The 72,089-nt window shown below is 42.1% G+C and overlaps 4 protein-coding genes across 8 annotated transcripts in view; 2 read left to right on the forward strand and 2 right to left on the reverse strand.

Moving 5' to 3' along the window:
- Positions 1–1,079: 1,079 nt before the first annotated feature.
- On the reverse strand, positions 1,080–5,839 carry LOC134087982 (H-2 class II histocompatibility antigen, I-E alpha chain-like). The gene is made up of 4 exons (XM_062541863.1): positions 5,671–5,839; positions 4,351–4,599; positions 3,673–3,957; positions 1,080–2,296 (listed from the first exon to the last, which is right to left on the reverse strand). The coding sequence occupies exons 1-4, from the start codon at positions 5,729–5,731 to the stop codon at positions 2,175–2,177; spliced, it is 717 nt and encodes a 238-aa protein (XP_062397847.1). The 5' UTR covers positions 5,732–5,839; the 3' UTR covers positions 1,080–2,174.
- Positions 5,840–10,781: 4,942 nt separating this feature from the next.
- Positions 10,782–16,352, forward strand: LOC134088127 (trypsin-3-like). The gene is made up of 6 exons (XM_062542057.1): positions 10,782–10,851; positions 13,505–13,664; positions 14,329–14,591; positions 15,411–15,550; positions 15,837–15,905; positions 16,266–16,352. Exons 1-6 carry the CDS (start codon positions 10,782–10,784, stop codon positions 16,350–16,352), a joined length of 789 nt encoding a protein of 262 aa, XP_062398041.1.
- A 13,518-nt stretch (positions 16,353–29,870) lies between these two features.
- On the forward strand, positions 29,871–32,239 carry LOC134087978 (hyaluronan synthase 1-like). The gene is made up of 4 exons (XM_062541855.1): positions 29,871–30,554; positions 30,835–31,060; positions 31,211–31,343; positions 31,564–32,239. The coding sequence occupies exons 1-4, from the start codon at positions 29,871–29,873 to the stop codon at positions 32,237–32,239; spliced, it is 1,719 nt and encodes a 572-aa protein (XP_062397839.1).
- A 35,178-nt stretch (positions 32,240–67,417) lies between these two features.
- LOC134087976 (microtubule-actin cross-linking factor 1-like) overlaps positions 67,418–72,089 on the reverse strand; it is a 41,031-nt gene continuing 36,359 nt past the window's right edge. For 3 of the 5 annotated variants that reach the window (XM_062541854.1, XM_062541850.1, XM_062541851.1), the window contains exons 19-21: positions 70,790–70,919; positions 70,570–70,677; positions 67,684–69,320 (exon numbers count right to left, since the gene is read on the reverse strand). In XM_062541854.1, coding sequence (XP_062397838.1) covers positions 68,889–69,320; positions 70,570–70,677; positions 70,790–70,919 — 670 coding nt within the window. In that variant the 3' untranslated portion in view covers positions 67,684–68,888. Of the gene's footprint in view, positions 67,548–67,683; positions 69,321–70,569; positions 70,678–70,789; positions 70,920–72,089 lie in introns of those variants that run through there. The other 2 variants (XM_062541853.1, XM_062541852.1) reach the window with 2 other exon arrangements.

Here is a 72,089-nt window from a genome sequence, read left to right on the forward strand (position 1 = left end):
GGGAACAGCAGGAGTGTAGACGCAACATGGCCTGTAGGGGAACAGCAGGAACAGCAGGAGTGTAGACGCAACATGGCCTGTAGGAGAACAGCAGGAGTGTAGACGCAACATGGCCTGTAGGGGAACAGCAGGAACAGCAGGAGTGTAGACGCAACATGGCCTGTAGGGGAACAGCAGGAACAGCAGGAGTGTAGACGCAACATGGCCTGTAGGGGAACAGCAGGAACAGCAGGAACTGGAGTGTAGACGCAACATGGCCTGTAGGGGAACAGCAGGAACAGCAGGAGTGTAGACGCAACATGGCCTGTAGGGGAACAGCAGGAGTGTAGACGCAACATGGCCTGTAGGGGAACAGCAGGAGTGTAGACGCAACATGGCCTGTAGGGGAACAGGGGAACAGCAGGAACAGCAGGAGTGTAGACGCAACATGGCCTGTAGAGGAACAGCAGGAGTGTAGACGCAACATGGCCTGTAGGGGAACAGCAGGAACAGGAGTGTAGACGCAACATGGCCTGTAGGGGAACAGCTAGACGCAACATGGCCTGTAGGGGAACAGCAGGAACAGCAGGAGTGTAGACGCAACATGGCCTGTAGAGGAACAGCTAGACGCAACATGGCCTGTTGGGGAACAGCTAGACGCAACATGGCCTGTAGAGGAACAGTAGACGCAACATGGCCTGTAGAGGAACAGCTAGACGCAACATGGCCTGTTGGGGAACAGCTAGACGCAACATGGCCTGTTGGGGAACAGCTAGACGCAACATGGCCTGTTGGGAAACAGCAGGAACAGCAGGAGTGTAGACGCAACAAAGTAGTGCATCACTTGCCCTTAATAGAGTACCAGGAGGTGATATGGAAATCATAAACGGACAAGAAAGTGGAGTTGTGCTGTTCTCGTTACTTAGTCCAAAATTCAGCTTTGTTATCAGCCTGCCCTGCACTCATTATAGATGGAGATGGACACATAGTGCTGGCCTAGTTTAGGCAACTTTGCCTTTGTAATCAAATGAGTAGCCTAAGTCTTTGATTCGTTCTTCTTAAGCTAAACATAACATCAACCATATACACTGCCAGGTGGCTATTGCTATATTTGTTTTTAATAGCAAACAATGTCAATGTCAAAATAACAGCATGTCATTACATCCTTTAAAGCAACACTAAAGAGTTGCTTGTACCTTAAAATAATGTTTCCAAAATCATTTCAGCGTTTCATAACAGGGTGAACGGCACTTCTGCATTCACTTTGCGGCCCTCTATCGGCTATAACCACACTATAATTTACCAGATTGCATTGTCTGTTGACATCGTTATTGCTGGATAAACAAATAGCGTGCGTGTGACAGAGGACAAATGCTTTAGTGTTGCTTTAATTGTCATAATATTATTGTCCATAATATACAATCAATGTGGCGCAAATGAGGCTATCGTCGGTGGATTCATTACTAAAAGTGAACAGCAAGAGCAGGTAAAATTAAGAGAAACGGTTAGACTCTATAGCCTAAGCCCCAAATGTGCTCATGTGCTAGTGACACCCCTGTTGAGCTGAAAGCGCCTTCATAGAGTTCAAAACCAATCATTATCAATAATAGAGACACATCACAGATCTCACATGGAAAACCAATCATTTTAGCTTTTTTTTTTTACCATTTATTATCTTTTATTCATTACAGAAAATATAACTGAAGTTTACATAAAGTCATAACTTACAATTCACATTACTAATGTGCTGCTATATCTGTGCCTAATGTTCCAGGGAATTTGAATGAAATTGCCAAACAATGTAAGGGGCCATCCCCAAACTGTTGGGAGCATGGAATTGTCCAAAATCTCTTGGTTAATGCTGAAGCATTCAGAGTTCCTTTCACTGGAACTGAGGGACCAAGCCCAGCTCAACGATGGCCCCTTCCTGTTCCAACATACTAACGGTGCACCAGTGCATAAAGCAAGGTCCATAAAGACATGGATGACAGAGATTGGTGTGGATGAACTTGGCAGGCCTGCACCGAGTGAGATGAATGATGAGTGGGATGAATGAGAGCTGAGACTGAGAGCCAGAGTTAATATCTGTTCTTTAGAGTAAGTCCAGTAAATCTAAATGTCTGATAGGAACAGTTGATGCTGTGTTGAGCACAGCAGAGCGCAGGTTCAGGTGATGACTACAGCAGAACGCAGGTTCAGTTGCACTGGTTTCCCTTGACGATGAAGAATACTCCAATAGCTGCTCCCAGCGCCGCCGCACCCACACCCACTCCAAACAGCACTGTTGGAAGAACACTGGGCTCCGACATCACAACATCTGAGGAGGACACACACACACACACACACACACACACGGTTAGAAAACAGGTCTAAAACAGACAATCCTATAATTCTATTAGCTGTTTATTCCTGTTATCCTGACATGCATTACCTACTAATTACTAATCACTTGGCTTCAGTCATTTACAGTACCCAAGGTAAATAATTTCACTCTTTTGCCAAAGCAGTATAATGAGAGTCTTTACCGAACTCTCTAGTCACGGGTCAAGAGTATAACGAGAGTCTTTACCGAACTCTCTCGTCAAAGATCTTTCCAGAGTGGAGTGCTTTACCGAACTCTCTGGTCATGGGTCAAGAGTATAACGAGAGTCTTTACCGAACTCTCTCGTCATGGATCTTTCCAGAGTTGAGTGCTTTACCGAACTCTCTGGTCATGGGTCAAGAGTATAACGAGAGTCTTTACCGAACTCTCTCGTCATGGATCTTTCCAGAGTGGAGTGCTTTAGCCTACCGAACTCTCTGGTCATGGGTCAAGAGTATAACAAGAGGCTTTACCGAACTCTCTAGTCATGGGTCAAGAGGTTCATGAGAGGCTTTACCGAACTCTCTGGTCATTGTTCAAGAGGGTAATGAGAGTGGAGTGCTTTACCGAACTCCCTGGTCATGGGTCAAGAGTATAACGAGAGACTTTACCGAACTCTCTAGTCATGGGTCAAGAGTATAACGAGAGTGGAGTGCTTTACCGAACTCTCTCGTCATTGTTCAAGAGTATAACGAGAGTGGAGTGCTTTACCGAACTCTCTGGCCATTGTTCAAGAGGGTAATGAGAGTGGAGTGCTTTACCGAACTCCCTGGTCATGGGTCAAGAGGGTAATGAGAGTGGAGTGCTTTACCGAACTCCCTGGTCATGGGTCAAGAGTATAACGAGAGTGGAGTGCTTTACCGAACTCTCTGGTCATGGATCAAGAGGGTAATGAGAGTGGAGTGCTTTACCGAACTCTCTGGTCATGGGTCAAGAGTATAACGAGAGTGGAGTGCTTTACCGAACTCTCTGGTCATGGGTCAAGAGTATAACGAGAGTGGAGTGCTTTACCGAACTCTCTGGTCATGGGTCAAGAGTATAACGAGAGGCTTTACCGAACTCTCTGGTCATGGGTCAAGAGTATAATGAGAGGCTTTACCGAACTCTCTGGTCATGGGTCAAGAGTATAACGAGAGGCTTTACCGAACTCTCTGGTCACGGGTCAAGAGTATAATAAGAGTGGAGTGCTTTACCGAACTCTCTGGTCATGGGTCAAGAGTATAACGAGAGGCTTTACCGAACTCTCTGGTCACGGGTCAAGAGGGTAATGAGAGTGGAGTGCTTTACCGAACTCTCTGGTCATGGGTCAAGAGTATAACGAGAGGCTTTACCGAACTCTCTGGTCATGGGTCTCTCCAGCGTGGAGTGCTGCACGGCGCAGGTGTACATGTCCCCCTCGTGAGGGGTGAACTGCAGGGTGGAGAACATGGTGAAGGAGCCGTCGTTGAGGTTGACCCGCAGCTGGCTGTGGCTCACTCCCTCGCTCACCACCTTGTTGTTCCTGGTCCAGGACACGTGGAGCCGGGGCGGGTAGAACGCAGTGATGAAGCAGACCAGAGTGTTCTCAACGCCCGTCTTCATCTTAGATTTGGGGTACACGGAGGTGGAGGGGGGTGCTGGGGACGACATGCAAGGGTTAAGTGTGGGGGAGACACAAGGTGTAGGGCACTTGTAACCCTTTTAACATAGGCACTCAGCTATAGAGAGAGAGAGGAGGCCATATTGCCCTCTGGCATCGCTGCACTCAACAGACTGATGTAAAGCCTCATCCAAAATCCAACCAGTAAAGCAACACTAAAGCACTGTTCGCAGACAAGGTACAGTACAGTATGTTGCATGCAAGTATGGTTGCCCAATCTGGAGGATTTTCCTATTTTTTATTCCTCTTTTTAGTCATCTTTAGCATATATACATACTCTATATATAATATATATAACTGTTTTTGTGGCTGATCAATAAAACTAGTCGATTATACTAGATTATAAATCAGCAATGCTATTTGAACTCACCCTCTGCCACTGCTGGGCTATTGGTAAAATTGACACTTGTTGCCAGATGTTCTTTGCAGGATTTCTGCTGAGTAAGTGCACTCTCATATGCGCTCTCCGGGTACGCAAACGGATCAGCAAACGCAGGCAGCGTCATCACAAACTTCTGGGCCTTCCAGTCCGCGTGGCCCGTCTCCTCCCCGTCCAGTCCGTACATGACCTCTCCGTCTGAGTCTGTGCAGCCCACCATGTCAACAGCCACGTGCACATCTGGCACACGCAACACAACACAACACAATTACACCAACAGTGAGGCCAACATCACATCTGGGACACACAACACAACACAATTACACCAACAGTGAGAGTCAACATCCTTCAGTGCCGTGAGCGGGACACCACAGACACACAACACAACACAATTACACCAACAGTGAGAGTCAACATCCTTCAGTGCCGTGAGCGGGACACCACAGACACACAACACAACACAACACAATTACACCAACAGTCCACGTGCACATCTGGGACACACAACACAACACAATTACACCAACAGTGAGAGTCAACATCCTTCAGCGCCGTGAGCGGGACACCACAGACACACAACACAACACAATTACACCAACAGTGAGAGCCAACATCCTTCAGTGCCGTGAGCAGGACACCACAGACACACGACCTCTCCGTGTATCTAAAAACAGAACTTCCATTTTTTACAATACACTTTTTGTTTCATATGACATCACAGCTTCATTGTCTTCATCCCTTTAACTTCTGATGAAGAGCTCACAGAGGCTTCAGTTACAGTGTCTCAGTGCTTCACTTATAATGCAGTTATTTTGGTAGAGACCAATGTGGTGTCATGGTTGATTTGAGCATCCAGCAGTGTTTTAACACAGCATTAATTTCAATGTTAAACATTTCGGCATCCTTTCTGAGCAATGTGAATGTGCACAAGTACAACAGAGCAAAGGTAGGCCTATACCAACTGTTACAATGCAATAGGACAAAGTAAATTTGCATAAATGTGACCTGTAGCCTACTACCATTTAACTTCAAATGAAGATCTCACAAATACCTCTCTGTCTACACTCTATATCTCAGGATAGTATTTTACTTGATGCCATTATTTTGGTGGACACCAATCTGGCGTTACGTTTGATTTTAGTATCCAGTGGTGATTCCACAAGTTTTAGGAATGTCATTCCACCGTATAACCTCCTGCTGAGGATATAATGTTATCAAACTGTATTAGGCTAATGTTCAACAGCCTCTGTGTGTAAAAACTCAGTAAACTTCCTCTTGGCTTCTGTATGTAAACACAGTCACTTTACTCACCCTTAATGGCCTCCGTGTACAGAATCCCAGCAATAATGAGAAATATCTCTGTTAGAGTCATCTTCACAGGGTCTGCTCCGGACTGAGTTGAACAGTGCGGGCGAAAGGAAATCCAAGTCTGTCAGATACAGGCAAACTCAACTGAGACACGCTCATCCAATCAGATCAATAGCGTCATCGGTCTCTAGGTGAACACTGCTCTCAAATGTCAGCACAGGATTTCCAGGGTTTCAAGTCTTCATACAGACAATGTAGACTACAGTCCCTGTGTAAATCTATGTCTCCTGACAAACAATAAATATCTCAATTCGCTACAGTTATTGTGAGACCCCTGCCTAGAAGACGCAACCGAAACTTTAGGGACATGCCCCTGTTTCTCAATCACGGCGGCCAACCCCCCAATGAGTTTTAAAATAGGGACCCTAGAGTGTTCCGAGAGAGAGAGAGAGAGAGAGAGATCGGAGAACTGATCAGCTTCGGATCGGAGTCAATGATTATTTGACTTATTTCGGTTTGTGACACCGGGTCGGGGCACTGCCAAATAGAAAGTGTTAAGAAGTGTTATAAAATACACGCTATCTGAAGGGGAAGCTCGGCAAAGAAATCTGCAAGTTAAACGAGCGAAAACTGAGAGCGAAAGCGAAAGCAGCGAAGAAATCGCCAAACCGGCATAGTTCCTCTTACCAGGCCAGAATTGGAGTCTAATTTAATCCCTTAAAATACCCTGTAAACTGGCTATGCTACAGTACGTGCGCTATACTCAGTTTAGTGACTGACGTCTTAATATCTTGCGTGCGCAAGTGCGCACCAAGCGTGCCATGCACATGCATATAAACATTGGAACTCCACAGGTAGCCTATCACCAATGTTATCAGCAAACCTCTCGGTGGTAAACATATTGTAAACTTCCATTAAACTGGAGCATACAAGGCCGTGTCCGTCTTTTCTTGTTACTCAAAAAGCAACCTTAATATAACATTTCTTGTTTGCCTTTCTACTTTCACTTTCACGCCATCCACTTTCCAATCTGCTAGACCTGGGTATATTAAGTCTGTTAGAGCCTATGAAGCCGTTAAAAAAATCCTGCTCTGCATGGTCACCTCTTGTTTACATCTTATACATGATCTCTACTCTTTTAATGGCGTGAAAGCTTAGGTAATTCCATGCAATATGTTAATATTTGTGCTGTCTTTGTACAACGAGCCCTTCACTCCAAAACAAAATATTTTCTCAATATACACAACCTAGCATGGTGAATTGGATTCAACAGCAAGCATATGTTTCCTATCCAAGACGATATTCAGCAGCTGAAATGAATCCAAGAAAGATCCATGAATGATATCATGTGAAAATGTGTAGCAGAGCACAGCCAGAGACTCTGCTCGTGTAATCACATGTTAAGGACACACTCTGACATAACTCATCAGAGTCTGGTGTCTTTTTGTGTTGCATCATTCTCTCTCCTTGCAAAGATAATACTTTTGTGTTGTCATCTGGGATCACTGGTTCTTGTCTTTATTTGCGCAGAAACATACAAAAATATCCAACATACTCACACTCAAAAATCCCGCTATACCACTCACCGGTACTAATTACACAGTGTGCCCTAAATCTTAGTAGCTGAGCTGCTGTTCTCAAGAAACTGCCGCTACCCTTTCATTTTCACATGATTTGAAACCGCAATGCTTCTAGAACCTACATGACATTTGTACTCTGGCTATAACAAAACAGAACTTATACTCTGGCTATAACAGAACAGAACTTGCGGTTTACTCTCAGGTCTAGTGAAAGCAGTTTCAACTTTCATTTCCTTCAGACATAAAAATATAACATAAAACATATAGTAAACTGTAATATAGGCAGTACACATATAGTAAACTATATTATAAACATTTCAGATTGTGTTTTGCAGTCTTTGCCGTCAACTGATTACAAAGTTAGTGAAGGAGACTTACAGTACTGTATGCGTTGTTTAGCGGTCATTGAATACAGCAGTGATTTCTCACACACTGCCTTGCATCAGCCTGTTGCTTGTGATAGGCTACAGTAGAAGTGAATTGGCTAACATCATATGGACCCAGGCAGCGCTGCCTTGAAGACACTGTTGGGGGCTTAAAACACCAAGAAACGACTTAGTCACCCAGGGGCAATTGCTCTGTCGCTAATTTGGATGTTGGAGTTGGGAGTTGGAGTTTAAAACTCCAAAATAGCGACAGAGCAATTGCCCCTGGGGGGTTTATGATACTTATAGGGCCCTATCTTGAGGGTATGAAACACATCGCCTGAGACAAAGTCACATCGCCTGAGGTGAGACCAAGTCACATCGCCTGAGACCAAGTCACATCGCCTGAGACCAAGTCACATCGCCTGAGATGAGACCAAGTCACATCGCCTGAGACCAAGTCACATCGCCTGAGACCAAGTCACATCGCCTGAGATGAGACCAAGTCACTGTTTTTCATCTGTTGTTCCTCGCTGGTGGAACACTCTTCCAGTTTCTACTAGAGCAGGGACATCCCTCTCCATCTGAAAGAAACTCCTTGAAGACCCAGTTCTGCAGAAAACATCTCCTCTCATAGCATTACTTAAAACCAGGGCTGTAGTCAAGACCACCTTTGTCGAGTCCAAGACAAGTCCAAGACCAGGACCGGTCGAGACCAAGTCAAGACCGAGTCCAAAGAGGTTCAAGTCCAAGACAGACCCAGTCCAAAAGACTTGAGTCCGAGCCAAGACCGAGTCCAGGACAGAAAAAAACAACTTGCATGCATGACAGTATAAAGACAATAATTTTGGGTTATTATTAATTTTGCTGATCTAAATACCCACCCAGGATTTGTAAGTATAACCATTTCCCTTAATATCACATAATCTAATTTAAAGAAAACAGAATGATATAAGCTGATACCTTAGTTACAACTGATACAAACACCAATCCACTACTATTACCACTGCTAGGTACTAGTACTGAGCATTTGAGCAACTAAATTACAATAGCTTCACTCCAGACAAAGACAAGAATGACCAGTATTACAGAGTGTACTCCTACTTCCCTTGAATATTATAACATAAGAAAGATGCCTGGACTCGGTCAAGACCAAGAACCATATTTGGCAAGACCAGTGGCCGAGACCGAGACAAGTCCAAGTCAGATACCAGCGAGTCCGAGACAAGTCCGAGACCATAAAAAACCGGACTCGAGTCCGGACTCGAGTACTACAGCCCTGCTTAAAACTAGTCTTGATGATCCTAGACTTACCACCTGACTACATGTAGAACTGTCACTTGATTGATATGGCAGTTGAGTATCAGAGCTACGTGACTACATGCATAGACTATGTGACCGTATGCACAAAAACACAGCCTTCCCAGTGGATTAGTCCAGCCTGCTTACACACAAATAGGACAGCTTTGTTTGAATTGTGTGCGGTCACATGCACATGGTCACATAGTCTCTGCATGTAACCACATAGCTGTCAGTTACAGGAATGGTGACACACACACACACACACACACACACACACACACACACACACACACACACACACGCACGCACGCACACACACACACACACACACACACAAATAGGAAGGCTTTGAATTGCATGCGGTCACATGCACGTGGCACCAGTGCATAAAGCAAGGTCCATAAAGACATGGATGACAGAGTTTGGTGTGGATGACCTTGGCTGGCCTCAGTCCTGACCTCAACCCAATAGAACACCTTTGACCTCAGTCCTGACCTCAACCCAATAGAACACCTTTGACTTCAGTCCTGACCTCAACCCAATAGAACACCTTTGACCTCAGTCCTGACCTCAACCCACTAGAACACCTTTGACCTCAGTCCTGACCTCAACCCACTAGAACACCTTTGACCTCAGTCCTGACCTCAACCCAATAGAACACCTTTGAGATGAGTGAGAGCGGACACTGAGCGCCAGTCTCCTCGTCCAACATCAGTGTGTGACCTCACTAATGTGCTTCTGGAAGAGTGGTCAAAATCCCAATAAACTCACTCTTAAACCTTGTGGAAAGCCTGCCCAGAAGAGTTGATTATAAGTTGTTATAAGGCTGGATCAGCATCATATTAAAGAATGGGGTGTCACTTAAGTTCATATGCGAGTCAAGGCAAGTGACCCAATACTTTTGGAAATATAGTGAATACAGTATGTCTATGGAACTCACGTTGCACAACCCTCTCTCAGCTGTCTACAGATTGTTCTCATGCACCTGATAGAGACATAATCATCCACTGTGGACAGACAGTTAAGGATGATAGAGTATGCTGGTGTTGAGATGGGTCCACCTTCCTCTAGGACCCCCTCCATGAAGTCCACCTGCACTTCAGCAGTAGAGATCCACCTGGAGGAAGAACACTTTGGGCTTGTTGAGCAGAGCAGGGCAGCTGGGAGAACAGGGAGGTGATATCACTGATGAGAAGAGGGTTACGGTTCTACCCTAAGATGCCCCCCTGGCAGCCATGACTCAGCACACAGCAGATGAAGCAGTCTGCAGCCATGACTCAGCACATAGCAGATGAAGCCGTCTGCAGCCATGACTCAGCACATAGCAGATGAAGCAGTCTGCAGCCATGACTCAGCACACAGCAGATGAAGCAGTCTGCAGCCATGACTCAGCACACAGCAGATGAAGCAGTCTCCTGCACTTCATCCCTGAAGTCTGAATATGTACAACTACAAATGTACGGTTACACATTTGTGACTTTAGTGTGCGAATGCGAAATCTGCAGTTAAATGTGCTTGTGACTTTTGCCCCAATTATACCTTCATAATATATATATAAACAGTAGCCTACACAATGTGTACATTCAGTATATTAATGGTAATTGTTCCATTATTCATCGTGGGTTACTGAAGACTGAAAGGGAAGGACAAGTGAATGCTCAGGTTGTGAAGGTCAGCCGTCTCCATAAGCAAGGTGCTCTTGAAGGTCAACCTGGATATATCACGGTCTAAATAAAGAAATTGATTTCAGAACTTTTCTATAATGTATACATTTCTTTATGTAATTGTAATGTTGTTGAGTGTACTGTTTTCTTTCTCTGCATAGGCCTATAACAATGTGGGTGGTGTACATATATGTTTTCTAGAAATGGATAGTGTACACATCCCAATATCAGACCATGTGACCACATTCTACTCTGCACAACCCACTCATTCAGGTATTCTCCAAAAAACCACGCCAAGAGGGTTGAAAGTTGTTGGCGTCCTCACATGTATCCTTGTCTCAATTCAAATGTGCCTGAAGTCAGCCTAGCATCCTTGTTGTTTCTGCAATACACCCTTGCGGGTATTTTATGCTTTTTCAATCGGCTCTTGCAAATGTGTCAACCACTTTCAATCTCAGTTTCAGTATCAGTTTTAATGAAAATAGACAGTGAACGGTGTCTACGTTGTGTGAGTGTTTGTCTTTCACAGACCACTGAAAGTGAACTTCACAGTGATCCTGAAAGAGAACCAGATTGATGCATATTACTCATTCATAAATCTTGTCAGATGCCTTGTCAATGACTTGGAAGTGGGTTATTATTATTGTTATTGTTATTATTATTATTATTTTTTTCCAGTCTGTGGAAGTCTTAATATCACTGAGGTGATATTAGCAACAGAAATGGGTTCAACATAGTACAGTTGTTTAAACCTTTCCTGTATGTGTATGTGCACTGCCATTATAATACTTTGCACACAACGGAGTGATGTGTCAACAAAATATCACAGTTGCACCCTGTGCATTGCTCATGGGTGTTATATCACACAAGTGTTCTGTTCTCAAAATTCAGTTTACCGTAATATTTCCAAGGTGTTTTATCAATATCTCATCAGCCTCTTATTGTTATTGTGCTACAACAGTAGGTGTCTTTACTGTGGGGAAGATCAATGGTACATGCCTTTTAATTAAAAACCAAGCTAAAAGAATATTCTTTGAATGAACAGAGGCAAGACTAACAGCAGTCTTTACTACCGCCCCTCTGAAGTAAATGAAAAAGGGACCGGTTGGCAAACGGGAGGCCCAGCTGGCAAACTGGGTGGTCCTAGTCTACACTGTGCGATTGTTCCCTTGTGATTTAACACAACCAGATGAAAAACAGGAGCCACGAAAGAGGCAGGTTAGGTTCTAGTGCAGAAATGCTATCAGGTTTCAGATATGAAATAAGCAGTGTCCTCTGAAAATGTATGTAAATAATGATTTATTAAAGATTAAGCATTGCCTGTTTATTTTTTTTGTTATTACTTCTGGAACATTTCATGAATGCACTATGTTTATACAGTAATTGTGATAGTATTATAACATTACAATCTAAAATGGCCTTAATGTTTAATATCGGTTTAACAGGGCCGGAGCGGAGGACATCTAAACCTGTTGAGTGGGCTAAATGTCTGAGAGTTTCTGATAAAGACGAGATCTATATTTGGCATGGGAGCACAGAATGTGCCGAAGCGATTAAAAAGGTACACGTTGTCATAGAAAAAAAGGAGATCAACACAACAGGCTCGGAGCACTAAATCAGTCCTGAATTCTACAATTTCATGCGTTCAGACATGATTTGAGACAAAGATAAAATCTAGAAAGATAGCAAAGATATGATTGATTGAAGATTGAAACAAAGATAATGCATGCATATCACCCCGCATATAACATGTATTTCATAATATGGCACTTGTTTTCTTTGTACACGTAATAGTGACAGGGATTTTGTGAAAAAATCTCTGGGAATGTATATAAAACAATGCTGATGTAATCTAAAGTATTCACAATTGCTCACTTTGAGTAGCCTAATCTATTGGAATATATTACAAATGACATTTTAGGGAGTGTATGTTGTAATCTGTAGTGGAATACACTTTAAAAGTTACCTTCCCGACACTGGTTGCTGCATGCAGTTGCTCTCTTCAGTGTGGGATTCAGATAAGCTGGGGCCTTGAGCTGAGTAAGATAACCAACACAGTGGCGAATATAAAACAGCAGGTGGGGTCGGCAGGGACGTGAGGGTAAACATGAAGCTGTGTTTTTTCGTGGCTTTCTTGGCAGTGGCAGGTAAATTTCAAGATTTTAAGATGTCTAACAAAAGAACAGAAGCTCTTATAATTAGCCTAAAATAAGTTAACCATTTGTGGGAGAATGCATTATGGAACTAATGCTCTTAAAAGATTTGTTGCGTGTGCTAAATGTGACATGGGATTCTGTATGTTTGGTTTTGGGGTACTCCGAGTCACAGGCAATTACACCAAAGTACAATACACATACACGTAAATGTAATCAATCATCGCATGCAACATCAAAGCACTGAGGCCCCGTGGGTTAAAACTTCCTGAGAAAGAGGCGCCTATGTGACTGTATATACCACTAGGGTTGGGTATCGAGAATCGAGAATCGATGGGAACCGGGACGAGCTTTCCAATTCTCCCGGAATCGTTCAAAAGTTTAAATTTCAATTCCTAGTATCGATTCCCAGTCCGCGAACCGGAAGAAGAAGCCGCTAAACACCAACGAAGAAGGTGTTTGCATAACCGAGCTGAGGCAACAAGAAGACAATTTATATTGTAGTTGAAAACAGCCCTGTGAGAAATTTATAGTAAATGTCATTCAGAAAGACCGTTGGTTAGCTAGCTCATTTGAAATATCCAAGCTTTTTTGACCCTGCCTTTTACAAGAATCGGAATCGAGAATCGTTAGGAACCGGAATCGAAACAAGGAATCGAAATCGGAATCGGAATCGTTCAAATTCAAACGATACCCAACCCTATATACCACCGTACCATATGTTTCATTGCATACCTTCCAGTTTTTGTTTATTTTCGTCCCTTTTTGCGAAGCATCTGCCTGGGAGGGAGAAGATGACAAAATTGTGGGAGGCTATGAGTGTGTGAAGAACTCCGTGCCCTGGCAAGTGTCTCTGTACGACGGGTACAACTACTGTGGCGGCACCCTCCTCTCCCCTGACTGGGTCCTCTCTGCAGCCCACTGCTACCAATCGTGAGTGCACCACCACCAGAGAGACAGTGAGGGAGCTTGTGCTTACATATATGGGGCTGAAATAGATGAAAAGCAGGATTAAGCTTGATGCGTTCTGTAAACTCCATTATGTAAAATCAGTGAAAACAAATACGACATACTATGGGAAACAAAAGAAACACTTCTAGGTATTACTGTAATGGGGCCTAATTTGGGGACATAAAATGGGACAACCTTTCTGATGTAAGATCAGATGTCACTAAGCTAGATTTTATGTTATTATCATAGCATTATGATAATGATCTATGATAATAATATAAAATATATAAAGACTCACACTCAGAGGGCCAAAGAATGAGAAAAGTCTGGATCCAAACCACCTAAACATTTTTATTCAGGGCTCTATAGACAAGTGGGCAAAAGGAACAAATGTTTGTGTCCATGACTTTTACCTTGACTGCCACACCAGAAGAGTCTGAGCAGTTAAAAACAAGGTGCAGCTCAGCTGTGTACTTCACTACGCACAATGGTCGGGTTTCCCAGATTCGTTAAGAAGCTCTTAAGTGCTAAGAACTTCTTAGGAACGTTCTTAGAACGTTCTTATAGCACTCCTAAGAGGTTCTTAGCACTTAAGAGCTTCTTAACAAATCTGGGAAACCCGGCCAATGCTGGTCACTCCACACAGGTCCCCCACCGAGGTGCGTCTGGGCGAGCACCACATCAGGGAGCCCGAGGGCACAGAGCAGCACATCATGTCGGGCAAGTCCATCCGCCACCCCGAGTACAACCCCCGCACCGTGGACAACGACGTCATGCTGATCAAGCTGAGTCAGCCGGCCGTCATCACCCAGTACGTGCAGACCATGGCCCTGCCCAGCGCCTGCGCTCCCGCCGGAACCGTGTGCCTCGTCTCAGGCTGGGGCAACATCCGCGACAGCAACAGTGGCTGTGAGTGTGTCTGTGTCTGTGTGTGTGTTTTTGTGTGTGTGAGTGTGTGTGTGTGTGTGTGTGTGTGTGAGAGAGAATGTGTGTATGGAGGGAAAGATCTGTCATAAGGGCGTGCCAATTACAGTACAGTACATGCCTAAGTTTCTGTGTCCGAATGAATGAGAGTGTAAGAGAGAGAGAGAGAGAGAGAGAGCGTGTGAGTGTCTAGTGTAAACAGTATAAGTGTGAATGGGAGGGTAATGGAGATTGACATTAAGGCAAAGAGACCACAAAAGATGGAGCTTTGGAGAATGTGCAGTATGAATGTATGTGTGTGAATTTCTCTCTCTGTGAGAAAGATCAAGAAATAGACAGACAGAAAGAGAGAGATGTGTGTGTGTGTGTGTGAGAGAGAGAGAGAGAGATACTGTAGACAGAAAGAGAGAGATAGAGAGCATGTGTGTGTGTGTGTGTCTGAATGCATGTGTGTGAATTTCTCTCTGTGTGAGAGAGAGAGAAAGAGAGAGAGTGAGCGTGTGTGTGTGTGTGTGTCTGATAGACAGCCTTTCTGTAGCACTTTGACACATATGCCACTTAGTTTTCAGTGAAATGGCAGGCTCTCATATCCCCAAGAGACAGCTGGCAGCTCTCGCTGATGAAATAATGTGTTGCTTAACTGTTGGCTGAGAGCATTCACAGCTTGAATTCACTCAAACATGGTAATCAAACTTTCTCGAGTCCACGGGAGTAGTAGTGGTGCGCCCACCACTTGATAAATGAACCTCGATTCCCTCCCACTTGGTTTTTTAAAACACAACCCCTGGCCTGTCCCTGCTGCAGCAAGGTACCCCGAGAAGCTGCAGTGTCTGGAGATCCCCACCATTCACGACGACATCTGCTGGAACGACGCCTACCCTTTCCAGGTCACCGACAATATGATGTGTGCTGGCTTCATGGAGGGGGGCAAGGACTCGTGTCAGGTACGGCTCATCTACTGTAAGCCTGTGATGTTGATGTTGTTGTCCCGAGATAATGCCGTGGAACACCTCTTTTGTATTTATTTACCACAGAGGGTTATGGTAGAGTATGCATTTGCCTTATACACTTGAACAAATGTATTCAGAAGTGTGTGTGAAGGTGACGAATGTGATTGTTGATAAATCTGGGAGGCTTGATTTCGACTGTTCAATTGTTGTTTCAATACCCCTGTGTTTACATTTACACGAAGGTTTTCTTTCTTTCTCTCACGTCTCTCTTGTTTTGCAGGGTGACTCAGGAGGCCCTTTGGTGTGCAATGGTGAGGTGCAGGGCATCGTGTCCTGGGGCAAGGGCTGTGCCATGATAGCCTGATTACCATCGACTTTCAAAGGCTCTGCAAGACTTTAGTCTGACCAACAGCCTGTGCTAACACGGTTTCTTGCCAGCGCTGGTTGACCCGCCTCCTTTAAGTGCCTCGGTTTGCTACTGGTAGATGTCAGAAAGCGGATTGCCGAGTTTAAACCAATAACAACACTCTTTCCGCTGCCTTGAACACGCATCTACCCAGAGCCGTTGGAGCTGCTCAAAGTTGATTGGTTCTCGACCAAAGGGGGCAGTTCCGCAGATTTCGGGAACTCAGAAATCCTTCTCAATGAGCAGTTGACCAGACCAGCAGCAAAAGCCTGAAGGCGTTGCGTCACTGGGAGGGCGTGCCAGGCTAGTGCCATGAGGAACAAGCCCGGCGTCTACGCCAAGGTCTGCCACTACGTCTCCTGGATCAAGGACACCATGGCCTCCGGCTAAGCATGCAGCGCAGATGGACCTTAGAGGAGAGGACAGTGAATGGCCATAAAATACAAGAAATCAAATGAAGCCACTCAGTGTCTGATTCACCGTGCTCTCTGCAGCTCTGCACCACACAGACCATTGCACATGAACACAAAGCTGTCTTTTTCGCTCTCTGCATTGTGTATAAGTCACAGTGGTTTTGGAGAGATGTACTGCATGGGTGATTTTTGTATAAGATAAATAATCAAATATAATACAATAGCAGAAATGAAATTACAGAATTTAGAAGTTAGTTTTCACTATAGGGCCTAATCTAAAGTGAGGGGCATGGCAGCAAAACAGAGGTTAACATGGCTGCAAAACAGAGGTTTAACATTTAAGTTAGGCTATGTTTTTTTATGATCCACAATTCATGATTTATGAGAGAGATTTAAGAGAGGTCCATATAACAATGTGATATACAACATGCTCACTTACCTAAAAACATAGGACACTAGGCACAGTAAATTAAAATGGCTACAATAGCTGTTTCCTGCCAGTAGAGGGTGTAAGAACTCTGTTACTCATGTTACTCTGTTACTCATGTGTTGGACTGAAAAATACCCTTCACTCAAGGGTTTACAACATTGCTTACTGTATACCTATTCAGGTTAAATATTATACAATAAGAGACGTTTTATTTGTTTTCATTTAGTTCGCTTTCTTTTTGTGTGTTACCTCTTGTGAGCCCAGAGCAGAACATCCACAAGTGGCTTACACTCTCAGCTGTAAAAGAACAAAAAAGTCCGCACACTAGGGCTCCAAAATGATTTCTTTTTTTCTTTTATTCACCACATTGTGACGTGACGTTTCGGGCCAATAGCTGAGGAAGGGCTATTGGCCCGAAACGTCACGTCACAATGTGGTGAATAAAAGAAAAAAAGAAATCATTTTGGAGCCCTAGTGTGCGGACTTTTTTGTTCTTTTACTGTTGCCTTTTTTTGAGTCCAGCACCTGCTTTGAAACACTCAGATGTGCGCACCCGCTCTTACACTATTACACTCTCAGCTGGACACAATTTAGATAACGAGATCAGCAGCTAGGCAGGAAATCATACACCTCTGAAATATTATCAATAGAAGTAGAAGCAAAAACTGTCCTGTTCTGTTTGGTAGTGTCCTGAGACAACCGACTGTCACCACGGTGACTGTCCTGTTATTAATAGTGTCCCATGACCCTCGGATACTGTCCTGTGACACCGAGCCACTGTCCTATGATACCCAGCCGCTGTCCTGGGACTGTCCTGTGCTGTTATTAGTGTCCTGACACACCCAGCCACTGTCCTGTGACAGTCCTGTCCTGTTTTAAGTGTCCTGAGACATCCAGTTACTGTCCTGAGACACCCAGTTACTGTCCTGTGACACCGAGCCATTGTCCTGTGATACCTAGCCACTGTCCTATGACTGACCTGTCCTGTTATTAGTGTCCTGAGACACCTAGCCACATGTCCTGTGACACCTACTGTAGCCACTGTCCTATGATGACTGATCTGTCCTGTTATTAGTGTCCCATGACACCAGTTACACTGTAAAATGTAATCGCTAACCTACTTAAAATAATTAGTGATCTTAGCTGGGTTTTTTTTTTTTGTAATTTGTTGACTCACCTAGGCTACACTTTGCTAAATCAACTTTGGTGAGGAAAGTAATTTGACTCATCAGCCTTAAGTAATCTTTATTGAAAAGCAAAGGCTGTGCCGGAGGACCACTTCTTTAAGATCTTGTGATTAAGATTAAGATGTTATGGATAGTCATACTTGGTGGTCTGTCAACAACAGTATAGCCTTTAGTGTCACTGCCATTTAGTTATGTGCTCTCCTCTAATATTAAAAGTAAGGATTAATATGCAGAGGCAGACATCCCGGTTCAGAAGTCCTGCCGAGTATCAGATCCAACCGTTTAGCAAACCAGCTCATTCTAGTTAGCAGCCAGGTAGACATGAGTGATATGTTAAGTGCACAGGTAGGCTAAAGAAAATAATATGGCAGGACCTTAGCTTTCTGGACCAGGATGTCCGCCTCTGTTGATACTCTATATTGCCAAAAGTATTGGGTCACCTGCCTTGACTCGCATATGAACATGACATTCTTAATCTATAGGGTATAATATGACGTTGGTCCACTCTTTGCAAATATAACAGCTTCAACTCTTCTGAGAAGGCTTTCCACAAGATTTAGCAGTGTGTTCATAGGAATTTTTTACCAGTATTCCAGAAGCACATTTGTGAGGTCACACAATGATGTTGGACCAGGAGACTGGCTCACAGTCTCTGCTCTAATTCACCCCAAAGGTGAATATTGGGTTGGAGTCAGCACTCTGTGTAGGCAGTCAAGTTCATCCACACCAAACTCCGGCATTCATATCTTTATGGATCTGCACTGGTGCACAGTCATGTTGTAACAGGGCCATTCCCGAACTGGGCTTTGCCCCTTAGTTCCAGTAAAAAGAACTCTGAATGCTTCAGCATTAGCCAAGAAATTCTGGACAATTCATGCCCCCAACTTTGTGAAAAAGAGTTTAGGGATGGCCACTTCCTGTTCCAATACATAGTGATTTAAGAGTGTGTGGACTGGGCATTGTCCAGTGCCTGTGGTGTTCTGGGAACAGTGTGGTAATGTGAACCCTAACCCTAACCCTTATAGGACCATTTGTTTTAATGACTGCTGCTTTCTGAACATAACCTGGATATTGAAGTTGTTTGAACTAACATGGACAAAATTCATGATTTTGTGTCACTCAAGTTTACTGCCATGTCTCTTAAAGGTTGGGTACGGAATTAGCAAAACGGACGGCAGAGTTTGAACATATACAACCTCAAGTCCCGCCCTCCATGCACGAGCGACAATTCAAATGCGCAGCGCGAGAGCGAGCCAGGCTACAGTAAATGAAATGCCAGCCTGGCGTCTACAGCACTATGAGCTCTAGTCTCCATACAATCACTCACATCAACTTCCCCAATTACATTCTTTATTCACCTCCAAAGGGTTGTAGTACATATGGTTCAGTAGCCATAGGTGTGTATATTTGAACAGAATCTGGTTTGTTCTTACCAGGGCGATTATCTCCTGAAATATCCGAGTTTATTGCTGGCCCGTTGGTTCGCCTATTCCACCGTAGCTCCAAGCTGTTAAGTTTCGATTTCATGTTTACAGCACTCTTCGTGTCACGGTAAAATGTAATTTTTGCTACATAGCTTATTTATTGCGTGGGTGATTGAGTTTCCGTAGGTATCCGCTGCCTTAGTTAGTTTAGAAATGAAGTGACACATACAACAAGAGGGGAACATGGACGTGCAGCAGCAGGCAGTTGGTTTCGTTTCGGTTTCGTTTCAGCACTGACTCGCGGTCACCAGCTTTCGAAAGGGTCGCGCGCGGTGGTGAGGAGGAAGAGGAGTAAGACGTTAGATTGACGAACGAGCTGTGAAATGATGGTATGGGGTGAGGAATTCTATTGGCTGGAGTTTTTCGAGCCCTGCCCGTTCCGCAGATGATTGACGTGTTTAATTTCCATTTCAGTGCTTCCAACTTAGTGGCTATAAGTGGGTTAGGAATAGGATTTCAAGTGATTTTGCAAAAATGGCCAACAAAGCTAATTCCATACCCTACCTTTAAGTTGCTTTAGACAAGAGTGACAGATACATGATGAATAATGTAATAACACCGTTCATTTCAGCTTTAACAACTTAAAATGATCTACTTTAGGCTACTTGTAATTTTTTAGGCAATCTTAACTGGTTCTAAGTAAAGTTAGCCAATTACATTTTACAATGCACAGGACAGTAGTTGGGTGTCATGGGTCAGTGTCATGGGTCAGTGGCTGGGTGTCGGAGCACACAGGACAGTTTTTGCTGCTACTGCTCAATGTAAGTCAGATACAGTAGGCTATGGTAGATAGGCCTAATATTATATTATGTTCACCAATTTTCCAATAAATCCCAAGCATTCATATGCTGAAAAAAAGTGTTATAGGCTAACGTCAAGATACCAATTGTATTGCAATAACGAATAAACAAATGTATGCTTTTAAATTATTTCTTTGAAAATGAGCTAATCATCTCATGTCGATATTGGTTCTTCCAAGGAACGGTTTTAAATGACGTCAAAGCCCAGACGTTTGACACGATCCCATGCGTTATTTACTGTACGGGAGGGATTGTAGGGGTGGTCTGTCTTCTGAATGGGACAACTCATTTAGTCCATTCCTATTCCGAATGAACGCTCATGGCTACGGTCATTCGGATTGACCGTAATATATTCCCAATGAAAAGTAGCAAACAACGGCTATTCCGATCAAAGATTCTAAAGCGCTTACAGACGTCTGATCGGAATAGAATGTAGCCCATGTAAACAGACGGCACAAAAATGTTCAATCGGAATAGTTTAATCGGAATGACAAAAAACTGTCCCGTGGCTACTGACTAATTGAAGAGTGTTGTAAAATATACAGTCTAAAGCTGTAGGGGAAGCTCTGCAGAGAAACCTCCAAGCATAAACGAGTGAAAACGAAAAGCAAAACCGGCGAATCCCTTTAAAGATTAGCGCTATGATGATATGACTCGCTTTGGACAAAAGCGGCTACCATAACCATAATCATAACCAGGGGCGCACCTTGCCGACAGGCATGGCAAGCAACTGCTTGGAGCCCCGAGCCGTTAGGGGGCCCCGAGACCTCAGAGCGTTTACTGGAGCGACAAGCGAGAATTTCGTCAATAGAGATTGAATGGTGGGTTACGTGATTTTGTGTGCTCCTGTCCTGTCCTGTCTTACAAATAGTAGCCTACATGTATGCTATCGGCTTATAAACAGTGGATCTGTGTCCAAAAGAGTGCAAACAATCCACACATATTGAGCCCGACTAGCGCAAAGTGCATCAAAAAAACACACCCATTCTTCACTGTTACATTGCTCCGCAATTATTAGTCGCAGCGAGATGAGACCTGTAGGCCTATTGCACGAAAGAGCAGAAGCGGGGCTTTCCAACGAGACTAGGCACTTGTCTGTACGATCAAGTATGAAAGTCATGACGTTAAAGGAATACGCCACCCAAAAATTAAATTAAGCTAGTCTCGGTCACCCCCAGAGTTAGAACAGTGAAAAAAACCCGGTTAAAATCCGTCCGGGCATTCTCCTGCTTTGGGAGCAGCGATATTAGCTTTAGCTTAGCACAGTTGCTGTAGATGAAGGGTGTCAGTGAACACGTCCTCCAAAAAAGTGACCGAGACGTCTACATTTTTTTCTAAATATATCTTGGGAGCCTGTGTTCAAAACGAGTACAAATCATAATGCAAAATCGAACGAGACTATTACCTGGGCAGATCTTTACTTGGAACTATATTCAGCCTCATCGCCGACGAAGCACCGCTAGCTAGGCGCAAAGTTCTCACGTAGCAGTCTTGTAAACTCCCAACTCGATTCCACTGGAACTTCACGGATGGGATTCAAGTGGTGCTACGTGAGAACTTTGCGCCTAGCTAGCGGTGCTTCGTCGGCGATGAGGCTGAATATAGTTCCAAGTAAAGATCTGCCCAGGTAATAGTCTCTTTGGGTGGCGTATTCCTTTAAATCAAAGTATATCATATTTACAGTCTATATTGCTCTGCATACACCCGCACATCCAGTCTCGCTTGAATTACTGGCAAACCTGGCATCGCACAGAGATGCTACGCATATCAGATGAAAGAGGGGAAACAGAGCTTTCCATTGATACCAAATACATCGATCCTTTGTGTTATAAAAACAGACGAAGTGACAAACAAATAATAATGTCATATACTAGCTCTCGTTTGATTTACTCGTGAAATCGCGATCATAAAGATGACACGCATGTCAGATGAAAGAGGAGAGCTAGAGCTATCCACACAGATACCAAATACAACCTTTTAAGTTATAAAACAGACCAAGTGACAGCAAAATAATAACTTCATTTAGCTCCACTTACCCTATGTTTTTGTGTGCGATAATAGCTGTTCATAATCCAACGTTATCATGTGTTTCTCTATGGCAAGGCACGTTCATAATAGCATACGGTTTTGAGATCCTATAGGCTATAGCAAACTCCTGTATGGTATCCAATTCAAGACTCATATTGCATCCAAATTTGTTTGACAAATAAACACTTTTTTTGCCTTTACTTTGTTCATTGCAATGCAGTAAAATAAATATTATAGAGAATCATCATGTGTGCACGTCATGTGTGCTACAACGCAAACAAGTCAGATCAGCTTATTTCTGGAAGGTAGGCCTACACACCACATATTTCTGTAAATTGCTCAGACCCAAAGTATCCCTCCATCATGGTTCTTGCCATTTACAGAGCAGTCAGGCCTATACAAACAAGTCATGTTGAGCTGCTTGCTGTGGTGAGATACACGTCAAAATGTAAGAATTTGTAAAGTAGCCTGCTTTTTGAATTTGTATTATTTAAAAATCTAAAATAAATCAATGCAAGTATTTATGCATGATATTGTGGCAGATCTGGGTAGCCTACACTGTGCTGAAAAAAAAACCCAGTATGTAGCATGTGTGAATGGCACTTGCAACGAATGATAAATGCTTGGCATAGGGCTAGCAACATGTTAAAAACAAGTTTTTTTTTGTTGGGGGGGGGGGTTGTGTAAGTAGGGCCCCCTAGGATTTTTTGCTTAGGGCCCCCACAGACTCTAGAATTGCCTCTGATCATAACCATAATAATCTCCCTTAACCTGGACATTGACCCGTCTCCTGACGCAAGAGGCCCTTTCACTAGTTCGCCCATCAGTATGATTGTGCTTGGGTGTAACGTTAAGCATGTTTGGCTAGGTAGCTGACCGTGGTCCTGGAATGCCTGGAGCGGAGATCGCGTTAGAGCGATGGCCGCTTGCACCCCCCTGTGTAAGGAAGGAGGATGAGTGACTGGGCTATCAGTGAAATGGAGGAGTAGGGGGAGGAGGAGGGATGACTTTTGCGAACGCCGGGGCGTGTGGCACAATAGAAAAGAAGGCCGGCTTAAATACTCTTGGAGCGGGAGGCGCGGTGAGTTAATTGGTGTCAATCATCCCTAAGGGCTCCTCCCGAACTTTGTTTAGAAAACATCATTTCACTAGTTCGCCCATCAGTATGATTGTGCTTGGGTGTAACGTTAAGCATGTTTGGCTAGGTAGCTGACCGTGGTCCTGGAATGCCTGGAGCGGAGATCGCGTTAGAGCGATGGCCGCTTGCACCCCAAAAGAACCATAGGCCACGGGCTACCGATTACAATAGCGCTTGCTGCGCGAGTCGAAGGTCCGCTAGATTTGAGCGGATGTAGGACTGGTAGGCATCAGAGGACCATCGGCCTAGTACTTTAATTTGTTGCTCAGATAGGCCGTTGCACGCTGCGGTTGTAGCGGCGCCTATCCTGAACGAGTGTGCAGAGTAGCGGTCTGCGGGGAAACCAGATTTGACTAGGATGGTTTTTTAGGAGAGTCTGAAATCTGTGACGGGTGATGGGTACCCCTTCGTCTGAAACGAAAAGTGGGCTAGTAGCCGGTGCTTGAGATCGATATGAGATGTAGTTGGATAGGTACTGGAAATGCTGAAGATCCGAGGAATGGTTGAAAATAAAAATGGGGTGTCCTTTCCGAAACTGGTCAGTTTTACTCTGTTTGATGGTAAACCTAATAGTGTCTTGGTCTAACTGCTCGAGGTCTGCAATGCATGGGTGGATATCTGAAATGAAGTGTGACGAGGGGCACGTAAACTCACTACATCTCAGCAGCCCAAAAAAAGCCAATAAAAACATAACGGAGAGGGTGAAGTCGGAGTGCTGTGATATGACGCCTTGGCGAAGTGTAGCGAGGCAGGCGGCGAGAATGCTAGAGGTAATGGGAAGGCGAGAGTCTTGAGGGACTGGCTGCTGCCTACGGATACCTTTAAGTAGCATGCCTAACCTGATGTCGGAGAAGGAAGGGCATTCGGAGCCGTGAATAAGTTTATAGAAAAAGTGAATGCCAGCTAAGTATACTCTAATAGAGGAGACTCTGATCTTGAGTGATGCGTGTGCGTAAGTGATGAATGAGGAGATAACAACAGTGTCAAAACGGGGAAATGTTAATGAGTGAATGGCGTGGAACTGTTTGAAGCAGGACCAGGCAGTCCAGTAGGACTGCATAGTCCTGGGTGCGAGGGCTTGGAGGGCTAGGTCGGTCGTGATGGGCTGGAGATAGCTGAGGGGGTGGTTTACAGGAAGATGGTCTCCGAAAAGCTGGGGAGTGGAGTAGGGTACTGGTCCGCCTCTGGAGCCAAACTTCTGAATCTCTGAAAATCGAGACGAGAGAGTGAGTCAGCGATTTGGTTGTGGCAGCCTCGGACGTGAGCTGCTCTGATTATGAACTGGTAGCTGGCTGCTGTCCAGATCAAACGCCTAATCAGAGGAGAAAGCGCAGGGGATTTTGAGCGTGAGTTATTTATGGCGTTAACTACTGCTTCGTTGTCGCTGTGAATGAGCACGCTTTTGGATGTCCACTCCTTCCCCCAGATGAGGGACGCGATGACCACGGGGTAGAGCTCGAACAAAGCTGAAGACTCTTTTTCAGTAGTTATCTCGCTAAACTGTTGTGGCCACGAGGATGCGAACCAGCGCCCTTTGTAGAACCCTCCAAAGCCTATTGAAGGGGCTGCGTCGGTGTATAACTGGAGGTCTTCTGGGGATGAAAGACATTCGTCATAAAACATACACAGACCGTTCCATTCCTCTAAAAACATTTTCCACAGTGCGAGATCGGCCAAACACTGGGCGTCGAGCGCTATGATGTCTGAGAGAGACGAAGCTGATGAGGCGATGTTGAGAAGATGCGAGATGAAGGGGCGGCCCTGGGGAATGATTCGCATGGCGAAATTGAGGTGGCCTAGGAGGGAGAGGACTTCTTGTTTGGTGTGGGATTGAGATGTTAAAAAACTGTTCAGCAGGGAAGAGATTCGGTCTTTTTTCTCTTTAGGCAGTGATGACGAGAAATCGTCGGTATCCAGAATGATGCCGAGAAATTCTAGTCTAGAAGCGGGACCGCATGTTTTCTCTTCGGAGAGTGGAACTCCTAGCTTCTGGAATACCTCGACTAGCGTGGAAATGCCTAGGGCTGGTGGATAGGATTGGGGGATGACAACGAGAAAATCATCCAGAAGATGCACGAGGAATGTGAGTTGGTAATTGTTCTGGAGAATCCAGCATAGCGCTTCTGAAAGCGTGTCGAAGATTTTTGGACTGCTGCGACAGCCGAATGTGAGGCGCACTGCGAAGTAAAACTTCTTTTGCCACTTGACTCCGAAGAGGTGCCAGAACTCCGGATGGATGGGCATAACCTTGAAGGCTGAGGTGATGTCGGCTTTGGCTAACCAGGAGTGTCTGCCTGCCTTTTTAATCAGTGTGATTGCATCGTCAACCGAATGGTATTGCAAAGAGTACTCCTCGACGGGGATTAAGCTGTTAATGCTCGGTGTGCTGCTGTTGTGTGGAGCTGACAGGTCGATGATGAGTCTCTTTTTTCCGGAATATTTGCGCGTGGCGATGCCTATGGGGTTTATCCTGAACACTGGGAATGGGGGTTTGCTGAATGGGCCGATCATGAAACCTGATTCTATCTCTTTGTTTAGGAGTGTTGTGACTGTCTCCGGATCTCCAGTGGCGGACTGGAGGTTTTTGCAAATGAAACGACTCTGTAGGCATAGATAGGACGCCTGGATGGAAGCCGTGGGTCAACCCCGTGGTTAAATAATCACAAAACTCTCTATTTGGATTATTTTGTAGTTCTGATTGCAGAGCAGAAACAATTATTGGAGTGGCGAGATACTTTTTAAATTTTTTATTGATGTTTCGGAGTGCGGAACAGACCGACTTGGCGTGGGCACCTGCGCAGTAGCTGCACACGTGAAGATACCGGCATGAGGATGCCGTGCACTGGGTGTAATTGAACTTGCGGCAGATTTCTCGGCCCTTCCAGAAGCGCGCGTCCTCTTCCTTGTCCTCTCTTGCTGCGGCCTCGGTGACGCGGGGGACGTACGATGAGGATCTGGGGGCGCTGGTGCTGGCTTTGGGAGGTTGCTGTTCGGGGTTTACGAGAGGGCACTCGGCTGCGCCGTGGCTGGGCGTGTTGCAGAGGGGGCATGCTGGTTTAAGGCCGAGGAAGACGCGGTTGTGCAGCTCCATATCGAGCGCGCCCCAGTAAGGGGTTTGGTTCCACAAGTTTACCCTTGCGGCGCATTTCGCTGAAAACAAGCGGTGATAGGTGTAGAAGTGGGCGCCTCCATAAGAAACGGCTAGGCCGGCGATGATGGCTAAATAGTCGTTCAGTTCTTTACGACGGCCGGAAAAGACTGAACAGATGACCTCAGTGAAATTAGTGAATGCTACTGTGAATTCGGCGAACGACAGAATTTTTGTAGCCGGGCCAGAGGGTTTTAAGGATAGAGTTAGTTCCCCGCAAACTAAATCCCGGTGATGAGAAGTTACGGGGAGAGAGGGTAAAATGGTGGATAAATCTACGTCTGCACCTGATAGAATGAGGTTCCTGGTGGACGAGGAGACGGGTGGAGGCTCGAACGCTGCGGCGTGAGGAGGCGGTGGCATGGGCCTTGCAGTAGCTAAGGAATAGCTCGGAAGCCGGAAAGCACTCGCTGAGTGCTGATAACCCGCGGCTGCGGGCTGGTCTAGCGCAGAACCGGGAATGAAATGGGGAGGGGGGAAAGGGGGGAGGGAGGGAGCGGCCATCAACATGACCGGAGGGGCGGCGGCTTGGGACAGGGTCCCGGGAATTGGAAGGGGGAGGGAGAGAGGGTGAGGAGGGTGTAGCGACGCTGTCGCTACCGGAACCGGCTGAGACCAGGGACTCGCTAGCTCGTAATGTGAACGGTGGTGTAGCGAGGTGAATGGTTGTGCAGACGTGGCACCCGGAAAGGAATTGGGAGGGGGAAAAGGGGGGAGGGAGGGAGCAGTCGCGGGGGCGGCTGGAGGGGGGGCAGCCCTGGACCGGGTCCTGGCTGAGGGGAGTGGATGGGGGAGGGAGAGAGGGTGGGGAGGGAGTAGCGACGCTGCCGCTACCGGGGCCGTCTGGCAGAATGGCGTCTGCGAAACTACAGCGGAAACAGCCCGAGCTGCTGACGTGGCTGGAGCGGTGGAGGAAATCGCTCTGGAGCGTGTAGTGCGGGAGGGCGCTGTCGGCGTACCCGGTGCGTGGGGTGACTGGTGACGTGGCCGAGAGCTTCTCCCAGCCTCGTTGCTTCTGGCGGGATCCATGCCTCGCTGCCAGTGGGAGCAGCCTGCTTCCTGGTCCTGTGAAGAGAACAGGGAGAGGGAGTGGGAAGGAGAGAGAACAGCGTTATCCGACTCGTTTAACAGACGGAGGAGATGGAATTTCCTGTCTGATCGGCGGAACGAAATGCCGCGGGAGTGGAGGGTGCTGCGAATCCGGGCCACTGTCCAGTGTACGGGGTCGTCGCCTTGCTGGCGCTGGGTCCTGGCGCTGCCTCGTGACGACGCTGGGGATCGGATGCTGCCCCGGGCTGGGGCGGGAGAGCGCCGTCTGCGGCCCTGCGTCCTGGGTTCCCTGATCCGAAGGCGAGGGGAACGGGATGGATTGTCGTCCCGCTGGGGCCCCTGGATGTTGGGGGTTGGTGGGACAAAATTGTCCTCCAGATCGCTGGATGATGCGTGGATTTCCAGCTCGTTTGCTTCTTGCTCCATGATCTCGTTTGACTTGAGGATGCAAAGTTCTGAATGACTTTTGCGAACGCCGGGGCGTGTGGCACAATAGAAAAGAAGGCCGGCTTAAATACTCTTGGAGCGGGAGGCGCGGTGAGTTAATTGGTGTCAATCATCCCTAAGGGCTCCTCCCGAACTTTGTTTAGAAAACATCATTTAATGAGGCTATTTTACAAAGTATGCACATGATAGTTATCACCTGATTAGTAAGTTTTACTGTGGTAAACGTAACACAAAAGATACATTGATATAACTCCAATTTGCAGACACTTTGGGCATTGTCGCATCAACACTTAATGTGTATCATAAACTTTTTCTATAAAATGTTAAGGATGTGACATGGCCATGGAAATTGCTGATTTATGAACCAGAACCTTGCATTTCAGTTATGAAGGAATTTACTGTTAAAGCAACACTAAAGAGTTTTTCATACCTTAAAATATGAAAATCATGGTGTATTTCTAACAAAGGAACGGCAAATTAGCATGTTACCTTTTGCACAAGAAAATTATTCAATAAATAAATAAATTGATAAAAAATATGCCGCAAGTTTAACCCCCCCAATGGTAGACCCAAAGTTACGCCCTTGCATTTAGGGCTGGGAATAAAATATATTGGGCGTGTTTCTTTTAGCTTGAGCTGTATAAAAAAGCACCGTTACACATGTGGTTGTCACTACAAACAAGGGGGTGAACTAAGGAGAGCGGTATAAGCTTTCTGAGGATACTACCAACAGAGGTAAGACACTCAAATTTATATATTCCGTAATGTCAAGCAAAATAACTGGTTAGCCTTCTACAGTAAACTATGCTACAGTTTAAAGTTAGGCTATACTTTACGACCTCATATTTACATTCCCAAATGATTTAGCCTAGTGGGTAGCCTCTGTGAGCCAAGTTGTGATAGCCTACGGTACAAATTAGTCTAGAAGTGAATTGTTATCAGTGCTTTTGACAATGCAATTTTATATTGAACCATTTTCAAATTGAACGACTTGGAAATACTGCTGTTGCACATAATTTAAACTTCTGGGAAGTTTTATGGAAAGAATGGATTAATCCTTAGAGACATTTGCAGTCGAATGAATTTTACCCATCTGAGAAAGCACAATATGATAATAGTTGCATGTCTCTTATGTCAGCCTATATATCACAGAACAATCATTTGAGTTTTTGCATTAATGTTACCAGGAAGCATGTCAGAGTGCAGTTTGTCAGTTTCACTTGCGCAGATGTGTATATTGGGCACACAAACCTCTCTTCTCTCGCATCGCGTCAGCCACTGACAGGAGAATGTATCGGGGAAATCGCTGTTCACCAAGTCATGAAGCTTGAATCTTGTGATGCTAGTCCATTATTTTGGCGGCTACCGCCAATGTTTCAGAAGTAGCGGGATACAACAAAAAGTGTAGGAACGCTTAGGACAAAAATGTGGAGGTGCCGAACTGCGTTCCGGTGCGTTCCGGCCCACTTCTAGCACTGATTCTGGTATATTTACTGGGATCCATTATTTTATCAGCAATTTTGTCACCGTTAGATCATTAGGCTCACTATAACTGAACCTGTGATCATTTCCCCTGATTTCTTGTGGTCATTCATTCATGTGGTTTCTGTATCTGATAATTTCATGTGGTTTCTTCTGATGTAGGGTAAATCCTTTGGTAAATGTGATATAAGGGGAAGATAGGCCTATACAAAAAAGATGTGTGTATTGTATATTTCTCCATCAATTTGAATGTCACTCTTTTTTACAATAGGCCTACATCTTGTTTTTTCCAGGTGTGAAGATGAAGCTGAAACCTTTGCTCAGAAAAGTTGGCACGTTAGTGCGTGCAATACTGACCTTCCTTTTCGCCTTGGTGGTAATTGGGGTGATGATATGGGCTTACGCCGTAGGGTCCCCCCTTGCCACTTCCCCTTACGACATCATCTCTTTCGGCTTCTACGGCTTGCTTCTCAGCATCCACGTGCTGATCCAGAGTATGTTTGCCTTCATCGAGCACCGGCGGATGGCTAACAGACGAAAGCCCTGCTCCTACCAAAAGACTGTGGGCTTCACCATCTCGGCCTACCAGGAGGACCCAGAGTACCTGCGCGAGTGCCTGAACTCAGTGCGAGCGCTCGTGTACCCATCGCACCTGATACGAATCATCATGGTGGTGGACGGCAACTCCGAGGACGACCTCTACATGATGGAGATGTTCAAAGAGGTCTTCGCCGACCGGGACCCCGGGTGCTACGTGTGGCAGAACAACTACCACACGTGGATCCCCACCCGGGGGGGCAGCAGCGCCACCAGCCTGGAGCCGGACACTGACGATGGTCTCTGGGAGGAGGACCCCCAGCGGAGCGAGGTGGAGGAGCTCATCAAGACCAAGAGCTGTGTCTGCATCATGCAGAAGTGGGGAGGCAAGCGGGAGGTGATGTACACCGCATTCAAGGCACTGGGGCCAGCCGTGGACTACATACAGGTGAGAGTTGGAGTCAGGCAGGTAGTGCATTTGGGTGATGGTGGTCTAGTAGTGAGGGATTTGGCTGTACAAATGTAACACCCAGGGGACTGAGGACAGGAGTTAGTTCACTTTAAGTTGCTTTGGACAACAATGGCAGATAATGATGTAATAATGTAAAGAAACATATTACTGTAACACTATACTAAAAACATTGTATTTTACTGTTCTCCCTGTCTCCATATCTCTCTCTCTCTCTCTCTCTCTCTCTCTCTCTCTTTCTGTGCTTATACACACACAGGTGTGTGACTCTGACACAAAGCTGGACGCGTTGGCCACCTGTGAGCTTGTGAAGGTGCTGGAGAGCAACGAGAAGTACGGGGCTGTTGGGGGAGACGTGAAGATCCTCAACGAGAAGGACTCGTACGTCAGCTTCATGAGCGGCCTGAGATACTGGATGGCGTTCAATATCGAGCGCTCCTGCCAGTCCTTCTTTGACTGTGTGTCTTGCATCAGTGGCCCCCTTGGTAAGAGAAACATAGGAGGAAGAATATATATAATGTTTTCATTTTTGTATACATTTTACTCAGCTTTTTGCATAGTCATTGTCTCAATGTCTCAGTCATGTTCCTTTTTAATCCAATTCGTGGGTGTTTGTTTTTGCTTCACCAATGCAGGTCTTTACCGTAACGACCTCTTGCAGCAGTTCTTGGAGACGTGGTACAACCAGATGTTTCTTGGGACTCACTGCACTTTTGGGGATGATCGTCACCTCACAAACCGCATGCTGAGCATGGGCTATTCCACAAAGTGAGTATCACTAACCTCCCTACACTGCAATATTGAGCACTAAGCACAAACTTTTTGGGTTTGCTTAAGTCTACTTTGGGTTCTACTTCAATGAGCTTTCATAAATTACTCCATCTTTACAAATTTGATCAGAACCCTTGACAAGCTCGAGACAGATTCTCAAATATATAGATATTTTGCTGAGGTGTTGTATTGATAGCATGCATGTCATTTTCCCCAGGTACACAGCTCGATCAAAGTGTTACACAGAGACACCAGCACAGTTCTTACGGTGGTTAAACCAGCAGACCCGCTGGACAAAGTCCTACTTCCGGGAGTGGTTGTTCAACGCCATGTGGTGGCACAAGCATCACCTCTGGATGACCTATGAGTCCATCGTAGCCGGAATCTTCCCCTTCTTCGTCACAGCCACCATGATCAAGCTCTTCTGGACGGGCTCCTTGTGGGACATCATCTGGGTCCTTTGCTGCATTCAGCTCATCGGCCTGGTCAAAGCGGCCTACGCCTGTCTATTGCGCAGGAGCTTTCTGATGGTATTCATGTCACTGTACTCCGCTCTTTACATGACCAGTCTCCTTCCTGCCAAATACTTTGCCATCATCACAATGAACAAAAGCAGCTGGGGTACATCAGGGCGTCGCAAGATTGTAGGTAACTACATGCCCCTTCTACCTCTGTCTGTGTGGGGGGCCATTTTGTTGGGAGGACTGGGCTACACCATCTACCGAGAAACGCAGCAGGACTGGAGGACAGAGAAGAAACAAGAGGAGTTGAAATTTGCGGTCTTCGGATCAATAGCATATATATGCTACTGGACTGTGATGATTTGTCTATACTGGCTCGTGTTCTTGAGAGTCTGTCGGAAAGGATCAAAGTCTTATGCGCTAGAGGTGTAGGGATGTATATGGATGTCTGTTTGTAGTCTTAAAGATTATTTCAAGATTATTTATTATATATTATATATTTGTATTTTAAAATGTTTTCTTTACATGTGCAACAGTTTATTTAATTAATTGAACAGTATATTGTGAAAAATACTGTATGTACACTGAAAATAAGGCAATTTCTCAAAGGGACGTTTTCACCAAGAACAATAGCGATAACTATAAACAAATATCATTCTTGTTCATATGAATGTCGACGTTCACACATAAAGTATACTGTAACGATTACGACATGAAGAACAATATTGTTGGGGATCACATTCAGAGTGATTTCGAGAGTGATAAACAGCTAATAGCCAATCAGAGCCCATTATGTTCAAGCCATCACGTTCACTAACACAAGGAGACACTTTGTCGATGGTCAGTGTGGACACTTTTATCGTTATCGTTAAAGTTATTGGTATAGTTATCGTTATCGTTATCGTTCTTGGTCTGAATGCCTCTTAAAAGCACTGAGTTTCTCTGACTTTTGGTTATCAGGCTGTCCAAATTTGGTGAGCCTCTGTGATGTCAGCGGCTGACCTGTGTGGTCAAAATTATTCCAAGACAACTGGTGTGAGACTGCAGCTTTATTTACGATACCGGGAGCATGTTACCCACATGAAAGTCAAAGTAACAAACCCCCACATCTGTGGGCGAAGCCTGTTCTTATACCCTTAACACACACACACACACACACATGGAACATCACCAGAGACACTTCAGTGAGTCTTTAACCACCTGGTGATTAACAGAGATAAGAATGTTTACAAGAACTCCTCAACCATGTTTGTGTTTGTGTGCCATGGGTTCACCATGGGGTCACCTCCACATTCCTAAGGCCAGGATGGCAACTAGGGTTAATTATATATGTAAGCTATAGTAAATGGTTAATACAATGGGACACATATAAAATTTATCCCACATATTCCCCCCTGTGGAGCTATGAAGCTCCATTCTATCGCATCAATACATTATGTGTATATTTTATAGTTTTATCATTTTCCTCTTTCTTAATATCTAGTATTTCTCTGAATCTTTAGAAGTTCCTCTTGGCATGGGACCATGTCACTGTTGATAAACATTTAGGGCTGGTACATAGTCAATAGAACGCATAGAGAATCCTGACAAGTTCTATAGGGAAACACTTAATACAGAAACACTCGCACTTGAAAAGATTTTTCTTGGCATATCCAACATATTTCATTATTTCCTGCTAATGTTAATTTAGCATTGGATGCTAACTCACAGACTTTATTATTATCACAAACTTCTTTCTTGAGGGATGATTAGGTTAATAATACGCAAAACAAACATCAACATCTTCTGTTTTCTCAGTTATTCAAAACCAAAAATAAAACCTAATCCTAGTCTTCAACAGCAGAGCTGACTTGGGTGTTTAGACCCTCCTCAGGTAACTGTCCAAATAAAATTAAACCAAAACAACAAACTTGTAACGTTTATCTAGCTAAACTGAGAAAGAATATTTTAATGTGATGCTAGTGATATTTTATTCATTCTCCCCAAAAGTCTATTCTTCAGTCTATTGCAAAATGTGTTTGTCAACCTTCTCTTGCAACCACGTGTTGGTTATGTTCAGTTCAGTTCATGTATGTTCTGGATTCTTCACCACTCTGAAATCCTTATGGCTACATGTAGGTGTAGATGTGAATTCTTCGAAAAGTCCTTTCCACTTGTCCTGGTTCCAGCGTTTTCTTCCTTTGCAATCCTTTGATGAGTTCCTAGGAGCCTGGCTTGACTGGGTTTGTCCTTTGCAAACTTTGTGGAAATGCCAACGCCACCTGATGAGAAACAGAAGACAGAGCAGCAATCAGTTCTCGCATGTAACCATTGTCCTATCTACATCTCTTAGGTTAGGTAACCTGGAGCCGGCAAGGGACGTCCGGTCAAAATCTCAAAAGTGCTAAACCCTGTAGATTTTGATGAACGGCCTCTAAGGTAGAAAAAAGCCAAAGGAAAAGCTGTCACCCAGCCCATCTCTGTTGACACTATAATTTTAGTCAATTTTGCTTTCAACATTGAATTAGTTCTTTCAACATCAACCGCACTTTCTGGTTGGTACGCACAATGGGTTCTAAAGCCAATTTCCAATTTCTCTGATAGCATTTTAAAAGTGTTGTTCACAAAATGTTCTCCATTATCTGAGGTTAGTTTCTTAGGGCCTCTCCATCTAGGCACCACATGTCTCATTAAAGCCTTAGCTAGTGATAAGGCATTTCCTGGGTAACTTCCAGGCCATTTTGAGAATATATCAACTATCACCAAACAATATTCATATCCTCTACATTTGTTCAATTGAATGAAATACATTATAATATGCTCAACAGCCATTCAGGTGGTGGATGATGTCCTTCCTTGACTCTCATTGTAGGCGCAACATTATATTTTAGATACATTAATACACCTTGCACAATACATGGTTGCTACTGTAGTGAATCCTGGTGCAAAAATAGATTGTCTCTATTGTCTGTATCATAGCGTTAGCATTTGAATTGCCTAAGCCATGAGATAGGTTAGCAATAATGTGAACACAAGACCTCAGAAGAACTGGCCTGGCTGTCAGGGTATATGTACCCACAGACCTGTCTGTGTACTTTCCATACAATTCTTCCATTTCCGTCTTTCCTTATTATTTGATTCTGTGCTTCATTTGAAGCCTCTTCAGATATAACTACATCTGGTACTTGTAGATTAAAAAAGAAATGCATTGTGCTTTGTTGTCTCAAATTTCAAAATTCAGTTGTTAATTCAGGTGTTATTCTCTACACTCCCCCCTGCGCGGCTCTCTTAGCTGCCGCGTCAGCCCTCCTATTGACCAAGCTGATAACATCTTTATTTGCAGTGTGGGTTGACAATTTGCTATAGGCACATCATGAACAATTTTCTAGTTAAAATGACTATCAATATAAATGCAAACAGATTTGCCTTTTGTCAATTCCACCAGTTCAACTGATTGGGCAGAGAAATATGGGAGGGAGTGAGATTCACTTTTATCAAATTGATTCACTACAGAGTAACCAGTCCCTACCTCTCCGGACTCCAAACACTTAGATGATTCATTAACAAACAAGATTAAGTTCGGGATTTGACAAAAGTGTTTCAGAAATGTCAAGGCTAGAATTAGTGCACATAGAAACAACTTCACAGTAATTATGCAAATCACCATCATCTTGTTGGTATAGAGTAGTTGGATTAAATGTTGTACAACATGCAAGGGTTATATGAGTAAGGGTTAATAACACATGCTGATATGTCAGGACACTAGCAGGTGTAAGATGTGTAGATTTTCTTGTAGAAGATATTTGTTTAAGCAATGAATATACTTCATGTGGGACATTTGCAGTAAGTGGATGCAACAACACAATGTCAGCACAAGCTAACATCCCACTGGCAGCTGCTGTTACAAACTTCAGATAAGGAATCATTCAGGATCTAATTGTTTAGATAAGTAAAACCACTGGTCTGTGCTGAGTCTGACCCTCATGCTGTTGACATAACACTGGGGACATGTTGAGGTGTTTCCACACAGAATGGTAGGTCATGATTAGCCAACCTCAGAGCTAGAGTTGACACTAATGATCTAAAAAGTTTTGTCACAATTGTCAGTCCAAGTCAGTTTGTCAGTCAATTTTTAAGAGGTATTTACACATGCTTGGAGTGGCTATACTCTCTGTTTACTGTAATTTAAAATCCAAGCAAGGATTAGCCAATTATTCCTAGGAAGCACACCATTTGCTGCTTTGTCTTGGGTCTGGACAAGCAGTTATTGCTGAGATGCAAAATGCATCTAGGGCCCAACAGCCAGGAGTTAGTATATAACCCAAATACTTAACTCTCTCCTGACAGAGTTGCAACTTTTGTTTGGAGACTTCCAGTCTCACACTGGCCAGGAATGTTATATTGCCACAGTGTCAATTTGGCACACCTCACTCGACGGATTTGCTAGTTAAACATTATTGACATAGGTGATAATAGCATTTCATGACATCAGAATTAATATAGAGAGGCAAGATACCAGAGCTTTGTTTGAAACGGGCGCTGACTCTGTATCTTTGTGGCAAATATGTCCTTTGAAAATAAACGCAAATCGAAACTAACAATAAGGATCCGCTCTAATTGTAATTTATGCAATTATATAACGATTACAGAGAAACATGTTGCATTTGGAGGCAAACTTGAGAGAACAGTGCTGGAGTTCATCACAATAACTCGTCTCTCATGTACTGCTTTACATGTTTGCGCTATCCCCTGCTCAGCCTTTTTCAATAGTGGATATTGCGCCTTCGATGGATTATTTGATATTACAGTTAGTGGCTGAGCAGTAGACAAGTAGAAGATTCGCTTTTTGTTAGGGAGAAAGAGTCACAAACTCCTCCTGTTGTGCAGAAGCTGTTCTCTGCAGAAAACAAAGGTCTGTCTCTGTCTGCACAGGGATGACTTTTACCAATCACCATTTCTACAGAAATATGCCTCTCATGATAATAGGAAATAAACCAAGGTGTGTTGGACATGTGTCCAACCTTTGTCTTAACACACACCTTAAATAAATTAAAATACACATGTGTATAAGAATATTGAGTTTGCAAACAAATATGTCAGACCAGGTGACGGGTCTACTACATCTGCAGAGTAGCTTTACATGTAATTGCTAATTAGCCAGCTGTTTCAACAGTCTTAACTGTATGTCTTAACTGGTACCATTGTTCTAGGTATTTCGGATCCGAGGTTATCCTGAAAGGATGACATCACACATTGCAAGTACTCTGGAGATGCCTTATCTCCCTGGACCGAGACTGGTGAAGTTAATACTACACTAGGCTGTGTGCATGTACCCTATCCTATTTATTTGAGAAAACAGACCTCTAAACCCACCCCATTATGTGTGAGTGAAATTGTAAGATGTCATTTACACATTAAATCCCAGTCCAGTAAATCTTCGGAGCAAACACTGCTGAGGAGGAATGTTGTTTATGTTGCTTATATTTAACTCCCTATGGGTTAAAACTCTGTCTGATGTTAACTGATCTGAAACTCCTATACCCTGCACTTCTCTTGTACTTTTCATTATCATAAACTTACTATTACCCTTCTTCACTCTCATAACTAATCTCTGCTCCTTTATCATTCAACAAGAAAAAATATCCCCGTTAACAGAAAGAGAGAATTGGCTGAGTAGGCTGTGCTGTTGTTGTCAGAGCGAGTTGAGGAAACAGTTCAAGTTGTAAATCAGAAGTGTCACCATAGGGTCCCCTGTTCGGACCTCTCTGTCCCATTCAGCTTTGTCATGCTGAGACCAGACAGGAGTTGGAGAGTGCTGTTGTGATGGGTGATCCCAATACTCTTTCTGAGTGTCTTTGTAACAGTGGCATGCAAAGTGGTCTACTCCTCTGGTTAGCCCCCCTAGCCACATCCACGTTCTTCCTTCAAGCATATTGTTCAGTTCATTCAGAGCCACAGTACTCCAAGCAACAAGAACTCTTTACTTAGTCCATGATATCCTCTGTAGAGCCTTTGCCTCTCTCTCTCTCTTCTGCACAGGTCTATCTTTCTTTCTGTTCTTTATCCTACTTTCTTTTCCCTTCTCTACCATAGCCCTACATTCATTTCCTTTTTCTTCCATAGCCCTACATTCATTTAGCTTTTCTATGCTCCACACTATAGATAAAGGAAATGTCCCTTCACTTCACCTATTCCCTTTACCCACAAATCTCCCAACTCTACATTCAGATATACCATACTTTCTCTACATGTCCCTTAAACATCCTATCCCTCTTGGTGGGTTAATGTCTTTACTCTACTGCTCCCCATATCAGTGTCTCCTTAATGTTTTTATTTTGCCAATTGCCTTACGCCTAAAATCAGAGCAAATCAAACAAAATGTGACGACAATCTTATCAGATACCCAAGTTCAAAACACCCAAAGTACAAAACACACAAACACCCAAAACACACAATGCGCAAACACACAAACACCCAAAACACACAATGCGCAGAACCGGTTGCACTGTCTACGCATAGACAGCACGGCCACTACCACTATATCTGGCAGGAAAATACGTATCATCCGCCTCAACCTTAGGCAGGATAACCCTCCACCTCCATCACAGGCAGGAAAACCTTCTACCTCTCTCTAGGTAGGAAAACCGGAAAACCCTCTACCTCTCTCTAGGTAGGAAAACCCTCTACCCCTATGTAGGTAGGAAAACCTTCTACCTCTGTTTACAGTAGGTAGGAAACCATGTATATACAACCACCCTATTTTACAAGCTTAAACAAATGTAAAATCAGGGACTCACCACCAAGTTGTCTGTGACCACCAAACACGGGTGTTACCGTATCCGAGTCACAGGAGGATTCCCTCTGGCCAGGCTGGGTGCCGCTGAGCAGTATTGGTTGCTGATGACGGCCTTCTCCCAAGATCACAAAGAGATCTCCCTCCAGTCGACTTGGTTAGGGTCCTGCGCCTTTGGTCCTCCTCGCTATGTCTCAGAGATAGGTATCCCATCCTCGTCGCCAAATATGTGGTCAAAATTATTCCAAGACAACTGGTGTGAGACTGCAGCTTTATTTACGATACCGGGAGCATGTTACCCACATGAAAGTCAAAGTAACAAACCCCCACATCTGTGGGCGAAGCCTGTTCTTATACCCTTAACACACACACACACACACACATGGAACATCACCAGAGACACTTCAGTGAGTCTTTAACCACCTGGTGATTAACAGAGATAAGAATGTTTACAAGAACTCCTCAACCATGTTTGTGTTTGTGTGCCATGGGTTCACCATGGGGTCACCTCCACATTCCTAAGGCCAGGATGGCAACTAGGGTTAATTATATATGTAAGCTATAGTAAATGGTTAATACAATGGGACACATATAAAATTTATCCCACACCTGTCCTTAGTGTACTTTTCTACATCAACGTGAAAGATATTGCACTGACTACTGATGATGTATGAATTCATTCACTATATTTGACATTATTTATATATTGACGGCCGTAGTTTTGTGTGTTGGTAACAAAACTCAGAAACTTAGGATGTCTATGGACGAGGTCATTGCTTGATCTCTTAAGGTCAGTTGTTACACGGGGGGGGGGGGGGTACCCTCCTTATGTTCGTTATTTTAATAACCAATGTGCACTGTTGGGCGGAGAGATATATGTTGAGTTACGGGGATGCAATATAAAACCACAGCACTTTCTGCTCTCATGACCACACCTATCCCTGGGTTAAAAAAAAAAAAAAAAAAAAACACAAAAAGAAGAGAGAGTGCCTGTGTTCATGACAGACACAAGAGATAAATATTGCAGTTATGGTTTTCTGAAATGCTTAACAGGACTTACACTTCAATGACTATGAGGTTTTATAAGGGTACTCAATTTCAGAACCAGGACTATTTTTGGCACTGAGAAATGTTTAGTTAAAGTGATCATTCCGAAAATGTGTCTCATGGTCACATGTTTGAGATGTATATTGGCTTGGCTTGATTTTGTTTACAATTCTTGAAACTACAATGTATATTTATTGTACAATGGTGATTAATGGGCACATGTTTTGCAAGTGTCAATATTGTGATGGTTTGAAATATTAAACCGATTATTTCTGGGATGTCATTGGTTTGTCATGGTTAAATTAGTTATACAGTTATATGTTCTGTGTCAAAGGAATAATCTGTGATTATGACAAAGGTCTGTTTATACTTGAGGTCTATCGCAAATGCTCTTGAACCAACATGTTGCTTTCTATGGGTTGGTTTAAACCACTGTTTCAGAGTATGCCACCACAAAATGAGCCAAGTTGGTCAAATTAGTCTAGTTGGTTAAAATTATGCAGATATCATTAATTCAATCATTATGAAACTTTGCATAAATGATAACCACAAACTTCCTATTCTTTAATCTATTATCCTCTATTTTCTTCACTGATCCAAAGAGAAAAACATGTAGTCTCAAAATCATGTTCCAAACAGTGACCAATCACCATTATGGTTGTCTGGGACACATCCCTCAAACTTTTGAGTTAGTGCTTGGCCAAGCGTAACAGGGTGTACTTGTGCGTGTGAGGGGATATGTTGTGTGTTTGGGTGGGGGGGATTGGTGAGTGGGATTATATCATGTACATCAGTTGTACATGAATGAAATGTCTAGAATTAGTCCATAATTTCTCTTTCTCATCTCAAAGTGTAACATAAGATACAACTCCGCTCCAACCATACCTCTGTCTCTAACCATAATCATCTTTAAGAGAACTCCTGTGAAAACTTTTGCCAACACTAAGCTGAGTGATTACTGTATCTCATGTGCTCATGGTAACACAATGAAATGGTGACTAAAATAGCAAGGCATCCCATGTGTTATTTGCTGGTACTAATCAGTACTCAAGAGCTTCACATGATTCTGTTGGATAAATTCATATTGCTGTGGCAAAATACGTAATAACTTTGTGTCTGAAAGAAAAACATTGTTTAATGTGTTAATGTTTTGTGGTTTAGTAACTGACAAACTTCCTTTTTTTGTTTTCCTATATGTGCTTACCTTACTGTATGTGATTCAGATAGAAAAATGGATTACTCAACTGGAATGACTTTTTTACAGTTCATTAACAGTAATATTATAAATAACAGAATAAATATGGCCATTCAGTATGAACTATAGATGGATACAGTATCTGTGGCAATCTCTGATACTGTCAATGCATGCCCAGAAAGCATGATATTGCACGCTGTTGATCAGGTATGATCAAGACCATCTTAGTTTGTTTATTTTGACTGGATACCGTCTGCTAAGTGATGGAACCGATTGCCCAATATCAAAGAGACATAGAATTACAACACTGAGGAAAACCCAGCAATATTGCTCAAAAAGGTTCCTTGTGTATCGTCAGCATTGGAGGACATATACTGTACACATCACAGTCAAAGTTCTTGCGAAGTTCTGCCAAAAACAGGCAATCTTATGTGAGTGAGCAAGTAACCATGTGGTTGATTGAGTGGGTTGGTGTAAGAATGGGAGTGTACTACCGTGCAACCAAAGTATTCAATGGATTCAATTATTTATTTTCCTTGTCAATCTACACACAATACTCCAACACTCCACAAAAAGGCAGGTTCTTGGAGTGTTTTGTGAATTTATGAAAAACGAAAGACGTAAATAACGTAAATTAAAAGACGTAGATTAACGTAAATAATCAGACCCTTATTGTTGACAGAGGTGGGCACAAATACATCAAAAACTATTTTGTTACAAAATACAAATACTGGCGTAGAAAGTGTAACAAAATAAAATACAAAATACGGATGTGAAAAATGTATTTAATTAAAATACAAGTAATTAGCAATTAGAAAATACAAAAATGCCCCCACAATAATCATGGTATACCAACTTTTAAAATAAACTACAAGAAATACTAGTTTTTTATTGGCGGACAGAGGCCTAAATTCTTTACTTTGGGCTGAAGTAGCCTGGTCCTACCATACTCTTGTACATTCATAATGTACAGAGAGTCTGGACACTTTCCATTGCCAAGCATGAATTTCCTTGAATGCGGATACTCTGCCCAGAGCCTCTCAGATCTGCCATAACCAATCGATAAACGTTTGGTCGTGAGGTGACATACTAGCGACCTCAACGTCATCGTTAGCTACTCCCTCTGTTCGCTGATTGGACCTGCACATTTTTGTCTTGAGAAAACCTGTGAATATACCGCAGACCCAGACTACGTAGTGGAGTGAAATGAAAACTGAACGGAAGTACATAGGAAGGCGGAGCCAGGCTACCCATAAAGTAGATCTAGTAAAAAATGTAATCAGCATCATATATCAATGTAAACGATGATTGAACTGACAACAAGGAGACTTTGCAACGGTAATCAACTCTGACAAAGCAAACTACCCACCATCATTTTCCGTATTCAATGAAAGTAGTACAACAGATTGAACAGGTTAGCCTTTCTAAATTGAAATGCATTTCCTTTTTTGTGCTATAAATGCATGCCTTTTGCCTTAATACATGACTGGCAACACGGGGGACAAATAAAGTAACATCCTGTAAGGTGTCTCAATATACAGAATTAATTAACTGGGAGGTGAAAACTCGAGACTGTTTCGCATTGGGGAGGTTTTTGCCTCAGTCTCCTCCATTATTTCTGCAGATCAGGACACCTTGGTTGATACCTTACATAAATCCTCATGTCATGGGGTTCATGTCCTTAAGATTCTGACCTTTGGCTCCAAGACTATGATAAGCATAGCATATTCATATTGTCATGGTTATACTGTACTAGGTAAGAGGCTATATTTAACTGTGTGATGAATTTTTGGCTAATTTGAGGGGGGGAAATGATGAGATTGTTGTTTAAGTATTTAAGTATTTTAAACACTCTAAATACAACCCCTCAAAGTATTTTGTTACAAAGTACATTTGATTTTTTCCAATCCTGCAAAATACAAATTACAAAATACACTTAAGTAATTAAATACATATTTAAAATACATATAATTGAAATACTGCCCATGTCTGATTGTTGACACGCAATTGAGCTCAGGTGCATCCTACTTCTACCAATGCTTTTACGACTTGATCAGAGTCCACCTGTGCCTAAATGAATTCACTGGCCATTATTAGGTGAGGCAGACATCTCTTTATATAACGTCACAGGGATGGTGTATGTCAGAGCCACAAGGTTGAAAAAATGGTCCGTAGACCTGCGAGACAGGATTGTGTGAAGACACAGATCTAGGGAAGGATACAAAAAATCATTCTGCAGCATTGAAAGTGGCCAAGAGCACAAGAGTGTATAAAGAAGGACAAACAAATACATGAAGCCATTCTCTTGAACCCAATAAACTGTATTTCCAATACTATTATGTATTGGAAATACGTACTTCAAGTATAAATGCTGCCCATCGTTTATTATATTAAAGGTAGGGTATGGAATGAGCTTTTTTGGCCATTTTTGCAAAATCACTTGAAATCCTATTCCTAACCCACTTATAGCCACTAAGTTGGAAGCACTGAAATGGAAATTAAACACGTCAATCATCTGCGGAACGGGCAGGGCTCGAAAAACTCCAGCCAATAGAATTCCTCACCCCATACCATCATTTCACAGCTCGATCGTCAATCTAACGTCTTACTCCTCTTCCTACTCCCCCTCCCCACCGCGCGCGACCCTTTCGAAAGCTGGTGACCGCGAGTCAGTGCTGAAACGAAACCAACTGCCTGCTGCTGCATGCCATGTTCCCCTCTTGTTGTGTCACTTCATTTCTATACAAACTAACTAAGGCAGCGGATACCTACGGAAACTCAATCACCCACGCAATAAATAAGCTATGTAGCAAAAATTACATTTTACCATGACACGAAGAGTGCTGTAAACATGAAATCGAAACTTAACAGCTTGGAGCTACGGTGGAATAGGCGAACCAACGGGGCAGCACTAAACTCGGATATTTCAGGAGATAATCGCCCTGGTAAGAACAAACCAGATTCTGTTCAAATATACACACCTATGGCTACTGAACCATATGTACTACAACCCTTTGGAGGTGAATAGCCTAAAGAATGTAATTGGGGAAGTTGATGTGAGTGATTGTATGGAGACTAGAGCTCATAGCGCTGTAGACACCAGGATGGCATTTCATTTAGCCTGGCTCGCTCTCGCGCTGCGCATTTGAATTGTCGCTCGTGCATGGAGGGCGGGACTTGAGGTTGTATATGTTCAAACTCTGCCGTCCGTTTTGCTAATTCCGTACCCAACCTTTAATAACAACAATATATCAATAATAGTACCATGAATAAAACATATTTTCATATAAACCAAAATCATAAACATACAGAATGTACTTAGTGCAATGTGGGCTGCACTTTGTGAATTCTGCCTTGACGTCAAAAGAGAAAAGACATTGTGAACTTGACCATGTGAACAAAAGGCATCTTTTCTTTGTATGAAAAGGCTCAAAGATAAATGGTGAGAGAAGTTTAAATATTGTCGTAGTTGTATTCAGACAGACCACATCATACTCTTCAGACCTCTTGACACAACACAGTTTAAGTCAAACAGAGTAAAAGTGGTCTCATTCACCACATTTTGTGCCTGTCAAAAACTGTTTTTGATCTGGTTTGATTAAGCTTTCCCCTATGAGTAATGACGTCCAGATGACCACAGTGATTCCCTGTAAACGCTGACTTAAGCAATCCACCACCTTTGGACAGTCAATATTCTGAGCTGCATTCAGGGTCATTGTTATTACTGCACCACCAGGGATGTACAGTACAGTAGTAGGATAAATGCAAGTAAAAACAGTTTATCCAACTCTTATTAGAGTTTATCCACCCGTCAAAAGAGTTTATTCATCAACTGCAACATACTTTTAACATTCAAACATTACACTGTATTATCCACAATCACAATATGTACATTAATCAGAAACCATTTAGTGAATCCATTCCTAGCCATAAAGGCCAATTTGGGCCAGCGCTTACAGTTGCCATGGTGCTAAGCAAACGAGAGCCATAGACTCCCCCCGGATATTACACCAGTCCATCGCAGGTAACCCCCAGCAGAAGCTGCTACCCATTTTACAGCTGGGTGGACTAAGACAATGATGCAGACAAGATAAGCAGTGATGTATAAAGTACTAGAGATCCAGACTTGAGTAGAAGTACAAGTGCTCTATCAAAAAAGTGACTTGAGTAGAAGTAGAAGTGCTCTTTAAGAACCGTACTTAAGTGGAAGTACTAAAGTATTAAACATGTTTTGTACTTAAGTATTGCAAGTAGTTTATTTTTTTAAATACTACTCAAGTACTGAAAGTAAAAGTAGAAGTATTATGTAATTAGCTGATTTGCGAACGAGATGGGTGCAAAAGTTATCAGCAAAATCTTTTAGTGCAGGCCCCTTGGCAGACACACGGGGGCCATAGCCTAGGCCCTAGACTAGGCTACAAACATGTGGTAGTAGTAAAACAAGGTGAATAAATATAACTGTATAGGTTTCCCAATGTCATTTGTAGGGGTGTTATGACCAATACAACTCACTTTTAATACGATAATACAGAATCATTGATCGTCTGTAGCCATCCATCTACCTGTATGTATCTATCTATCTATCTATCTATCTATCTATCTAATCATGATAAGTCTATAGTGTCACAATTGTTTTAACATAAGTTAAGAATTTTGATACTGATTTGATATGGGAGCCCCACCACACCAGTGGAGACCAGACATTACAAGGCATACTTCCCCACACTCAGTGAAAAGGTGGCTTCATATCATATGTTTGTATTTCAAACATTTTGAAATTCATATGAAGTTATTGTGGGGTGCTACACAGACTGAAGTCGGAGACCAAGAAGAAATGTTGCAATTTAAAAACGGGATTAGGCTACTCGAGAATGACTTATTGTACAAATGAATGCTTCTCATGTAGCCTAACTTCACTTTGATTTTCTCGCGAACCCTTAATTACAGCAACTATTTAATACCATTGGAAAGCTAGATCGTGCCAGTGCCACGCATCAGTGTGACTAGGACTTCGTGAGCAATCCGGAACGGATTTGTTCGTGACCGACACACCAGTAACGAGTAACGATGGAGCACATAAAGAAATGATCGGAGTAAAAGTACTATACTCATCGAAAATATGTAGTGAAGTAAAAGTAGAAGTAGCAGAAAAAAATAATACTCCAGTAAAGTACAGATACTGCATTTCAGTACTTAAGTAGAGTACTTAAGTAGTTCTACTTCGTTACTATACATCTCTGAAGATAAGATATGCAGCATTAGTCATCATCTGGGACTCGAGCCAGCAATGTTGTGATTGCCAGCCTAACCCCTTAGACCATTGAGCTTTGGCAACGTTATAAACATTGGACAACAACCATCATCAAACATGTTCTGCATGTCTTTTATGAAATAGTGAAACCGCATGGCGCTGTCCTCCTCACCTTGATCACAGAGTTTTTTTTTTTTTACGACTGCTTTAGCACTACATCCCTGTGCACCACACCTGCATATATCAAAGGCAGGTCCACTGACACAGCAATGATGACGCATTGACGACAGTGGGGCCCCAATTGCACATGACAGTCCTCACTCGAAATGAGTGATCGTTGGCAGTGTACCCATGTTTCCCCATACAAATGCTTTATGACCAGTTGGGTGGAGTTCAGTGTTTATTCCTCCCATTAAGATTTATTGTGGAAGAAATGTGGCTTTTTTTGTGTCTGTCAAAACATTGCATAACCATAGGGGGAGAGAAGACTTTACATAAGGAGCAAAAACAGTTACTGAGTGTGAAGTTATATAATCTTAAGAGTGAAATGTAAGACAGCACTTCAATGGATGTTTATCAGTGCACTGTGTCGGGAGATGTCTTTAGACATTTCTCCTTACTAAATTTTCATCATAAAATGTGTCTTTTTCTATTTGATTAGAATTTTTTGATAATTATGAGACTTTTAAACAACACATAAGTCCAAGAGTCGCAGGAGTCAAAGGTTCTTCGACTTTCAAGCCATGTAGTGACAGCGTCCTGCATCTTTTTGTGTCAGTGAATCTTATATTGCAAACAGAGATGGGGAACAATTTTTCACCTTTGCATAGGTTTTGATCAACGAATGACTAGTTTCAGGTTTTGTGAAGTAAAAAGCAGAGAAAAGTCGAATAAGTTCAGGTTAGCAAAAAAGGTTTATTGACATTCATAGGACAAAGTTAATTAAGTTAATCTATTCATGGTCAAAATGGTTCTAACAGTACTTTTATGTAAAATAAATATACATTTCAGAATATAATGTTTTAATAACGTATCTTTTTCTTTAATGTTGTGTCAACGATGTCAACATAATTTGTTAATACTTATGACACATTTACAGTGTAGTTGACTGAAAATGTAAGAAAAAAACAAATGTCATTGACAAAATGAGTGACCGCTGCCGTGTTCAATCCATAAATATTTTCTGATGCTTTACAAAAAAGTATACAAAAAAGTACCAATAAGGACACAGTCTGCTTAAGTCTGATTGAAGATTTCTGTGTTTGTGTACTTCCATTCCCCAGTGTTTTCAATCAGCTGAAGGATCTAAAGGTGGGAAAGGTGGACCCCACCTTGTCTTTCTTATGAGGTCAAGACGAGGCTCAAGGGTTTGCATAATGTACTGATGCACCTTGTGTACTGGACCCATTGACGTTTTGAGTTAATGATTCCTGTGACATTTACAGCTATTTTTGACCCAATCTGTGGACCTGTCAGAGAAGAATTTGAAAAGACTGATGCACTGAAAAGGAACCACACACATGATGAGATCTTGAATATAATCATAAGGACTAAAACAGCAATACGTTGAGAAAGAAATATGTTGCATTACATTACATTACATGATTTGGCCGACCCTTTTTAGCCAAAATGACTGATTATATACTGTGGATAAATAGTGAATAAATAGAAATAGAAAACTAAAACAGCTGCACATCTTAAACATTAAGTCATTGTAAAGGTGCTATGTGAAGTTAAAAAAGAAAAAGAAAAAAAAACATGCAAAAATGTTTTAGGAATAGCAGCAGAATGGGAAGAAACAACCTTTTTTGGCATAATGTCAAAAATGTCTGTGTTGTTTATATAGTGCCAGACTAGCACTATCTTGTAATTCTCCATTGCACCATGTCTGCCTATAATAATCGTAGAAGCCACTGAAGGACTACCGCGTGATTGCGCTCAGGATAACTCGGATCCTGTTTGAATTCCACAAAACATCTGAAAACAAACAGGAATAAATTTAGTGTACACATACAGTATCTTACGAAACGGAGCCTAAAGCCCACACAAAAAGCTATGATGTATCAAATATGATTAAATTGTTTTCATTATTGACCAGTGTTATTTGGCAGGGGTGTCACTAGTCGTTGAAAACTTCCGGGGCTAAGCCCATAGAGTCTAAACGGCTCTCATAATTCCAATTTTCCAAGACTCTAGCCTCATTTACGCCACATTGATAGCGTTGATTGATTGATAGGCAACAATATTTTGACAACCAAATACATGCCCTGGTACAGTCATCTTTCTATCTATCTCTCTCTCTCTCACACGCCTACGACCAACCAAATTATGGCTCATGATAAGGTAACATTCAAGGTATATTTGCTGCCTGAAGGAGAGTGAGAGCAGCCCTGTTCTCATGAGGGAATGCATATGCATGATATCTTTATAGCTTGTACTCTGCACAATGATCTAATCTAATGTATTTTCAAGTATTGACTGAAATCCTGCCAAAAGATTCCTTCAGATACGCTGGTTGTCAAAACACAGATGCGCTGTTTGATGTTGCACTGCTGGCTCATAAAGGGAATGACAGATGATTAAGAAACTTAAGAACCACCCTTCTGAACAACGTGGTGTCTGATCGCTAAAATAAGGGCCTATAGGTTTCGCTGAACATAATGTTAACTTACAGGTCCAATTTGCCTCAGACTTTCAGACAAGGTAAAGGGTCCCTATATCTCAGTCCTCCTACAGTACATGATCTAGATACAGATCAGGATCCAGAATTTGGTTTCACTTTGTTCACCATAGTGAGATAGGAGTGCGGGTCTGCAGTGACCTGACTGCTCTTCTTATTAGTGCAACGCTGGATGCCCTGGCCTAAAGTGACCATTGAAAAATGAAAACATGGACACTGCAGATGAGATTACATCAAAATGTCAGCTAGATATTATCTTCATTTATATGTCCCTTGCAAAAATACAAAGAAAGTATTCGGTGGCACCCTAGATTCACGTCATGGCCTCTCTGAGATGTTAGTCTGTCTGACAAATGAATAATGAATGTGTTATGATGGCTGTTTAAAATGTATTTGTTCTGCTGTCATTTTGATTGACGTTATATTTTTAATTATGTGGTGTTATTTCCTAGCCTGATGTTGTCATGCTCAAATTCTAGTCAGCTGCTCCATTGGGATGTAATTATGGGGTGTGTTTGAACTGATACAGAAGTGGAAAGGCCTGTAACACTTTATGCAATAACACCACATTATGTGATAAAGTAATACATTTGCACGCCATCACATAATGCAGCAGATTATTACGAAATGCGGTAATAATTACATAATTGCGTGCAAATTTATTACATTATCACATAATGCTGTGTTATTAGCCTACATAATGTGGTGTTACAAGGCCTCTGTACTCAATCGGACAGACCTAACCAATCAGAGCAACTAGTTTACCGTGAGCTTTAGGAAGAATACCCAAACCATCCCTCATCTCCACAAATGCCTTAACATTGTTTTCTGTTCTTTGTTTTTTTATTGCGCTGTCAATATCTTATGTATCTACTATATCAGTTAGCATTAGATATACAAAAAAATACACAATATGGCTTTGGACCTTTCCAACTGCTTTGACATCCAAATATGAGCCTGCCATGAACAGCAAGATGGTGAGGATTACCAGCGCCAAGAAGACTGCTTCTGCCGGCAGCAGCAGAGTCTTTCACCAAACAATAGTATGTAGGCCTAACAATAATCATAAACCATTATAATAATAAGCAAAGTTACTACATCTTTTGTATTTTTATTTTTTATTTTTTTACATTTCAACAGAAACCTCCACCTGCTGCTGTTCAGTATTCGCCGGAGCGCCGCCAGTCGGATTGTGTCCACGTGGACACACTTTCTTTATTGCCTGCTCGGAAGCCAGCGTCTGTGGGTCCCACCAGAAGTAGTCAGATCCACGAGTGATCGTGAAATATTCAAGTGCTCTGGAATCACAAAGCTGCCAGACATGGCAATAATGGTGAACAAAGGCTTTGTTGTGGACAACATTGCTGGCTGTAAGGTGTACACAGTCTGTACAGTATGAAAAGCTGGTCACTAGAAATTAATCTTGCACTGTTGCACTGTTGGACTTATTTGCACTACCAATTTGACACACACCTCATACCTCATACTGGATCACAGTACCAATCCTCAGTACATTCATGCACATCTTTATCTATAGTATTTTACTGCTCCTTTAGTCATGTTGATTTGTTGATTTGCTTAGTATTGTCCTGTTTACATTGTAGTGTATGTTGTGTGTGTTGTGAGTGTTTTTAATGGTTGTGTTGACATTTCTTATCTCTGTCTGCCTTGATTGACAACTGAGGAGATTAGGCTAAAATCAGAGGAAGGTTAAGGTTAAAGTTAAGAAAAAAAATCAATAATGATCGATATCCACGAAACACTTCTATCGTGATACAGTTTTCAGCCATATCACCCAGCGGCTATCTCTATCTTCCTTGCCATATAATGGCAGAGATGGAGAGAGGAGAGAGGCGTCGGGGTGGCAGTCAGATTACTATGCCATATAATGGCAGAGGTGATGGAGAGGGGCATTGGGGTGGCAGTCAGATTACTATGCCATATAATGGCAGAGGTGGAGAGGGGCATTGGGGTGGCAGTCAGATTACTATGCCATATAATGGCAGAGGTGGAGAGGGGCATTGGGGTGGCAGTCAGATTACTATGCCATATACTGTAATGGCAGAGGTGGTGGAGAGAGACGTTGGGGTGGCAGTCAGATTACTACATACTGGCAGAGGTGGTGGAGAGGGGCGTCGGGGTGTACACAACTAATTGGCACTGGATGCTGATAAGCTGGTCTCACTGATCTCTTAAAGAGACCCTATGCAACTTGACTTGCTTGACTGACCAGTTTTATCGAAAACAGTCACATTTCCTCCCGCCCCTAGTGTCCCTATTCGCTATTACAACCTTGCAACTTTCTGATGAACGATCGTCTGCTGTTTACATCTGGAAGTCAGAGACGCGTATGGAACAAGAAGAACCACGCTTGCAATTTATATATTTATATATAGCCTGTATATGTATAAATATACACGCTAAAGCTGTCGGGGAAGCTCTGCAGAGAAATATGCAAGCATTAAACGAGCGAAAACAAAAAACAAAACCGAAACCAGAGATGAAATCGCCAATCCTGCATTGTTCCTCTTTAAATGGCTTATCATAACAGTGTCAGTAAAACGTTTAACAGGCTATAGCCTATAAAGAGTAGCTACACTATCAGCCCTTACCTCACACTGACTTTTGTACCTGACCATGGATATATAGGCTTAAACGTACAACTCTTGAACTTATACTCCAAATAACAGGAGCAATAGCAACCAGTTTCTGGAGTGTCGATGAAAGTTATGTAGATGTAAACCAGACGAAAATTCCACTTTTCATGCATTTTACATTTAGGTTTGTCAGGTAACTAGACTTTTTTTCTACTCTACATCGACATCACCACATACTGTATACCCCAGAACCTGACTTGAACTGACAGTTAAGCATGTTTTTTTCTCTCCATACTCATAAGTTGTGGCTTCTCATTCTTCCTCAAAGGCCTGTGACAGATTGCCCTGACATTTACTCTCCCTGCTGGATTTTTGTTCAAAACTATGTCACATAAATATTTTTACTGTATTGTACAGAGTACAGAGCATTAGATATACAAAAAATACACAAAATGAACTTTTGAACTTTGGCATCCACATGAAATATGAGCAATTTGGAAATGATGCCCAGTAAACTCATTTCTGCTCATCTTGACCTGGATCTTTGTTCCTTTCATTACACTCTATGGAACTCACCCTTTGTCCATCCACGTCATGATATAACCCCCCTTTGTCTAGGAAGGGGGGGGGTCCCATGCACCCGAAAGATATATTTTTTTAACCTAGTTTTTTGTAATCCTTAAGGTGTCTAGTTAATGGATTTTTTTGTCCTCAACGGCAATTATTGTCCCATGTATGGTTTTTTTAGCCATTTATTATGGCGGGCTTGGATTTTTCACTGTAAAACATGAAAACTTAAAATCAACATAACTCCTGAACTATACATCCCACAGAGACCATTCAACCCATTTTATTTTTGTCTTTTCATGGGGAATTTAGAAAAAAAAAGATTCCCATGATTAGGTCATGTCTGATGCTTAACAGCTCAAGTAAACACAAAAAAATGCTAAAATTCGCCTAAAATAAACTGCATAAACTCCTCCCCTGTACACCCCATTAACATTTTTTTTCAACCTTTTGTGTTTTTGCAATCTTCAAGATGTATATGAAACAGAAGTTAATGAAATCCACTTGAAATATTGTCACATGTATGTTTATTCTGGCTAAATGGTTGTCATCCTGAATTTCCACAAATGCAAAAAAGATAGGGTAGATGCAACATAATGTCTTAACTATACATTGTGTAGAGGTAAATGACCCAGTCTTTGGGTCCACATTCACATGAGGTATTAATGGAGATGGATAGTGACATGATTGGATGATTTATGGATTTATGGAACAAATAAATGCTTAAATGTAGAAAAATGATTAGGCGGAATTGGGCCAGGGGAACTAAGAAAAAAGTTTTATTTCATTCCAACTCTTTTATCTGTAATGATCTAGGTGTCTATTAAGGTACACATCATCACTGGTTCTGAACACAAACTATAAAATTCTAAGCCACACCCTTTACATTATTCTGCCAATTCATTTAGCACGGTGGCGACAGAGCTGCGCGACAGCGAGATAGCAGAACAAGAGAACTGCGCAGCACATGATGCACGTGGTTAAAAATCTGTCCACAATGGTCTAGATGGGCGTGTTAACTACTCTGCAGTCGATATCACATGGCCTTAACTTATCGCGGGAGCAAGGCTTTTGCTGCGCAGCAGCGCAGTTCCTCTCCAGGTACTGCTGAGCCTAGACCGGCCTAGACCCTGCCTTCATGACGTCGGGACTTTGCCCTAATTGGCTTTTACATCCTTGACGTATGCGCGGGCATTTAGATGCTTCTTCATGTCCACAAGGGCCTGTTTTGTCATGTGGTCTAGTCTAGACTACGGGAAGTAGAAAGTGTCCAACTTCATAGCAGCGTTTGTATCCCCATCCCTACTGTCACTGGCAGATCTCGCTGCTGCAAGAGGTCAGTTGGAGTTGAACTTGAACGCGCCTAAAGACAACAATTCATCCCACCCACAGGCTTCACCTCTGTGAATGGTCCTCTCCAGACTACACATTTAATGTATAGTTTGGCTTGCCAGGCTAAGTTTGATGTTGAAAAATAAGGGATGTGGAAAGTTTCTAAAAGTGTAGATTGATTGTCACTCTCAATAATAATCATTACAAATAATGCCAAAGAAATACAAGAAGGCAAAAGATGGTGAGTATGAACAGTTTTCCTCAGCAAGGAAGAAATCCAAAATAGATGATGGCGGCAGAATTTGTATTTTACATGTGCCTGGCTTTGAGAATGAGGATTTGCAAAGGAACTGAAACAGAATAGCTGGTCTATCTACACGTAGTCCATTCCTATTCCGAATGAACGCTCATGTATACGGTCATTCGGATTGACCGTAATATATTCCCAATGAAAAGTAGCAAACAACGGCTATTCCGATCAAAGATTACAGACGTCTGATCGGAATAGAATGTAGCCCATGTAAACAGACGGCACAAAAATGTTCAATCGGAATAGTTTAATCGGAATGACAAAAAACTGTCCATGTAAACGTGGCTACTGACTAATTGAAGAGTGTTGTAAAATATACAGTCTAAAGCTGTAGGGGAAGCTCTGCAGAGAAACCTCCAAGCATAAACGAGTGAAAACGAAAAGCAAAACCGGCGAATCCCTTTAAAGATTAGCGCTATGATGATATGACTCGCTTTGGACAAAAGCGGCTACCATAACCATAATCATAACCATAATAATCTCCCTTAGCCTGGACATTGACCCGTCTCCTGACGCAAGAGGCCCTTTAATGAGGCTATTTTACAAAGTATGCACATGATAGTTATCACCTGATTAGTAAGTTTTACTGTGGTAAACGTAACACAAAAGATACATTGATATAACTCCAATTTGCAGACACTTTGGGCATTGTCGCATCAACACTTAATGTGTATCATAAACTTTTTCTATAAAATGTTAAGGATGTGACATGGCCATGGAAATTGCTGATTTATGAACCAGAACCTTGCATTTCAGTTATGAAGGAATTTACTGTTAAAGCAACACTAAAGAGTTTTTCATACCTTAAAATATGAAAATCATGGTGTATTTCTAACAAAGGAACGGCAAATTAGCATGTTACCTTTTGCACAAGAAAATTATTCAATAAATAAATAAATTGATAAAAAATATGCCGCAAGTTTAACCCCCCCAATGGTAGACCCAAAGTTACGCCCTTGCACTTGCAAATCAGGAGGAATACACTAGTCTACTTTATATAAAACATATTTGCTTGAATACATTTAGAAAAACTTCACTCATTGTGCCAAAACTCTACACACAAGGAAACAATGACACAACACTGGGAAATATACCATTCAAATCACCATTTCCAATGGCTAAACGAATGGGCTTTTTGTAGATGGCTGATTGGTGTTCAGTTTTGCAAGTAAGTGCGTTCAGGTGTGTATTTGAGTGGTTGCAATTACCCGATGTGTTTTGTACTCTGGATACATGTGTTTAACAAATGGTACTCTGAGATTTCATTTTTGAACGAAGAGTCTTATGTATGACATAGAGAGTAGTATGCAGGACCAAGTGTGTTGCATAAAGGAGTAAGTGTGTTGCAGAATTGCAACTAGAGTGCAAAGCAGCACTTTTGTTCAAGGCATAGGTATAGGTGTTTGAGATATGGCAACAAAACTTAAAGTTGTGTTACTTTAGTCTAAGCATGGGTCTATAGTGTTCAAATCTGTAACTGCAAATCTGACTAATAGTGTTGGATTAATCCATTATCGATTAGAGTGGCACCTGAAATGCATTCATGTTTTTAAGGCTTTATTTTTTATGAAAATATGATTATGAGGACTCCAACGAATTCTTTCTCAAACGTTGAGACTGCATCTTAAACAGCACAATGTTCCCGGGGGAGAATTATTTTATATTAACACGTAGTCCAAGTTATAGCCTATGTTTACTGTGTTGTTGTTCACTCAGCCTATCCCACAATTCCCAGTCCCAATTTAAAACAAATTAAACCAAAATCCATCATAATTCTGAACCGAGGACTTTTAATGGAATACGATGCAATAAAAGCAGCCAGTTTTGAATTTTGAAACAATGTGTTAGGCTAGCGCCTGCTCTGCTGATGTTTTGATCTGACTAATCGTATATTATAGGGAAAAAGACACCGTAGACAAGAAAGTATTAGACCTAATCCGCATTTAAATAGTTAGCTGAAACATATGTTACAGTTTTTGCCCGTTGCTTGAACACATTTGGCAAAACTTCGGTTACCGTACCAAAACTCTACACACTAGTGAACATAACACAACACTAGGAAATAAACCTTTCACATGTATGTCAAATTGAAACTCTTCTATCAGTACCTAAACTCTGCAATCAAAACCCAACAATCCTTTGTCGAAATGTAACTCTGGTGACAAAATGAAACACACTTGCATCATATGCATACACTTGCAAATCAGGAGGAATACACTAGTCTACTTTATATAAAACATATTTGCTTGAATACATTTAGAAAAACTTCACTCATTGTGCCAAAACTCTACACACAAGGAAACAATGACACAACACTGGGAAATATACCATTCACATCACCATTTCCAATGGCTAAACAAATGGGCTTTTTGTAGATGGCTGATTGGTGTTCAGTTTTGCAAGTAAGTGCGTTCAGGTGTGTATTTGAGTGGTTGCAATTACCCAATGTGTTTTGTGTTTTGGATACATGTGTTTAACAAATGGTACTCTGAGATTTCATTTTTGACCGAAGTGTCTATGTATGACATAGAGAGTAGTATGCAGGACCAAGTGTGTTGCATAAAGGAGTAAGTGTTTTGCAGAATTGCAACTAAAGTGCAAAGCAGCACTTTTGTTTAAGGTATAGGTATAGGTGTTTGAGATATGGCAACAAAACTTAAAGTTGTGTTACTTTAGTCTAAGCATGGGTCTATAGTGTTCAAGCAACGGGCAAAAAGTGTAAATAACAGGCCGTAATCGTCGCAGTTCAGCAAGCAGTCAACGGTAGGTGAAACTATATAGCATACGTGTAGTAAATTGTCATCGCCTTATTCATCAGAGACGTTCGAACTCCCAGGTTGCTCATAGCCTATCGTCGCAGACGGCAAGTGTACAGGGGAACTATGTCTGGATGTCACAAGAAATCTTCATATTTTTTTCCCCTTTAAACTTTGTTGCTGGGAGGTTAGGGGAACGTTAATGCAACAATATTGTAACGTTCCCTAAAGGGTAGGAGAACGTTCTGCTAACCAAAATAAATAACCAGAAAAAAACGTTGTATTTTCGTCAGGAAAACTTTCCTGGGGAACCATGGGGCAACTTTTTTTTTTTTTTTTTTTAAAGTATATTTTTTGGCTTTTTGCCTTTATTAGTACAGGACAGTGAAGTGGTAGACAGGAAGCAAGTGGGAGAGAGAGATGGGGTGGGATCGGGACATGACCGCAGGCCGGATTCGAACCTGGGTCCCCGTGGGCACTCGGACCCGTAAATGGTACGAGCGCTGTAGCCTGCTGCGCCACAGCGCCCCCCAACCATGGGGCAACTTTCGCAACTTTCAGGCAACGTTCCCCTAACCAAGAAAAAAACGTTCTAAAAACGTTCTCCTAACCAGAAATTGTTAGCTGGGTATATGGCCAAGGCATGAAACCAGCCAGTGCAGATTAATCCACTAGGGCCAGTAGGCCAGATTCAGATTTGGACGATTCCAGCCATAATAGCAGCCGTGGCCTACTGGTTAGGGCTTCAAGCTTGAAACCGGAGGATTGCCAGTTCTATTCCCTACCAGTCCAGGGCTGAAGTGCCCTTGAGCAAGGCACCTAACCCCTCACTGCTCCCCGAGCACCGCTGTATGGGTTAGTGTGTGCTTTACCTTACTGTGTATTCACTGTGTGCTGTGCGTGTTCACTAATTCACAAACTGTGATAAATGCAGCGACCAAATTTCCCTCACAGGATCAAAAAAGTATATATACTTATACTTTAATATACATAGACCATAGAAATCTTAATCAAGAGATTACAACATTTCTCAAACGTAATCTTAATCACAATAGGCCCATGTGAAATGATCCCACAGTTTAGAGGAAAGGAAATCATGAGGCTCTACCACCCAGGGGACAGGTTGGGGCATACGGATTCATATTTAAATGAACGCAGTGTTATCAACAGAACCTAGGTGCCCAACAGATATTGAAATAGAAACAGTACACAACTATATAGTGAATATTATTGTTAAATTTAACATAAAACAACAGAATTAAATAACTTACGATGATGGCTGCACCATTTTGTGTGGCTCCTCCAACAACAGTAAGTCAAAGTGGACTTGAAACCTTTACTGTACGTAAGCACATGACCTGTAGCGTCTACACTGACAGGTTTCTGCAGGCGTAGGATTCAATCTTTAATCCAGTATGCTACAGATAAGACATCAGAGGCTTCTTGTTGAGCTCATTTACAACTGCAGTTTTTATGATCCTGAACATTGTACTGTACCTGCAGGCATTTGGGTGTTGTCTCAGTACAGGATCCCAGACAGTGCTACAGACACCTGTAGGCCTACCTGCAGATTTTGGACAAGTTCAAGTGTGTAACATTGAGGGCCCTCATTTCTAAAAGTCCTTGTAGAATTCATCCTAAAACATTGCGAACATTGAAACCTTAAAATATGTGCAGAAAAAGATTGTGATTAATGATTTGTGTGTATAGCGCAAACTTTTATGCAGGCGGTTGGCTATAAATACTGTCCTGCGTTGGATTGTGTGTGCATGTGTGTGTGTGTACACGAGTGCCATGCTCCTCCCATTGTCATCACACAGTACTCCATTTTTCTAGCCTGGGGGTTCCCATCCTGCCTTGCGCGGTGATTTCATTCACGCTGCTAAGGCAGTCTGGAAACTACGGCCCTAATTTTTGACTGAGATAGGGGACCAATCACAGAACAGGGGGGAAAGCAAGACCATGATGAGCTATGCACAGATACATTTGATAGACATCTGTGGCGCCCAATGAACGGATCTGGGTATTTTTTTCAAATACGAGAAAATGAACGTCTGGTTGCCAGACTACTTCTCATTTGACAAGTGGTAGGCACTAGCCAGGCTACCATTTTCATAAATGTTCTAACATTCACTAGGAATTTAACATATCTCCAGTATATACATTTAAAATGTTCCAATTATCTCCTCTAGGATAGTTTTGGACATCTATCTAACATTTTGAATGAGCCCATTGATTTAGATCTTCTATCCAGTCCTACAAAGGCCATATATTACAGTATGCTATATTATGGGGCACAAGGGGAAGATGATCACATGACCAGGAACAAGGAAATGACTCACAAGGGGTCTGATAAAAGTCAACAACAACTAATACACAGATGCACTGAATGCTTTCTTGATGTCTTTGATTCAACCTCCAACTGACACACACAGAAAGAGTGGTTTTGATATCATGGATACTTGATCAATAATACATGTAATGATTTTATGAAGTTGTGTTACACATAAGAGAAGACACAGACTGCAAGCAAAACTGAATTTATTTCTTTATTTCTACATGTAGATCTATAAACAATGAGATGATCCAATCTGGATGATTGTTTAGCTCTTGGCCATCACCTGAAATAGAGACATGCGTATGGTTATCATAACATGTGTGTGTGTGGGTAATGACACAACACATCTGTAGTGGTAATAGTAAAAACAGTAGGCATACCAGTAGTCACAGTTCATAACAGTAGTCATATATCTGTGAATGTGTGTGTGTGTGTGTGTGTATTTGTGTCTATATGGTACGCATTATGATCTGAGGGGGCAAGATTTTTTTTTGTAATGTTTTTCCTGCTTAGAAATAGTCACTTTAACAAAATTAATGAAGATTTTAAAAAATATATTTTTTATTTTGTTTTTTATAAAAATGTTGCCTGTAGGATGGAAATGGAATGGAAAACATTAAACTATGTATGTTTTCTTATACAAAAGAATATGGCATATGTGTTTAGAACATATTTTTATATAGCCAGAGACATAGAAAGCAGAATTATGTAGTTTTTACACCATAATATGATCTATTTCTTGCAAAAAAGTATCATATAATTTTCACCCGTTGCCCACAGGCAACATTGTACCACTGTGGAACACTATCATAATCAAACTAAAATATGTTAAAATCATCATGTATATTATTTTAAATGACTATTTATTGAAATTGCAAGTAGAAAAAAGCATTACAATGAGTAAAAAACACCCTCCAACCCCTAAATGATATAAAGTATGGCCTACTGTGATTCCATTACGGTACAATGTTGCCTGTGGGCAACATACAGATTTTTGCTATTTTCTAAAATATACAGTACATTATTTTATATACAAAAAAATGATTGAAAATACATCTATGCTTGTCAATGAAGGCTGTACATTTTTTTGAAGGATGCAAACTTGAGGGAAATTAGTGAAATTCACACTTTTCTAGCGTGAAAATATGACACCCAGCCAAACGTGTGCATGTGCTGAAAGAAGTGTCAAACTAGCAGCCTGTGAGTCATGTGACCATTATTTTGCATTTCCATTGGTTAGTATTGAGTTGTCCAGTTCTTAAAGTGGTATTAACTTATTTAAGGGATGCCTCATTTTATTACAACAAGGCAAAATAGGCTATGTTGCCTACAGGCAACACCGTACCATAGAGGGATATGTATCTGTGAGTGTATGACAGAGGAAGTACTGTGCGTATGTGTGTCTGTGTGTGTGTGTGTGTGTGTGTGTATGCCTATGTGTATGTATGTGTGTGTGTGTGTGTGTGTGTATGCGCACGTGTGTGTGTGTGTTTGTGTGTGTGTGTGTGTGTGTGTGTGTGTACAGTATGTATGTGTGTGCATGTATCCATGTGTGTGTTTGTGTGTGTACGCACGCACGCACGCACGCACACACACACACACAGAGACACACACACACACACACACACACACACACACACACAGACGCACACAGACGCACACAGACACACACAGAGTGAGATGGGACCTCTGGCTGCACACACACACAAATTCATGTACAATGGTGGTGGCATGTGTGCATGTGTGAGACTCACTCCACGGGTCATGTAGCAGGACAAGGACGTGTCCAGCTCTGGGCAGACAGGCCGGCATGATGGAGTGAGAGAACATCACAGGGGTCTCCAGAGCAATGAGCAACGTCTTAGGCCACATAAGGCCTGAAGGGCACACAGGGGCGCGCACACACTCACACACACACACACACACACACACACACACACACACACACATGAACACACACCACACATGATGATGAGTGAGAGAACATCACAGGGGTCTCCAGCTGGCCCAGAGCAATAAGCAACGTCTTGCCACATAAGGCCTGAAGGGCAGTGCTATACCGCCATCTGGTGGCCATTAAGTATTTAATTAAAAAAGAAGGGCCCTCAAATAATCTTATACTTCCTTGCCAATTAATTGTGTTTTTCTTTTAAAACTTTATTCCTTTATGAATTGTGGTGTATCATTAAGGTACATTTTTGAATGCCATTACTTTGACGTTGGACATTAGATGACCATAAATTTCCCTTGAATTTCCCCTTAGGGATCAATAAAGTATCTATCTATCTATCTATCTATCTATCTATCTACAGATGGTACGGGTTGAGAATGCTCCTTTCTTTCCCGCACATCGGGACTCCCGAAGCATCGGGACTTTAATTAAAACTGCAACCGCAAGGGGGCAACATAAGACCGCCTTATTAAAATGAAGGTTCGGCTCATACCGGAAAACACGGAAAAACCCGAAGACACCGCGCTGGTGACAAGCGGAGAAAAGAGACATCACGCTCGGCATGTCAGATTGCAGTTTCAGAGTTTTCGAATGTTTTACAGCGTACCTCACAGCTGGCTCTCTCACTCGACGTAGCCTATAACTCAGTCAGTCCAGCAGAGATGCCAGAGCAACGTTTTGGTCAATGGAGAGGGAGAGAAATGCTCCGCATATCCGTCTCATTTAATCCGTCTCATTTAATCATTAAAATGAAGGTGATGACTGGCGAAATTATAATCAAACGACGTTTCAATAAACCATTGTTGAAATTAATAAAAATGGTTTTAGAAGCCTTCAATTCAACCTGAAAGACTCGATATAGGCAACCTTAGATTAATTCATTAATTAATTACGGTTACAAGACCGCATTTCCGTGAATAGGCTATTATTGTCAAGGCGAAGACGAAAGAGATGGACAAGATGGACATTTAGACTACATTTATGCTAGGAATACTTAGAAATGTGTAGGCCTATAGGCTATTTTAAAACGGAGGCATGTTCATTTTAACCGGCGACGCTGGGTAGCTTACCCAGCACTTTATCACAGATTTTGTCCCCACCACTTTTGACAACTGAAAATAAAATGTATTTTACAGACATATCTTTAATATGCCTACATGCCTATCATGTCACTTTACTTATAACCGTAGGCTACATGCATGGAGAAGATCACGCATTTTGTAACATTGTAACAATAGATGGTCAGATATGCGATAGGGCGGTGAGGGTGATTCATTGTAACCATCGACTAGTAGGCCTAGGCCTAGCTCCGCAAAAGAAGTTTCTAGCAACTTAGAATATATGGATCTCGTTATGCATGTTCATGTTGATTCAGAGATAGACATAGACTACCGTGGGCTACTGTGCGTCAATATAACAGCATTTTATCATGTGGTGAATTAGCCTAATGACTAACGTCAGTTTAACATGTCAGAACTTTTGATCGGCGTTTCAAGTGCATGCCGCGAGTAAATGAACATGACTGACTGAATCCTTTATATTTCTTGGCTAAGTGCGAAGAGATTGACACTTGAACTGTGGCGTAACTGGTTGAAGCATCTTAATCATACGTCAGCGACCGGGGTTCAAAACTTACTCTACGCACCTCCGGAACCCATTAAGACAAGGGGCATTATTTTATTAAAAAGTTTTGCGATTTTTTTATGATTGCGATGTCTGCTGAAAAGAAAAGTTAATATGTGAATTCGTGGTTCAGCGCACGCACACACACACACACACACACACATTTTTACATTTACATAGGGCTCGGGCACACGCCTTGCATTCTAGGAATGTCGCCGCCATTTGGTAGCGCACTGAACGTAATATCCATTCATTCAGATGCACAAGACAAGAAGCAGAAATATAGTAGCGATTTATTCTTTTCCTCTTGCGATCGTGGGTTGCACTGTTACACCCCACTACACAGCAACATACTACCAAGAAGGCAAAAACTAAGTAACAGGAACACACTAAAAGGCGGGAGTAAATCCATAGTAATCCATAGTAAACTAAGGAGTGAAGCTGCCAATGTGGCTGTGCCCGCGAAGTTTTGATGTCATGATCCCGAGCCCTGTCGGGTGTCTGTCGAGAGAGAGGGGGGAGGGAGGCAATCTTCCTCAATGCCTAGGCTATAATGTCTAGTGAACTGGTTAGACAAGTGTGGGGGAGGGGGAATGATCGCACAAGACAATTGCTCTTCATGAAATGGGTAGTCTCACAGACGTTTGTCGATGTTTAAACGTAGCCTACTACATCACTTGCGAAATCGGACGTGGCACATAGAATTATTAGGCTACTGGATTTAATATAGCATAGACTTTGTTCATCCTATATTAGCCTATATTAAAATGTAATGTGCTGCGGGGAAGCATTGGGGAAGTCAGTTTAAGTTGTCCTGTAACAATTTGCCTCTTATTATAATCAAGAGTAGGCTATGCAGCCACGCACATAATAGTCTAGGTTACGGGCGGATGCGAGCAACCCCATGCAAAAGAAGGCCTTAAGTTAACGGACTGAAGGCCTGTTTACATGTGAAACATGCATTAAATCTAAGAAACGACAAACACAAATATCATGTATTGTGTCGTAAACAGTTAATGACTTCGTGGCCACTATACGCAACTGCATCGCGCAGTGAGCTGAAGGATAGGAGGACCGACACTTATTAACACAAAGCTTTGTAAAGCACTAACAACCACCCCTCAAAGTTCATTGTCCATAAGTCCAAACAATAAGTATAAAAATCCGACAATCCAAAACGATAACGAGATCTCCCAGAAACGAAAAACAAGTTTGTTGAGTAGCCTAGTCCTTCCAACAATCTCAGCTTTTGCGTTTGTTAGATAAAAGGCATTCTGCCCTGCTGTATTCCAATGAGAAAAAATCATCCACAAGGTAGGCTAAGGGTCACGGTAATGCAGCATGCAGGAATCTATATACGCACAAAACGAATGAATGGGTTATATCGGCCAAAACGAATGAATGGGTTGGGAGAGTCGTCTGGCTGTGTCAGCAGACTGCAGTCGGTCTCGAGGGGTTAAATAGCGCACGTACTTGAATTTTAATCTGAAGAAGACCACACGAAAATAAAATCAAATCAAAAAAGAAGGATTTCAAGTGTGCGAACCTTTTTCCATTTTTGTATGATTTAGCCTACTCTTGTTCTGCACCTTGACCGGGGATGTGCACAAACTTTTTTACTACACTTGAATTTTAAACCAACTCTTCTCTAGCCTATATCCTATAGCCATACTTTAATAATCAGATGTTATGCTCATTTTTGTAGGCTACACCTCACCGGCAAGCACGCACGCAAATGCTGCTTTTGCACATCTACAATATTGGCCAGGCTATATAGAATAGGTTTTTAGGACTGTATTTTGCCTTCGTGCAACTTTAGTTGTGCTCAATCTAAATTATTGTCAGTAAGGATAGGTCATATTACCAAATGGCGAACCTCGAAAATTATTTAGGATATAGAGCCGTGTCCATTACGCATGCAGTTATTTTTTAGGCTATTGTTTTATTTGAGTGTTTTTGTCTACCATGGCAAACATAGGCTAGTTGAAACGTTCGCTCTAAACTTATGTATTTCCAATCGGCTTTCACAAAACCGATGAGGTCCAGATCTCAGTGGCCTCATAGCTGCTTACAGCCATGCATAGTAAGCCTAATGATAGCCTAATAGTTATGACATTAATAGCCTATTAATGACCTCATGTCGCAATGGCACGTTGTTTGAAAAAAAAAAAGTTAAATAGGCCTAGGCCTACCGCCGAGTGGGGATATGTCGGAATGAACAGCGGATACCAGCTGGGTTGTAAAACATTACTGTATTCGTTGATCTTATCGATGCAGTCCTTGCGGCCACTTCTCCCCATCGAAGGAAACTTTCTGTTAAGTGTTGACAACACAAAGGCCTTCACGTTGTGTGGCAGTGCTTGCTTGCCCTTCGATCCATCCCAGTTGGTGGTTTTGCACCTGTCCCTGAGTTATAGTCTATATGAGTAAGCGCTTATGCTCTAACCGCATAATAAAAGAAGCACCTGCATTCCACAGCAGTGCTTATGGCAAGGCTATTAACACCTGTCACTGAGCTATGGACAAGCAGTTATGCTCGAAAATTATCATAATAACAGACACACCTAATTGTATGGCTCTATGTTTAAACACATCAAATTAGCAAGCATTTCTTCCCGATAGCAGCAACGTTTGCTTTCTTTTTCTGTCGGTCCGCGGTTGCTTGGTCAATTGCGCAGCAAATTATCAGATCACCGGACCTAATTTCACTCCATGTCTCGCGGACCAGCAGCAGTCTCCACGTTTCGCGGCCCATAGTTTGAGAAACGCTGCATTAAAGTGTCATTTGGTTGTAGGCTATATGTTTAGCGATTTCTTTGTGTGTTTTTCATTGTATTGTGTGTGCATTGAGTAGTTCCTTAAAATACGGAACAAAGGGCGTCTGTTCAATACGGAAGAAGACTAACTATTAGGCTACCTAGGCTATATATTTCTTATAACGAAACGCGAAGAAAAAATACGAGGACTGACCGTCTCGTTTCTCCGCGTTTCCCCCAATACCATGGCGACAAAGAGAAATAAATATGATTTGACATTTAAGCTGATTGCTGACAAATTTGCCACACAATTCGGGAGAAGCAGCGGACAGGAGCGCCACCACAACCAAGCACTTCTAGCCCAAATTAACATGGCAACATTGCCTATGACTAAAGTGTCTAAGTAGGCTAGTCCTACTAATATTACATTTGATTGGTAACATGTTTGTAGCGCGCCAGTTTACCCATCCCCTACATCAAAACAGCTTAGAATCAATCAAAGAATCAGCTGTGTCGGCGTTAGGCTGTAGGCGATTTTCTATAACCACTTTCATTCATTTCAACAATGGTTCATTGAAACGTCGTTTGAATAATTTCGCCAGTCATCACCTTCATTGTAATGATTAAATGAGATTAAGGAGTCGACTATTGACGGATATGCGGTCTTCATCATTTTGAAATGCGGGATGAAACTTTCTGCCACCTGGTGGTTGTTTGGGTACATTGCCTACATTGCCAAAAAATCGGCTTGACGGCCTGCGGGATCTCTTCGGGAGTCCCGCGGGAGAAGGTGCATTCTCAACCCGTACCCACTGTATCTAAATGTGAGCAATGGGCAGAGTCTAGGGGGTGACAGTTTTCATAAGATTTCTCCACATTGCTTTGACTAATGTCTGTTAAACTTGCTATCTTTTACCACAATGTAGTTTACTACTGAAGTGAAATGCATGGGTGCTGTCACAATGTTACTTTGAGCACAATTTCAAAGTTTGTTTTTGATTTTGTAATTTTTGAATGGAGGTCAATGGCAGCTATACTGTAAATTTCAGACTAGCCTGGACAATATTAATTGCAGAATATTTTGCAGGATAGCGTGACATTCATTTTACTCCGCTCTTGTTCTGTATTTTCGGTCTCATCAGGCGGTTGAGTAAAATAAGTGAGTGAAATGACGCACTGTCTCTTCTCAATAGATGAAACAGCGTTTACAGTTTTTGCCCGTTGCTTGAACACTTGAACAACTTTCGCGTTTGTTATCTTACCTCAAACACATGTACCCATACCTTAAACAAAAGTGCTGCTACTGGCAATTCTGCAACGCACTTACTCCTTTATGCATCACACTTAATCCTGCATGCTACACTCTATTTCATACATCAGACACTTTGTTAAAAAAATGAAATCTCAGGGTGCCATTTGGATTAGCATTAACAACATTAGCTATCCTTTACATTTACAATAGTGTTGATTAAATCATTAAAGAGACCCTATGCAACTTTCTGCAGGAGACGATCGCTCTTTGTTTACATCTGGAAGTCTGAGACGAAGAACCACGCTTGCAATTTATATATTTAAATATAGCCTATACATGTATAAATATACACGCTAAAGCTGTCGGGGAAGCTCTGCAGTGAAAATGCAAGCATAAAACGAGCGAAAACGAACAACGAAACCGAAACCATGAAATCGCCAATCCTGCATAGTTCCTCTTTAACCGTCCTTTACATTTACAATAGTGTTGATTAAATCATTAACCGTCCATTACATTTACAAGTGTTGATGAAATCATTAGCTGTCCTTTACATTTACGATACAGTGTTGATTAAATTAAATCATTAACTGTACTTTACATTTATAATACAGTGCTGATTAAACCATCAGCCGTCCTTTACATTTACAATACAGTATTGATTAAATCATTAAACGTCCTTTACATTTACAAGTGTTGATGAAATCATTAGCTGTCCTTTACATTTACGATACAGTGTTGATTAAATTAAATCTTTACATTTACAATACAGTGCTGATTAAACCATCAGCCGTCCTTTACATTTACAATACAGTATTGATTTAATTAAATCATTAACTGTACTTTACATTTACAATACAGTGTTGATTAAATTAAATCATTAACCATCCTCTACATTTACAATACAGTATTGATTAAATCATTAAACGTCCTTTACATTTACAATACAGTGTTGATTAAATCATTAGCTGTCCTTTACATTTACAATACAGTGTTGATTAAATCATTAACCGTCCTTTACATTTACGATACAGTATTGATTAAATTAAATCATTAACTGTACTTTACATTTATAATACAGTGCTGATTAAACCATCAGCCGTCCTTTACATTTACAATACAGTATTGATTAAATCATTAACCGTCCTTACGTGTTGATGAAATCCAGTAGCAGCTGAATATGTACTATATCAGTACCACAGGATCCATTCGGAGAGCTGCACAGGTACCTGTGTGATGGGGTGGGGGTTCTGTAGCACAGGTGCATGGCAGAATCCTACCGGACTCCTGCCTGTGCAGTCGACTTTGGCACAATGCTGCAGAGCAAGCGTTCATGTCTTTATGCAAATTTCGGAATGTGAGCTAGTGAAAACGTTTAGCTGCCAGAAAAAAACAATGGACAAAACTGCTCTGAAGGTCATAAAAAAAACAAGGACTTTTTTTTTTAGCTTGTTCTTTATTAAAAATCCATCAGAATTCCAGTGGCAAATTTAATTTATAGACTATAACATTTAGAAAACGTTTGTCTAGGAGCACTTCTTGGACTCAGAAAAAGTTTGTTTGAGGTGCTCTTTGGAAGGGAAAAAATTCAATTGGAAAAAACAGAGGAAGTCCAAGGCACTCTCATGTAGCAAAAGTTAAAAAGCCTTTATTGTTTGGTTTGACTCCCTGATGAAGGCTACTTGGCCGAAACGCGTTGGAGTTTTTTAAAAGGTTTAATGAGACTATAAGATTTGCTGGAAAAATAATGCAAGGATTACAATGCAAGGATATCTTATTATGATAATCACTATGCTATTATTTACATATCTCTGCCAGGATAAAGGTCATCATGTCATACAAAGCACTTAAAAATAGAGCAAATAACTATTTTAACTTTTGTGTTATCACATTTGGAATTTACAGTACTGTACAAAGAGTGTCATTTCTCACAGTGCTGCATACACTTAACCAACATTTGGAGGAATGCAATTTTGATAAACTCTTGTACTGTAATTACTCGTTATTTGAACAAGACATCTGTTTTACATTTACTGTACCATTTAAACATTCACTTCATCAATTATGATAACTATCCTGGAAATCCAGAGTTATTGAGAGAGCACAATTTGAATTTGCTCACTGAGTTACTCTGGCAATCAGTAATGATGTTCATTATACTGTACATGTCCTTGGAATGGAGCCAACATGAACCAATCACATTGGTTTATTTAAAAGTAGGGTAGAAGATCCTGGATAACCATTTCAGCAAAGCTGCAATATTTGAAAATACACAGGTCAAAAGTCCCAATCCCTTTCTTCAGACTTTCCCTCGAAGCCACGCCTCCAGAGAACGTACAATGCTTGTTCACGAGTGTGAGGGAGGAGCAGATTGCAGTTTGATAGATGCATCAGAATCCAATCATCGTTAACCGTCCATTCAGTATGATTGGATAGTGTTTTTCCTGGATTGTTCGTTCTAGAGGCCACTAAAACTTTTCATTTTTGTGTCAAAACGTTTAATTAATTGGTTGCAATGGGGGTGTGAAGAGTATTTCAAGCAATATGTTAAAAAAATGCTCCAGAGAGCATGCTCCAAAGATCTCCTACCCCACCTTTAATATAGGCGGGCCAGAGGCGAGCTAAACAGATGATGACAGTGCTGTTGTCTTACCTTTTCATTTTTTTCTTTTGTTGACATCAACTTTTGATTTCAGCAATTCCACCAGATCTTTGGCATTCATGCGAGACCTGGGTTCATATTTTAGCAGTGGTTTCAAAATGTTACCAAGAGCAGGCTGTAGTTTAGCCAGAGCATGAGGACTCTGGCGATCATAAAGAAGCTTTCGTATTTTTTTCGGGTCATTGCTTGGCCAAGGTCTCAAGTCTGTGAACATCTCCAGAAGAGTGATGCCAAGAGACCACATGTCTGACATGGTGCTGCAGTCCTCACACTCTACTAGGCACTCTGGGGCCATGTAGGGAGGGGTCCCTCCCATTGGGCCATAGTAATCCGCTGTTTTACCACTTCCTGCTGTCATTGATATGGTTTCTTTGCAGTTCGCCAAGCCCCAGTCAGTGAGATAGGCCTTTCTGTCACCTTCTGAAATCTTAAAACAACAATGAACAAAGGAAAACCCACATTGAGACAGGTCAACTCTGAAGGTCAACTCTGAAAATTACCAGTACTTTGTGAATGACATTAAGGGATGTATTTTAGTGAGTGGAAATGTCTGATCAGAACAGCTAGCCGCACCACACCAAACAGCGTCTATTTTGATCACATTTGAAGGAATGCTTGCACGCGATTTGTGCTGTGTAGGACCTGTGCTTACAGTCAGTGTTGGGGAGTAACGCATTACATGTAATTGAGTTACGAAATTTAATTACAAAATAAATGTAACAGTAATATATTACAGTTACTGGAGAAACATGTGTAATTCAATTACAGGTACATTTAACATTTTTAAAAATTACAATTTGAATTACATCTCAATATTGTCAGCAAAACCTTGCAGAGAATATTGTATGCAAAAAGAACTGTTTCCCTCCACAGCCATAGTTTGATTCGTGACCTTCTGATAGGCTCTAACATGTCTACAGCGCCATCAGCGTAGGCCTACATGCCTGCCTGTAAACGTGTTATGATAAAGGGAAAAAAGGCTGTGACCTATCTGTATGTCAACTCAGATTGATTTTACAGTAAAATTTGGCTTGAAATGTGGTGATTATCATTATATTATCCTCATTAAAAATGTAATGCATGTATTAAAAGGGGCTCAATATAGCCTGGGAATGCCCATGCTGCCTTGTGCGCTTGTACAGAACTGCTTGGCAGCCTGGAGACCAAGGCCGAAATCTTCGCATGGATTTGGGGACTATATATAATTTAAAAAGTAATCAAAAAGTAATTAGTTACGTTACTCAGATAAAGTAATTCAAATAGTTACACTACCATTACATTTTGAACAGGGTAACCTGTAACTGTAACACATTAAATTTCTAAAGTAACCTTTCCAACACTGCTTACAGTACACCTCATGACAGTACGTCTTCAGCTGAACTTTATATGCACCTTTCACTATATACATTTTCTTCATCAATGAAGTAGTAATGTTTAGAGGGTGTAAGATAGCGGTGTTAGAATCATGCGCTAGACCACACCTATTTCTTTAATTGACAAAGTGGAGTGCATGGCAAAACATTCATCACTACATTAGGTGTAAAAGTGTTGCATTTGGCACCGGGTGGGCTCTCAATCTGAAATGCTTGAGTATGAAAATGACGCTTTGAACATTATTAAGCCTATAGTAAGATTCTTATGATTTAATTCGACCCCATATGAAACATGATACTCACCATTATGTTTGCTGGCTTCAGATCTTGGTGGATGATCCATTTTCCATGTATGTACTCAACAGCCATAGCAATCTCTAAAGCTACAGACAGCTTATCCTCATACTGGAACTGAGAATATAAATAAACAGTGTGTTTAATACATTTTTATCAAATCATAATTATAATGTATTATATGTTGATTGCTATTATTAATTAGATTTTTAGAGAGAACATGCCTCACCTTGATGGGAGTGTCTTTATAAATAACCTTATTGAGGTCGGCACCCTGGATGTACTCATTAGCAATGAGGATTTGTGTCTCACTTTTGGCTACAGCCATCATCCGCACAATGTGGGGGTGGGACAAACGCCTAAAGAATATTTAATGTGATCTTTTGTCAATATTTTTACAAATTAATCACTTCTACAGTATACTTTATACTATATAAAAAACATTTTGAAGGACGCTGTACCACTCACGGTACAGGGGGGTATGGGGTAAGTTCTTTGAATGTTTTACCAACCCTTGAATGCCGTATACCATGGGAATGCTTAGATCCAAGGATTCAATTAATTCAAGACCACTCATGAGTAATATAGTTGCTCACAGCCTTAATAGTGTTAGCTAGCCAGCTAACTGTTACCGTTACACCGGTAGCCTAATCGTTACATCCCTAAAATACAACAGCAGGTACCCTATACAACAAATTATCATAATGGCATTTCATATCAATACATACAATAAAATATATATTTTTTTTTTGCTTTTGCTTAATTACAGTATATTTTTATCCAACTTGCTGCGGCCCCCCTAGTGCCTCCTGGCGGCCCCCACTTTGAAAACCACTGAGCTAACATGCCAGAGTCTTCCCTTTATCCACAACAACCATCTTATGGCACAGGATGTTTCAGTATCCATGATTGTGAAATATAAAATCTGTTTTCTTCTAACCCAAAATATTTATGTCAATATCTCTATGTATCTTGCCCCATGATGTAATGTAACACAGGCAGATCCAAACACATACACATGCACAAACTCACAGGTACATTACTGCTAATGATGTCTCGCAAGTTAATGTTTTAGACCAAGATCACTTTGACCATGACCTCAATCCAGACTGGGTGCCAGGCACTGATCCTTGTTGAGGAGGAGGAGGAAGATGATGATGATGAAGATGAAGGGGAACAGCCATCCACCTCTATACAGCCTCTCAGACGGGTAAGAGAGAGACAGAGAGGACGGAACCAAGGCAGGCAGTGACCAAGTAAGTGGAAGAGACGAGTCAGATGAGTGAAGGGGTAAGGAAGATATGAAGAAAGATATGAAGAAAGTGAGAGACGAGCGAGAGGAGATGGAAGAGAGGAAGAAAGAGGAGTAGGAAGAGGAAGTGCACTCTGGCCTGTCTGTCTCCACTCTCCCCTAGCTACACTCTAGGCTGTCTCCACTCTCCCCTAGCTACACTCTAGGCTGTCTCCACTCTCCCCTAGCTACACTCTAGGCTGTCTCCACTCTCCCCTAGCTACACTCTGGGCTGTCT

Source organism: Sardina pilchardus, chromosome 7 (assembly GCF_963854185.1).
Source record: "Sardina pilchardus chromosome 7, fSarPil1.1, whole genome shotgun sequence".
NCBI classification, from domain to species: Eukaryota; Metazoa; Chordata; class Actinopteri; order Clupeiformes; family Clupeidae; genus Sardina; species Sardina pilchardus.

Excerpts from the sequence above, each read along its gene's own strand:
- LOC134088127 (XM_062542057.1), top strand. The coding sequence starts at position 10,782 with ATGGATAGTGTACACATCCCAATATCAGACCATGTGACCACATTCTAC. Across the intron at positions 13,665-14,328 it reads GCAGCCCACTGCTACCAATC|GTCCCCCACCGAGGTGCGTC; the intron begins GTGAGTGCACCA and ends CACTCCACACAG. Across the intron at positions 15,906-16,265 it reads TGTCCTGGGGCAAGGGCTGT|GCTAGTGCCATGAGGAACAA; the intron begins GCCATGATAGCC and ends AGGGCGTGCCAG.
- LOC134087982 (XM_062541863.1), bottom strand. The coding sequence starts at position 5,731 with ATGACTCTAACAGAGATATTTCTCATTATTGCTGGGATTCTGTACACG. Across the intron at positions 4,600-5,670 it reads GTACACGGAGGCCATTAAGG|ATGTGCACGTGGCTGTTGAC; the intron begins GTGAGTAAAGTG and ends TGCGTGTGCCAG. Across the intron at positions 2,297-3,672 it reads ACCCATGACCAGAGAGTTCG|ATGTTGTGATGTCGGAGCCC; the intron begins GTAAAGCCTCTC and ends TGTCCTCCTCAG.
- LOC134087978 (XM_062541855.1), top strand. The coding sequence starts at position 29,871 with ATGAAGCTGAAACCTTTGCTCAGAAAAGTTGGCACGTTAGTGCGTGCA. Across the intron at positions 30,555-30,834 it reads CAGCCGTGGACTACATACAG|GTGTGTGACTCTGACACAAA; the intron begins GTGAGAGTTGGA and ends ATACACACACAG. Across the intron at positions 31,061-31,210 it reads TTGCATCAGTGGCCCCCTTG|GTCTTTACCGTAACGACCTC; the intron begins GTAAGAGAAACA and ends TCACCAATGCAG.